Source organism: Chenopodium quinoa, unplaced genomic scaffold (genome assembly GCF_001683475.1).
Source record: "Chenopodium quinoa cultivar QQ74 unplaced genomic scaffold, ASM168347v1, whole genome shotgun sequence".
Classification (NCBI taxonomy): domain Eukaryota; kingdom Viridiplantae; phylum Streptophyta; class Magnoliopsida; order Caryophyllales; family Amaranthaceae; genus Chenopodium; species Chenopodium quinoa.
In genome coordinates, this window is record NW_018743977.1 from 2,583,829 (window position 1) to 2,655,007 (window position 71,179).

A 71,179-nucleotide genomic window follows, 5' to 3' on the forward strand; every position below is an offset into this window, starting at 1 on the left:
ATTAATATAGTCTAACAATTACACGTAATTAACAACGTAATTATGTTGATCTCGCAGGCAATTGTTATATCTCAATTATTGTTAAATAATTTAAAAAGAATTTTTAAAGAAAAGGTTGTGAAATTTATACCCTGTTGAATCCAAGTAAGGGATTTTTTTTTTTTTTTTTTTTTTTTTTTTTTTTTTTTTTGTGTGTGTAAGTGTGCAAGGAATTAAATTCAGCGGCGGACCTGCCCTTGTGCCTGGTGGGTCAAATGACTCACCAGGGCCCAAAAAAATTATTAAGTTTTTTTTTTTTAAAAAAATAAATAAAATAAAATTAGTTTGTTAATTATTGTGATTATTATTTTAGGTCAATTTTAAGCTTGTTAATTATTAGTTAGTATTGTAATCTTGTCAATTTTCTATTTGGATGATCTTTGTAAATAATTTTTCTTAGGAATTTTGGTAAAATTTTTAATTTACATATTTGGTCATCGATTGTGTTTCACTAGTCGGAAATTCCTGGGTCCGCCACTGATTAAATTGTATATTTGTTGAATGGGTTCGTTGAGAATCTTGAGATAGATCAACTGATCAACAGAGTATTTTCTTAAGTAATTGATCGTTTTTTTTTTAACTACCTAAGCTATTGGTTCTAATATTGGCTGGAGACTGCAGTAGTCCGAGTAGATACTTCGTCATGATTTAGGCCAAAAGCCCAAAATTATAAGCACTTTTCCAATTAACGTTGTATAACCTGATATTCGCGGAAATGATCGTAAGAAAAAAAAAATAACTACAGATGAAATATGCAAATTAAAATTAATACGAGTAATAACTAGAAGACTAACTAAACTTCCGTAAATAAACTTTATTAATGATATCAAAACTATAAAAAAAATAATGAACCCACGAGAACTACCAGTACATATCTAATAAATATGTGATTACCACATTTATTTTAATCTAAAGTTCCTAATGAATATTATTGCGTAATATAAAATAATAATAATAAAACTATTGCAATGCTAATTACGTACGATACTAAAATAACTTCTTAAGCACTAGGAGGGGATGCAGCACCACCGGAGCATGCTTGGTTGTAAATGCTCTTGACTAAAGGGCTCGGGTTATTTTCGAGTAAAGAACAACATTCATTACTCAAGGAATCTTGTTGATGATTGATGAGATAGTTTCCTACTTCATTCTTGCAATCAATGCCAGCAGGCAACGGAGGCAATGGCGGGAATAATGGTGGCAAATCAGCCAAAGGGTAAGAGGAAACTTTGTATGGACATGCAAGTTGGTTGGAACTCTACATATATAATGCTTGATAATGTGTTTACTATAAAGATGTGTTCATTCATTTGGGGTCATTACATGCACCTTTCAAGAGTAATGTGCCTTTGGAGGATGAATGGGATAAATTGAGTGTTGTTCACAAGTTTTTAAACTCTTTTATGATGTCACATGTATTTTCTCGGCTAATAAGTCTCCAACTTCTAACATGTATTTTAAGGGAGCATGTATGGTGCATCGTCGTTTACTTGAAACATCTAAAGGTCCACATGAATTTTTAGCTCAAATGGTGCTACTTATGCTGGAAATTTTGACAAATATTGGTCCGAGTATAACATATATCTAGCTTGTGCGGCAATTCTTGATCCGAGGTTTAAGTTAAATTTTGTGGAATATTGTTTTAACTAGATATATAGTTCGGATGAGCCTATGTATAAAGTTGAAAAAGTGTTGAAAACTTTAAGAATGAGTATAAATCAACATTTTCAACCCAATTGTTGCTCCCTCTACTACAAGTAGTAGGATTGAAGATGAAAGCTTCTTTGATGATTATCAAAGCTATAGTTCAAGAATTACAAGGACTCAAACAATAAAGTCCCAACTTGAGTCGTATTTGGGCAATTGGAGCTTAATTTGAACATGGAGCTAGATATTTTAGAGTATTGGCAACAAAATGTAGTGAGATTTCCAGAGCTTGCAATATTGGCAACATATATTCTAACGATTCCGGTTAGTATGGTGGCTTCCGAGTCGGCTTTTAGTGTAGGGGGGAAAACTATATCTCCTAATTATAGCTCATTAAAACCCTCAACGGTTCAAGCCCTAGTTTGTGTTCAAGATTGGCACCGTGAGGAATATAACATCCCTTCAAATTTGGATCGTAATTCTAGCTCGGATGATGATAAGGGCCGTTGATGATGGAGATGATGATGATGATGATGATGATGATGAGGTTGATGATATAGGTAATTGTTTTGATTTTCCTGCTTTTGGTATAAATTTATATATTCCCACTGTGCTTTATAGACTGATTTGGAATATGTTTCAAGCTTGCTATGTGGGATTTGGAATAAGTGTTGATTTGTGGGCTAAGACATCATGAATTTTGTAGGTTGGGTCCTGGTGTTAAGAGCTACGTGGATGCTGAAAAACAGAAGGTACCCATGTTTTTATTTGTGTATTATTTGATAAATTATGATGAAAAAGGATGTGAGTAGAATATTATGATGTTGGGAAGTAAAAATATAGATGTACCAAGCCCCATTAGAATGAATAAATTAGTAGAATATTATTATATATGTATTTATGTTTTGGTATTGCTGGTTATTGTTTGATTATTTCTGTAGTACTGTTTCAAAGCTATAATTCAATTTTGTAATTTAATTTTGTAATGCAAAGTTTGATGGTTAGAACTCCATCTTAAGTGTTGTGTAGTAATACATTATGTGTACTGCTGAGGGTACAACAGGGTTTGTTTTAGTTGTTTTTGGATAGCAAACTGTTGTAGTCTGTTAAAGTGTGACTTGAAATTTAGTAGAGCTGACTTTAAATACATATATCTCTCAAACTTAAGTGATTTTGAGGTGATTCAAGTTGGAGGTGATAGCTTGTTTCAAGATCTTTCCAATGATAGGTCATATGCCTAATTCCGATAAGAAACGAGAAAGTTATGGTCGTTTTAAGAAGAACTGACGCTGCTGGAAATATGCTGACGAAGTACGCGACCAGTCACGCTTGTGCCTAAAAGAGGCACGCCCATGCCTAGTCGAAAATTTAGTTTTTTTTTTGGTCCGGTTTTAGCTTAATTATTTTAGGGATAACTTAAAATTATATCTTTTCTATGACGACTATTTGAGTATACTTGGGGAACAATTTTAGGTTTTTTTTATTAGGGTTTTCTTGTGTTATAAAAGGACCCTTTAGTTGATCAATTAGATCATACCTTTTGAGCCATTATATTTAGGACTCCTTGTATTATTCTCTCGTTCTTTCTCCATTATAGTGAAGAACCTCTCGAATCCCCCACTCGTGGATGTAGGTCTAATTTGACCGAATCACGTAAATCCTTGTGTTCTTTGTTTATTTTCTTTATTGCTTTTCTCGTTCATAATTTTCATTGACTTGTTTCGCATTAATCAAACACAATTACACCCTTATTTCCTAACATAGTCCAAAGCAGACCTGAAAATTGGCAGGTTTAGTGACTTCAGTCAGAATGGCAACACCTAAGTTGCTGCTACCTTCATTTCTATCTTGTGATGCTTATTCCCTATCTGTTGTATCTATGCTAAAAAGATGTAGGAGTCCCACAAGACGAGATCTAGATCACAGGCCACAAATAACACTTAGTCCCCGGTGTGTTGGGAGTTTTTGCTCAAATAGTCACCGAAATCTCGCCTCAAGGAATAACCAACTCTCGAGCTTGTGAGTTTGTGTCTTCGAGGTCTCGAGCTTTGGGAAGGTCATAATTGTGCTGATGGATTGTTTTGGAAGCGCCTTTGGTGTGGTACTTTTGGTGAATTGTATAGAAGGTATTGTTCGTGGTTTAACAAATTGGTGGCAATCAAATTTGGGTTTTTAATTGATGGAAGATAAACTTTCTAAGTTTCTTTGGCATGTATTTGGCCTATAGCTATCGTAGCTTACTCTCTTTGGTAGTTTAGAACTATTTGGTCTGTGTAGGGGAGTTTTTAATACAAGTCTTCTGAAGATTACCTGAGCTACTAACTTCAATATTGACAATGGACTTGTTTTTTTTAGTCTTGGCTACGGCCCTTTATAAGGCCCCTTAAAGGTCCTTTGTAATTCTCTAATTTTGTGCTTACTTCATGGTCATTGTACTTTGTTTATAAATCTTGAACGGGCCGGGCCGGGTGTAGGAAATTTTCACCGCCCCATATGTGGGTAATGTTTTTAAGCATGGCGGCGCTCTAAGGAAAAAAAGCTAGAGAAAAAGAGTCGCCAACAAGTTTTAGGAACTTGTAAACCATTCATGGGTATGAAGGTTACACCCTATTCATAATCACAAAGATTGCTAACTCCATAGTGGTCCGGAACCATGACTGGATGTTCGGGGATGATGGTACAAATTTGACCTAAGAGAATCCAAACCCGCGCTGGCTTTTGTCGCGCCGCGTCACTATTGACGTAACGAGTCAGTTCTGGTGTTGTGCGATGGTTTTAAAGAATATTCAAGGTCGTACGGAATTTGTTTTCTAACGGAATTATGATCGTAAAATATATCCGAACGTCTTTGAATTTGAACGAGATAAGATTATCAAAAGAGAAGTTCTATTCGATCTTGAACTCTTCGATCTTTATCTTTTCGGGAAGGATAAATTAGAATCTTCTAGAGGATTCTAGAAGTTCCTCATTGATTTAGGATTAGGAGCTTAGACCCTCAATAATCATTGGGTCGTGGGTAAGGTGGACCTAGGCTCGGTTTGGGCTCGATTTTAGTATTTTGGCCATAACTTATTCGTTTTAAGTCGGATTTGGGATTATAATATATCGTTGGAAAACTCTTTTCAAGCCCCATCCAATTAAGCAATGATTAGATTGAGATTATGGACCAAAATATTCTAGTTTGGACGTTTTCATGATTTGGACACGAAATGAATGATTTTAAGGATACGAAATCAATGATTTTGGGTTTAATGATACGAAATGAATGATTTTGGATTAAAACATTTTTGGAAAGGTTAGGAACATGGTCAATGCTTAAGGGAACTTCACGAGACTCTTCAACTCTTTACCGAACTCGTTAATCAAATACGTGAAAAGTACTCATCATTGGGTTTGATTTTGGGAGACACAATCAGATGTCTACACCGGGCCTAATGGCCCATGGACTAGTCCGACCCATTTTGGATTAGTCTCGGCTCGGTCCGAATCCGGCCCGTTGAATAGGTCTACTCTCTCCTCTCTTCATTCTCCGACTTTCATAGCTGGAAATCAGACAAAGTTCAAAGAATTAGATCAGAAATCGCACGAAGAAGCTTCAGAAATTCGGTCACCGACCTTCCACCGTCACTGCCATGACCTCCACCGTCACAAGCACGAGCCCATTGCCACAACCTCCATCATCACAAGCTAATGGTTAAACATAGTCGAATTTGGCCTTATTAAACCAAATTCAAGGTGAAATTCGAAGTCAATTTGCGGTTTGAGGTATGTTTTCGTGTTTATACTTTTTCTTTATTTGATGTTTTCTTCGAATTTGGTTTGATTTTTGTTCGAATTTCCATGTTCGAATGTTGATTTTTATTTATTTATTTATTTATTTATTTATTTATTTATTTATTTATTTATTTATTTATGTTTATTTTGGGTTTGATTTTCATTTTGATTTTTTGTTAATTTTAGGTTTGGTTTTCGTTTTGATTTTTGGTTTGATTTTCGTTTTGAACTTGGCTTTGATTTTTGTTAATTTTGACTTTGGATTTGATTTTTGTGGTTTGTTTTTGGTGGATAATTTTGTGGATTTATTTTTGTTGGTTATTTTTATTTTCATATCGCGAATGGTACGCTTTTAGGGGTGGAGTTCCAGGGTTAGTAGAACATAGTCTCGGCTGGACCTACCCCGCTGATCCTGAGGAAGAGGGTATCACTGTTGTCATGACCCCGATACCGAATTGATTAAAGTTTCGAGGGATAGACTGAGTCTCGTCTTTCAATTCTTCGCGAAGAGCCTCCACATCCCTCTCGTCTTCTGCACCGGCTACTGGTAGAGCTCCTGGGAAAAGAAGAAGGTATATACCAAGAGATGATATGCCAACAACAGCCTATATCTGGTAATAGGCTGAACATTACTTCAGCCTATTACGAACTCAGAGGCCGGGTCAACAATCTAATAGATTGCATTCCCCCGTTCGAGAGCTTTTCGTCTTTCTCCTTGTATTGTAGCATTCCGCTTTTGGTTAGCCGGTAGTGCAGGGGAAGTCAGTCTTTCAACTTCCTCTTTCTAGTCCCGCTTTCAACAGCAGGGATACAGTAACAAAAAAGAAGAAAACGAGTCCCGCCTACTATACGTCGGTCTTCAATCCTGCGTCTATACTAGTTCAGTCTTCGCCCCGTCGCCGTGTTCCCGCTTCATCTTCCCCAATATTCTTAGATTTAGCAACAGCGGTATCAATACAATAGATAGAAAGACTCATCTGCCAGTCAAACTCTGACAGGCTGACTCTTCTTAGGTATGGGCTCCCATGCGAAAACTGTAGAATCTTTGTAGGGGCTTTCATTCTCCTTATCGAACGGGGAGAACTGCTTTGATTCATTTTCCACGCATAAAAGGGTTGTAATAGCTAAAGCTATGCTTTTGGAAAGCGGTCCCTTACCTTGTGACCTCTATTTCCTTCCCGCTAAAGTGAAAAAGAAGAAAATGGTAGAGAAATTCGGCATGGTGCTCACTAAACCTCCGTAATATCTAACAAGTCGAGTCTTATGTCGGTCATATAGAACACCAACACATAGAAAAAGGGCTGAAGAAACCAGTCCATGACTTAACATCGGTAGAATGCTACCTCCAATTCCCGCTTATCCTCTTTCAATAAAAAAAATGAGAAATGGGGCAGAAAAAGCCCTTGAAAGGGGCACGTACATGTTTAGTATAAAGAAAGTAAGGAGCGTGCAATGATGTGGTGGTGAACCTCTCATTCGAATTCAGTGCTCCGAACCATGCGGGAGGGTTTCCCATCACACGGCTCACCAACTTGATTTTCTGCGGAAACCTTATATCCAAACAGGCGCCAAGATCAGAGCAGAGGAAGCAGTCTTGCATAAGAATAGAAGCATTTCCTGGGAAGCTGAATCGAGAACAGGTCGAAGCCAAATACAGTAATTGTTGGTGAAGCTGGTAGGGCGGGGGAAATAGCCAAGAACTCAGCGGAACCTCGGGTTCGGTCCTCCAAGGCCTGTTAGAGCTCTCTTCAACCTGCTCATGGCTAGATCGATCGGTTTCGGGTCAAATAGTGAATCCCTAGCCCAGCTACTGATCTTATCGACTTCCCTTTCTTTAGGAGACCACCAGGGTGGGGTCTAAGTAAGGAGCTATTGATAGTGACGAACTTTCACGTGGTGAATTGGACTTTGGCTAGGAAGTGGACAAAGCGTCTCTTGCAAAAAAGGGTGGGCAGGGTAGAGCTCCGCGGAGGGTTCGAGATCCTGCGGTGGCACATTCAATAATTAGGTAGGACCCTTTTGCTTTCCAAGACCTGGGGTTTTAACACTCTTGTCACGAGAGTTAGGAACTCCTGAAGGATATCGCTTCAATTGCTTACGAGCTGGAAGAACCTCTTCCAGGGAAGGAGAGCTAACAAAGATTGTCAGAAACTTACCCCATCACCTCCTCACCGTGCGAGATGAAAGTCTCATGCACGGTTTTGAATGAGAGAAAGAAGTGAGGAATCCTCTTTTCGACTCTGACTCTCCCACTCCAGTCCCTGACTTGGGCTTGCTTTGATGATGGGTAGGCTTGTCGTGCTTTCGCCCTTCTGTGGGCATTTTACATGGATGAATTCATACCCCAATCGTTGACCGTCAACTCGTAGACGAGGCTTTGACGCGAATTTAAAAGGGATTCTCGGGTTCGTACTGCAGAGCAAGCGAAGAAAACGTAAGGGCGCGCGTTAGCACTCCTGCAAGAAAACGAAAACTAAGTTTCGCCTTTTTCCCGATTTTCGAGAGGACATTAGACTGGGGTGGGTAGGGTCTCTCTCTATGAAACTAATTAGTGAAAACGGAATCGTGCGCCGTGCGAAACGTAGATCATTGCCGTTCTTAACCGAGACTCAGGTTAAGCTCCGTCTCGGAACCATGTGGGGTTAGGAGTAAAGCATCCCGAGGTTGGCGCATCTCGTTGGGCGTGGAGAAGCATTGGGAACCTAAATTTCTCTGGAGCTGTGCCAATTCGATCAAGTAATTGAAGGAGATAAAAAGAAATTAGCCAAAACTGCGGGTAAAGGGTTACGATACCCTTTCGGTACAGCCAGGAGATTTCCGCCCGGTTCAACTTGAGTACTCCATTCGGGGTGATATATAAAGGCTAAAATCGTCAGCAGAATAGCTAGTTTTGAAGCCGGTTGAAGGGGGCCTTCCTAGTTTAGAAAAAGAATCCCTTATCGTCCCGCGGCATCTGGTTAGGACACTGCTAACCTCATTTTCTTAATTTAATGCTTCCATTTTTTCTTTCGTCGAGCCCCGAGCTGGTGGTCCTCCTTTGAGTGTGGGTTCAATTGGATGAATTTTTCAAGTAAAGGTCATCGGTGCTTACTTAAAGGTAAGGAGGAAGGATTCTTTCAAATGGCAAGTGATAGATCAATAAGTTCATCACATTCGAGTGCTTCTGCGAAGACATTTTACGTGTGAGGCAGCGCTTGGAGCGGTACATGCGGGGTAGCAGAAACTCATCGAGCTAAAACTCACCAAAAGGTTTATTCGCGATCTGAACTTTTCTTCATTCAAGAATGATGTCAGTCAGACTAAAAGGGGCTCTTCATCCAAGAATGAGCTAGGCTGGCCGGCACTTTATCTAATTGAGTGCTTTCTTCAGTAAGAGTAGTCTCTATATTAATACCCAAATATTCAATCTTTTTTATCTCTTCTACTATCACACCATCCATTCTCTTTTCACTCTCTCTTTCCTTCTGAGACAACTTCTCATTAAGAAGAGTATTCGGCCTTTCTTCATAAACCCTAGGAGCGGTCTCCTGATACCGATGGTAAACTCAAGAAAAAAGGTTTTGGAAGAAAAAGCGAACTAAGAATATCTTCCTGTGAAAAAGATTGAAATGGCACCATGAAGACAACCCACCGCGGCCGAAAGATCTGCTCCAACGGGGGAGTCATAGAAGGCATGTCAAGGAGGGGAGGCTTCTTAAGGGTATGGCTTCTCCGGGGCGTTCGTTCTCCTCTTTTAGGACGATGAGTAATAGGTGGATGCGGACGAGTCCACTTCCCCTCCCGGCTTCACTTTCTTTAGGACTTTACCTTCTAATTGCATATCGGAGAATGGCCTTCTAGGGTCATTTTAGAGCGAGGGAATAGTTTTCCGGGTCTGGGACCCTAGTTTGTCTTTTCATTTTTCTCCAAAGCTGGGACCCGAACCTGAAATCTGAATGACCCGGAATTCTTTTCCAATTTTGTATATTAACTAATGGCGCGATAACGCTCAGCCATCCGCTCATCTCCGATGACGATATCGATCTGCAGAGCAATTATTACAAAAAGACTAGCATCTCTAACGGGAAAGCAAAGACTTCGCCTTTCATTTAAGTAGGCCAGTAGGCCAAAGAAGAGAGGAGGCGATCTTCTGCTCGGCTTCCCTGCAGTCAACCCAGCATTGAGTTAAGTTCCAAGCCAGATACCTCTATAGAGGCCTATAACGAAGTTTAGCGATGAGGTCCTGTTCCTGGGCAAAAATATAGTGAAATTACCTTTCCTATTCTTTCTCCAGACCCTGCTACTAAGAAAGACGTTTACTTCTTAAAATATCCGATATATGTAGGTGGACGCAAAGCAAATCTTTCCCTTTGAATTTGTTGCAACGAGGCATCGCCGAATGAGACCCGATTCTCTTCTGTGAATTGAATGTCTTCCCCCTTCCCCGATTCACCTATGTCAGTTCGAACCAGACGGATCGTTCGTTCGTGATGCTATTCAGGATGGTACGGTAGTAATTGCGAATGAGCAAGTAGGGGGCGGCAACTAAAGAGGTAGCGAGACTGACCGCAATTGCAGGTAATGCCAATTCACTTAGAAGGGGAAATGTTCTTCATTTTAGATAATGAAACCATTCCATTACTACCAACCCAAAGAAATACGACCTCTATGAGATATACGGTTTATGCCGCATATTCTAAAGCGATGTACTTCTGGTTTGTTTCGATCTGTGGTACAAGCGTGTCGATTAAGCTTATCCTTCTAGTGTTGTTCTGGCGAACAGGTACGCTCCTAAACACAGCTTTCCTTCTTCTTTCGGAAGGCCTTGGTCGATAGAATGACCTATCTCTTTCTGATTCCACCCTTCGTGGCACGGAAATGAGAATGAAAAACAAGAAATACTTTTTCTCGAAATATGGACAAATGGCAGTTTAACTCCAAAAGAAGCTTTTTATGAAGCCTCCCGGAATTTAATTGATTTATTGATTCCTTTTTTACGTGATAGTTCTCTTGCAGAGAGAGAGAGTTTCTGGGAGTTGGAGTCTCCAGACGAGTGTCTCTCAAGTGGAGAGATTTTCTTACTCGACCAATAGGGAAGCGGATAAAATCTTATAGGTCAATGAAATCTTCATTCTTATCCCGAGCTCTTTTATAGAGAGCTCTCACTCAAGTCAAGCAGATCCGGCCTTTTCATAGATTTTCGAATTTCCGACAGAAAGAATCTCCATGCCGGAAGATGTAAGGGAAGAATCAATAAGGTAAGGTCTTGCGTCCTATTCCCGAACCGGGGTACGACAGAGAGTTTTAGATAAAGCAAAATCGCCATCAAAGACCCACTTCAGCAACTAGAACTCCTAACTCCTAGCTGCCTATCGATCGGAAGTTTTTTTAATTTTGTGGGTTTTTTTTTTTGTTAATTTTGATTTTCATTTTTAATTTTGGTTTAAATTTTGTGGGTTTAATTTGTGGTGTTTTGGGTTAGGGTGGGTAGAGGTGGTTTAAGGTGGGCGGCGGTGGTGGTGGTGGATACAGGTGGATTAGGGTGTGAATGTATGCAGGGTGGGTTTCGATGGGTACAGGTGGTTTAGGGTGCTGCTTAGTTTAGTTTGTTTCTAGTTTTATTTTTTTATTTTATTTTATTTTAATTTTTTTTAAACTTTTAGCGACCGCTTATAGCCGTCGCAAATGGTCATATTTGCGACCGCTACTATACCAATCGCAATTAATTGCATGTGCGACCGTTTTAGTATCGGTCGTTGAAAATAAAGGAAACAGTCGCCGTAATTGCGACCGTCAATCTGTCGTAATAATGTTTTTTGCGACCAAGTGAATGACGACCATCGCTTTACGGCTGTTGACGATTTAGCGACCGTTTTTGCTATTTTCAATGACTGTTTGAGGTGGTCGCAAAAACCTTAATTTTTAGTTGTGTGAGTAAGCCATTTTTGAATAGATTTTTTAAGATAAAATTGTTGTATAGGGTTTTATAATCGATAGAATTCTAATATTTCATATATACAAAATTAATCATAAATTTTAATAAATATCCTATAACTTTGTTCTATTTCCATCATTAAACTCGTTTTAAAAAAATTCTTTAAAAAAGATCCATTTATAATATATTTAATCCAAACTTTTATACGTAGTTGGTCAAACTGTGTCACCAACTATTTAATCATAGGTGTCACAATATTACCTATTTATCACCTACATGGCGCGACACTTGGCGAAAAACTGGAATGCCAAGTGTCGCTGTCTTGTGGCCTGGCTGCGAGACTGACTTTATTTATTAGTGACTATTACGTGCCCCGGACGTTGTCTGGATAGCCATTTTAGAGGGCGTACTTATTTGTGGGGATGTTTTGTATTATTATTATTATAATAATAACAAAAATAATAATAATAATAATTATTATTAGTATTTATATTTATATTTATATTTTTTTAAATGTTAGATATAAAAAATTAATGATACATAATGGTCATATTTATAATTATAATTACGTGATTATTCGTATTGGAGTAAATTTTTATTGTTAATTGGATATTCATATTAATTATAATATGTGGTGTGGTTCTATAAGTAAAATTCTATTGTTAATAAAAAAGATAAATTTTTTTCAAAAGAATTATAAATTATTTTTTGTATACTTTTATATCCTAAACAAATCTATCAAATCTAATCTAACATAACATCTAATCTAATCATAACAACATCTATTTGTTGCCTACGTGGCTCGACACTTGGCGAATACTTGGCGAAAAACTGGAATGCCAAGTGTCGCTGTCTCGTGGCCTGGATGGGAGACCGACTTTATTTATTAATGATATGATATGATATGATTAGCTTTAGAGAAAAATACACTAAAATATTCTTTTTTTTTTTATCATAAAAAATCAGAGATTTTAATATTGAGTCCGCAGACTTCTGATTATTATCATTTATCAAACGTTACTTCAACAAAACTATACGATTTGGAATCCTAAAAAAAAAAAAAAAAACAAAGAATAATAGGTATCCGTTAAAAAACAAAAAACAAACATTGATCAATACTATATACATATCAAAGTTATATCTTATTTGGCTTAAAACTCTGTGTATTAATAAAAGTTCAATACGGAGTATTATTGGTAGACCTGTTCAACAGGCCGGATCCAGCCGAGCTTTTAATTAAATGGTATACATACAACTCCATACTTGGTATTTTGGTAATAGATAGAGACAGAGAATATATACAAGAATGTACACATGCTTGCTCCAGTAGTCCAGCCTCAATCTCTACCACGTATTAAACTCGATCAAAATCTATGGAGCATCACATCTTTTCCAAAAATAGTACATTTTTGCTTACTACCAAAATTTGCTTCTTTGCATCTGCATCTAAACCTCTGGAATCTTCTACGTACAAATAGCAACCTCTTTTAACTCTGATGTAAATTCAGCCTAACCGTCAAAACAACCTTAACCTTAAAAAACTCATAACCCAAATTAAATTAATAAATTCATATTAGAGCTCGAGGTGCGCTACAAGAAAATGCTCTTTTACTGATGGAAATTACCGATGACCATCATTAACCGTGTTATTGACATTGAAAGTTGTTGATTATGGAATGATTTTGGTGCAGAACTTTGCAGATTTTATGCAAGAGATGGCTGCCATAATTAAAAGAACTAGATGCCAACAGGTATATATTTTGGTACAGGTACCTGTACGCCCTTTTTGGCCTATAGGTCTAACCACGAGTTGAACTCGCCAAAGCTTTGCTTGGTTATACTTCCTCCGTTCTAGTAATATTGTAACAATTGGACTTTTGCACTATTTATCATGTTTGTTTGACCACAAATTATATTTAATACGTAAAGTAAAATATGGTCATGTGGGGTCTTATTAGATTTGTCTCGTAAGATACTTTCACAATATCAACTTTTTATAATTTTTATTCTTATATAATTATAGATATTTAACATATAAAATGAAGTTTGGGATGCGTAATTTCATTCTTGTTGTAATATTTGTGGAACACAGGAAGTAAATTATAATTTTATTTTACTTTATGTATCAAGTTTGAACTTGAACTTTGTTGTATTCCATATTAAAGAAAAGTGAAAGTTGTGTCCACTTTACAAAGTTAAGGGGTCTATAGGCTACTCCTCTCATTGTTGTATGATTTTGAGGTGGAACCTCCTTGGTCACAAAATGGATATTTGTGACGGATATAACCTAGACCAATTTATCATGATATCACAGCTTAGGTTCCTCCGTCGTGTAAAGTGGACATTCATGTGCTTGATAAACATGTTCCAACAACAATGATCGCACTAATGTTACTAACCGTAATTTATCGAGATTTGCTGAATAAACTTAATGCTGACTTTGATGGCTTGGAATGTTGCATGACCAGGAGGGGAACAATTTGGAAGAGCTACAAAAGATGTTAATTGAGATGATTGACTGTGATTATACGTCGAATTTTTCCAGGAATAAGACTCGTACTAGCTAAGCTTAATTGGCCTGTTTTTTTACGTAGAGAAAGTTTCTACGTTTTACAGGCCCAATTAAGGCCTAGCCCACATGAGCATGTAAACCCCCAGCCCAATGATATTATTCTATGTTTTACGGGATTTTTTTTTTTTTTACAAGTCATTTGGTTATATCTTTGAGGTTATAACTTATAAGTCTCAATTAATTCAACTACAAATAATCACATGTAGCGAATTTGATCATATACATGTGAAATAAGGTTTCGTCTCAAATGTAACTAGTATTAATAAATGGAGTAATTACTTAGTCATTCTTCTATAAATCTATGAATTTCACCAATTTACATTAAGTTTGAAGTTACTTTAATTTAAGATAAAATAATTTAAAGTTTTTAATTTGAGCTTGTTTCGAGGTTTTTGAGTCGTGCTTAGTTGTGCTTGGCTCATGAAAATACCAAGTTCAGCTTGAGTATATCATGAATCAATTAAGATTGTTAATACTTGTAGTTCCCTAATATTGTCTTTCACTGCCATCGTTGACGTTGGTAAAATTACATGTGTTGTTCCATGAAAAATATATGCAAAGGAGAAGAATTACTCAATTGAAGATCTTTAAATTAATAGTTGTGTGATTGAAAGGAAGCAAAATATGCCACCATCAGTATACGAATGTCCTCGAGGTTGACATAGTAATCCGTGAATCTGAACTCAAATGATGGAGTTGCTACTTAAACTGTTCAAATCTCTCATGAAGACATTAGAATTTGTGTTTATTGTGTTACTGGCTCAAGATGTCTCTTAAAATCAATCAAAAATATATCAAGGCCAAAAAGTAATTTTAATAGGAGAGCGACAAAAGGAAACAAATTGTCACAACCACGTTACCGGAGTCTCACTAGCATGGTCGAACGAGCTCGCCCGAACGGGTGTGAATACAAACTAGAGGATACCACGAAAGTTGCCCGGTCAGGCAAAGGCGCCTGATCAGCGAGGAACAAACACATCTCCAAAAAATTAAGCAACATGACTATGTCCTGTCTATCAGACTTACCTGCCTGATCGGGCTCAATGCAAGACAAATTATCTAGATGCATTACAAGAATTTCCAACAATTAAACTCATAATAATCAAGTGACAGTTGCAAAGTAAATAAAAAAGCGACCAATAAGAGCAATAGCAAGCCCCACTAAACTTAATCACATCTTGCAGTGCCATAATCATAGGAATGTAACGTAGAACTACTTTGCCTAATTTTCAATGTAATTATTAGACACAACACACAAGTTGAAAGCTCACACAATCACCTACCTCTTTACAAAAGACTCCGAGCCTTTTATTTATTTTATTTTTTACTCCTCCGTTTTTTTTATATAAGTTAGAGTTACTATTTTCGTCCGTTTGTTTTTATAAGCTAGAATTCCGTTTTTGAAAATCTCTTACAATTAAATAATACTACATACTCCCTCCGTCACATAATTTCGTGCTTGTATTCTTTTTAGGTGTCCCAAAATGTTGTGCCTATTTCTAAAAATAGCACATAATTATTACTTATTTTTTATCTTTCCCATACAAAATACACCTATACCAAAAAAATCATTACTTACTTTTTCTCTTTTTCATACAATATCCTCTACTTTTTATTATTCCCACACAATATCTCTACTTTTTATCTTTCCAATATAATATTCCAGTACTTCTACCATTCTCCTTAATTACCGTGTTTTTTGAGAAATAGGCACGAAATAATGGGACGGAAGGAGTATATCTTTACCCACTAATGTCCCCACTCTTTCTTAATTTATCATTTCTCACTCCTCCAATGGTCCCCATTTCCTTTCACACCATTTTTTACTTTTCAATAAAATAAAAACCCTATTTACCCCACTAACATCATATTTTATTAAATTACCTAAAACTCCGCGCAATTTCATCTCTAACCTATAAAAAAAATGGAGGGAGTAATTTTTTTTTTGACAACATCTCAATGCATTTCATACAACAAACATACAACAATATGAGCTACATGAGCTTTATGATTGAAGCGCACAAGGGGAAAAAAAGTTATAGATTTTTTATTTTTTCCTTCTTTTTTTCTCTTTTTCTTTTTCTTTTTTAGGGACGCTTAGTAAAATGATGTGTATGACAAAATTATATGTCCATTACTTCATTAGTTAATGTTTAATTTATGTTAATAATTTCATTTTTACTTCATTTAGAGTGTGTTCTATTACTTGTTTTTCATTTATTTGAACTTATATGAACTTATTATTAAAACTTAATTTAGTTGAAATTTTATCATGATTTGCTCTTATTAATCTTCATTAGAACCTATTTTTCATGAATTAAAGTTATTAAACTTATTTAAATTAACTTTTTTTAAAATAAGTGAAAATAATGTGATAAATTTGATAATATAAGGCCAAAATACTTCATTTTTATAATAAAAAAATATGTAAGGATAGAATTATTATGGTTAATATATTGTTAGTATTTATTTTGAACGTGTAATAATAATAATAATAATAATAATAATAATAATAATAATTAATATTGTTATTTTTATTTTCCACCTCGAAAACTGAGAATCTGTTAAAAAAAAAAAAAAAAATCCTCTAGGAGCTATACATCCTCTTATTATTATCATTACTTGTATTATTATTGTATACATACATATAATAACATTACATAATTAAAAAACACTTCCTCTACTCTATTTTACTTAATTGCAACACTAAGTATTTCACATGTGCCAATGTACAATTTATACTGTTCATATCTATGGTTGCATTTTTGGTAAAATTTATAAAAAATAAATTTTACTAATTAGTAAAGTACAAATTGAGACGAATCCAACAAAATGATAGGCCAACATAACTTACTTCTGTATAAATCACAACATGACATAATAGGAGAGAGTTAAAAGAGTGTCAAACTCCAAAATGTTGCAGCTTGCAAGTAAAGTGAAGTGGAGGAAGTAGATAATATAGTTTGGAAACATTATTAAGTGGTAAGTTAGTTAGACAAGTTGGGGAAATAAAAAAAGTATTCTTAAATTTTATAATTAACTTTTGTATCCTCTTTTAGTTGAATTAAACAAAGTTTTTATATACGAAATAGGTTTCATATTAATTGTTTTTCAATGTTACACACAAGTTTTTTGAACGTGTTAGTCGTTGATGCATTAATACTAACAACAAACAAGTACGGAATAATAAATAAACTAATGTTCATATAATTAAAAACTTGAAATATGGATTTCATAAGACTTGAACTCACAACAAGTCTAACTGCTAATCATATTATTATCCTTATAATCTTTTAATTTGACAATTAGCAATGGAAAGATCTTTTCAGTGTGAAAAATAGACATCTAGCATTATGTTTGTAGAAAATGATTTGAGTATACACACAAAAATTCGATTCATATTTTTGCTGTAACTACTCCGATTAGCTGCTATATGTGCAGATTTTGTGTAAAAAAAAAAAAAACAACTATTATGTGTAATTTATGGGTATTATTTATGAGATTTAAAAAATTCAAAAGTTGCATATACTACTAAATGGAAATAATATATCAATATGGTGATTTTGTGGAAAATTAACTAATTTCTTTGTATTCAATTCTGAGTACCAAAAGGAGAAAGTAGTGTGTAATTTTTGCAAGTAGGTAGTCTTTAAATAAGACCAATTATCCAAGTTGAAACTACAAAGTCTATAATATCCATTTAGTGGAATTCTTTTGACACATTCACTCTTGATCTTCCTAATTTCCTATTTTGAGTCGTATTCTTTTGACTAATAATTCTCACTGCTTCACCTACTTAGCTTCACCTAACGCTACCTTACCATCTTTTTTATGCCTTTAATGCAAAGGTTATCTTATAACACAAAGTCTTAGGGTGGTATTTAAGACGTGAAAACTCTATTCTTTTTAAATTGTAACGTTTGGAGTTTTATACGCCGTATATATGTCAATTTACAATACTTATATCGTTATTATTAATATAATTATCTTTTAGATTATTAATATAATTATCTTTTAAATTCAATGATAACAATTGATATTCTAGAAGTATATATTGTTGTATTTCTTAAACATGTATTAGTATATCCTGAAGTACAAATCACAAATTACCATCAAACATGTGTGCTATAAGTGTAATTAAAATTACAACTGTTGCAATTATACAACAATAGGCGCGCCGAGAAAGTATTCTGCAAAATGATAAACAATTATAACTTAATTGGCAATTAAAGGGCTGCTCCAGTTCCTCAACTTGAGTAACAAATTTCGTATCTCAAATGGCAATGTTGTAATTCATTCTCAGCAACCTTTTTAATTTTTAATGTTTTTACAATCTAACTCATCATCAACCTCCATTTCCTCCCATTTCCTTCCATCTTCTTCAACCTTCTTCAAGAGAGATAACCCCCAGTTAACGTCTTCCAAGTAAAAAATAAGTAAAACACGTTTGTATCTCCAGCAGAGTGCACGAATAGACTAAAATACCTCCTTTAGAAACAGATTTTGTTTCTCAAATTTAGAAATTTGGAATTTCTTAATTAGTATCCCAGGCCATTTAAGAAATAATATGATGCTACATAGTACTATTTTTAAATTGGCTAAGTTATATATTATGTAATCTTTTTAGGAAAAATCAAACAAACAACCATCAAGAGATCAACCATTTTCTAGATAGCAAGTTCTCTCATCTCCTTCCTTTACTTAGTTAGATAGGTTATATATTTTATATATTATACCCTTACATTTTGAATTGGATGGATAATTCATGTCAATCTAATCAATTTTAATTTCAAGTGAATATTGTAACATAAAATTTATGTACATGTACATGTAATTAGGGGTGTCAATTTGGGTAAACAGTTCGGATTTGGGGTTAGTTTATCAGTTTCGGATTGTAACGGATCGGTTTATAACAGGTTGAAAAGATTAGCGGGTCGATTTGGGTCGGTTTTGAAAATCATCGGGTTAGTTCGGTTTGATTTTTTTTTTTATTATTGCGGTTTCTATTCGGGTCAGGTCCTAAACGGGTCGGGTTGTATTAATTTGGTTCGGGTCATAATCAGTTTGGGTTGAATCGGGTTGGTTTGAAAATGGGTTTAGCCAGTTTAAAGTGGGTTTCGGTTCAAAACAGTTCGGGTTCTAATCGGATCGGGTTGTAATCGGTTCAGGTCATAATCAATTTGGGTTAAACTAGGTCGGTTTGAAAATGAGTTTCGATTCAAAACAGATCGGGTGAAATCGGGTCCTATCATTATCGGTTCAGGTCATAATCGGTTTGGATTGAACTTGTTCGGTTTGAAAACGGGTTTACCCAAGCGGTTTCAACCCAAATCATATTGGGTTAAAATCGAGTCGGACCATTAACGAATCGAGTTTGTCAGATAATGGGTAGGAACGGGTCATGTTACAATCAAGTTAAGTCATAAATAAGTTACGTTTATCGAGTAATGGGTTGAAAAAAATCAAATCATAAACATATTGGGTTACGGGTTGTAAACAACTCAGTCATAACAAGTTACCGGTCGTAAACGGTTCGGTCTCAACGGGTTACGGGTCGAAAACGGTTCGGTCACAACGGGTTACGGGTTGGAAACGGTTCGGTCACAATGGGTTACGGGTTATAAATGGTTCGGTCACAACGGGTTACGTGTCGGATCGGTTCAGGTTTATCGGATTTTTGTCGGTTTTAAATAGTTTTCGGTTTAAAATGGGTCGGGTTACTATCGGGTTCAGACATAATCAGTTCGAATTGTTGTCAGTTTCGAGTTGTAACGGTTTGGCTTGATAACGGATCGGGTTAGTAACGGTTTCGCACAAATTCGGTTCAGTTTAGTTTCAGGTTAGAAAAAATTTGGTCGTGTCGGTTTTCGGTTTCCAAAAAATGGGTTTTTTAACAGTTCAGTTCTTTTCCAAATCGATTCGAAATAGTCGGGTTTAACGGTTCGAGTTAGAAACTGACAGCTCTACATGTAATAGATTATAAATTCATACTTTATCATATAATCGAGAGCAAATCAATTGTACCACTTTTGTATATCTAAGCAATAGCCATTTGCTCAAATAAAAAAATCAAAAGGCTACTTATCTTACATAGGAAATCAATTAAATGATCGACACTTATTCAGCAAGGGCTGCTCCACCAAGAACTACCCGATAAAGACACTTAAATAAATAAAGTGGCATCTTCTTTGTCATTACCAAGTTTTCTTTCTCTTATTATAGTACATCCCTCAACCATTATAAATACCAAATGATATATCCATTCTTTGCATATCCAATTCATCTTCCTACTAAAAAATATATCGTCTCTTAACTTTATTACTCCTTAACATAATTCAATAATCATGGGTGTTTTCACATACACATTGGCTGACATCACTAGCCCTGTCGCCGCGTCCCGGTTGTTCCAAGCTCTAGCCCTTGACAACCATAACTTTGTTCCTAAGACTTTGCCTCATTTCGCTAAATCTGTTGAGTTTATTGAAGGTGACTCTACCACTGTTGGATGCATCAAGCAGATCAATTTCCCCGATGGTTAGTTTTTTTTTAATAGCTTAACGTTTTTCAATTTTTTGTGTGCGTGACACCAAGTAATATAATAAGTAATACATGCAACAAGTTGACTTTATCATCCACTGTTAAAAGTAAACTTGTTGTATGTACTGAGAAATAAATAAAGTATATTAATGATTTAACTAGAACTTTTAAGCTCAAATCATGCATGTGTTTTACCATGGCCTTTTCCGTGGTCATTAAGGCCATGGTAAAAAGCATAATTAATTGCATAAACGACTTGGCCACCTTTCTTAAGCTATATAGAACCATGGTCTTGTACAACATATGTCTTTTTTTTTCCTTCATTTTACACCGTTGATTTTTGTGCTTATTAGCGCACAACTTTGATTATTAATAATATCATATATGTTGAATGTTTTTGCAGAGGCTCCATTCAAATATGTGAAAAACAGAGTGGACGAGATTGATTCCAACAACTTCTACCTAAAGTACACTTGCATTGAAGGAGATGCGTTTCCTGATACTGTGGAGTACGCTGTGTATGAAGACAAGTACGAGGTGTCTGAAGCCGGAACCCGGTGCAAGATGGTAGCACACTATCACATGAAGGGAGACAGTGTGATGAAGGAAGAAGATCTTCAAAAGGCCAAAGAAGGAATTCACAAGGTGTTTAAGGCTGTTGAAGAGCACCTCATTGCCAACCCTCAAGTTTATGCTTGATTGAACTATTTAATTGATCGCTTTATGAGCAAATTTGACTTTGAAGTTGGGATGATATAATTGAGGATATGTAATGTGTGGTGTGGTGTGTTTATTTATATATATATTTGTTTTTTTTACCTAGTTATTTTTAGAGGTGGCCAGTGGGCCGGGTTGGACCCAGCCCACCCTAACTCGCACGGCTGGTGGGTCACGTGGGTCCGACCCGGTTTCAATCCGGCACAGCCCGGCACAGCTCGGATTTAATCCGGGTTGTGTCGTGGGTCCAAAATTTTCGACACAACCCATTTCAACCCAGCTCAGTTTAACCCGTTTGATTCGACCCAAATCGCACAACCCGTTTTGACTCATTTAATTCGACACACCTAGCCCGTGAACCCACCTAACCCGACCCACCTGGCACAACCCAGCCCGCACGGCCCACCCGCACGAATGACCCACCCAACCCGCACGAGCCAACCCACCTAACCCGCACGCATGACCCACCCAACCCGCACGCATGACCCACCCAACCCGCACGGCCGGCACAACCCGCACGGCCCGCACAACCCGCACGGCCCGCACAGCCCGCACAATTCGCACGACCCTCACGGCCCGCATGGCCTAACATCCATTTTAAAAAAAAAAACGGCTAGTTTTTTGTATCTAACGGCTAGTTTTTTGTATCTAACGGCTAGTTTTTTAAGTGTATGATCATCCATTCTATTTTTCCTATAAATACCAATTCCATTTCACTCAAATTTCCACACAAATTCAAGCTTTCTTTCTCTCTTACTTAAAAATTCTTATTGTTCTCAAATTCTCAAGTGTTATATAGAGTTATATTTTTGTTAAAAAAAATCTCCTTAATATTATTATTAGTATTCTTAAGATTCTAAAAAAAAAAAAGTTCTTCTCCATATTATAATTAGTAATCATACAAAAAAAAAATGAGCTCAAGAGGAGGAATGGGAAGGAGTCAAAGTGGTGGTCGAAGTGGTAGCCAAAGGAGTGGTGGTGCAAATTTTTCGTATGAAATTAATACGGAAAATTTAAACCAATTTGTCAATGAATATGGAGATTATGGTTTAGGAGATAGGCAAAATATTCAAACGTCTCCACCACAACATTTCTCCCACGAGTCCCACCAATCATCAAGTTCAACTATGCCACCTCCATCGCAACCAACATCTCAACCTTCATCTCAAGGTAATTTCTAATTAAATTTTTATTGTTATGAATATTTAAAAAAACTATTATTAATGATTATAAAGTTAGTTTAGTTTCCAATTTTCTATGATTTACAATTAGTTAATTACCATGAAAAATGCGTTTAAATAAGTATAATTAAAATATTTAAAATTTAAAAGCTTATTTTCATGAATAGCATTTAAAAATTAATTTTAATAATTTGATTTATGAAAGGTGGTGGCGGTGAAAGTAGAGGTCGAGCACATTTTTCTTGGGTGTGGAAACATTTTGAACGAGTTGAGGTCACACCCCCGGGATGGCAACCTGGTCAACCAAAGAGGTTCACGTGTACATGCCTAGTTTGCAAGGCGCTAGGTGCAAATGTCAAGTCATATAATTGGAAAACGGGAGATGGAACCGGAACCTTGAGTCGGCATTTGCAAAATAAACACGACTTGTTCGAAAATGGCCCCCGTCCTTCGGGGGGTGGCGTCCAAACACAATTGGGTGGATACATGAACCAACCCGGCGGAGGTACACCTTTCATTTATAATAAAGATAGAATGATTGATGAAATGAGTACTTTAGTTATTGCTAATGAATACCCTTTTAGTTACGGTGAAAATGCAAACGTTGAGCATTTTAATAAAGTTGCATTACAACCTGCATTTACTCGTGTCCCCCGAAATACCCTAAGACGTTATACACAAACTTCTTATTATAAGTATAGGAGTGGTTTGATTGAATTATTTCGTACTTTTGATGGTCGTGTTAGTTTTACAAGTGATACATGGACTTCTAGTTTTGGCGAACCTTTTCTTTGCATTACTGCTCATTGGGTGGATGATGATTGGTTTATTCAAAAACGTATACTATGTTTTCAAGCTATGGAAGAAAGGCATACCGGTTTTAACATCAAAGTTCGTATTTTGGATTGTTTAAAAGAATTTCACTTGAATAATAAAGTTTTTTCTTTGTCTCTTGATAATGCAACTGCAAACACAAAGTGTATTGACTATTTGAAAAATGACTCCGAGTTGAATTTGTTGTTGGGTGGTAGTCTCTTGCATGTTAGATGTTGTGCTCATATTTTGAATTTGTCTGTTCAAGAGGGTCTCGCTGAGTTGCAACCATTGCTAAACCCAATTAGAACAGTTATAAAATGGATTAGGATTACTCAGTCAGTTAGAAGAAAGTACATAGCTATGTGTAAAGAGAGAGGTCTTAAGAAAAGACAATGGTCTATTGATACCCCTACCCGTTGGAATTCTACTTTCAAGTTGTTGAGTGATGCTATAAAGTATCGTGATATTTTGACCCAACTTTACAATGAGACTCGTGTTGATCCTACTGAGTTAATAACCGAAAGTCATTGGACTAATGCTTCTTTTGTTCGTGATGTTTTAAATGCTTTTGATAGTGCAACTCATATTTTCTCTTATATTTATGAGCCTAACGTTCATTTAGTCATAATTGAGTGTGTTAAAGTTGTTCACACCATCGAAGAGCATATGAAGATTGATGGACTTCGTCCCGTTCTTGATAGCATGAAACGTAAGTGGCATACTTATTTTAGTGAATTTCCAATCATTTATGGAATTGCTGCTATTCTTGACCCCGGTGTCAAAGCTGAAGGTTTGGAAAATCTTTTAGAATTTTATTATACAAGTTTAAGTATCGATTATGATGTTAGTGAATATATTAACAAATGCAAATCTGTTTTGGGAGACCTTTATGATCATTATGCATCTATTTATGGTTTTGATTTGGCAACACCAACTACTACTAGCACTTCCGATTCTAGATTTGGTTTTCTTGATAAAGTTATGAAAAAAAACACAAAGCATCTACATCATTCTCATCATCATCTTCTTCAACACTTGCTATTAATGATTATTTGTCATATCAACATGAGACCAATAACAACTTTCAAATTATAAAATGGTGGCAAGAACATAAAAAAAGTTTTCCTATATTGGCGAGAATTGCAAAAGATATACTTGCAGTTCCCGCTTCATCTGTTGCTTCCGAGTCTGCTTTTAGTGCAGGTAGAAGAGTGTTAGATGAAAAAAGATCTCGCTTAACTCCGGAAAGCATTCAAATTTGTGTTTGTAAGAAAGATTGGGATCAAGCTGAAAGAAGAACTCAAGGTTTAAAGGAAGACGAAGACGATGAAGATGATCCTGTGATGATATTGGAGTCGTCAACGGATGATGCAGCTTCCGGGGATGATGATGCAACAAACATGGGTGGCTAGAAAAGTCTAAATCAGGTACGCTAAGAACTACGTGGGCTTTGATTCTTTCGGGATACGTAGGCAACTTATTTTTCGAAAATTACAATTTAATTGCAAAATTAAATTTTAGTTTTCTAAAGATAGGTCCAAGCCCCCCCCCCCAAATTTCAAAAGAAGTACAATATAAGAACTACGCTGGCTTTGATTCCTTATTTTATAATATAAGGATACGTAGGCATCTTAATTAAGAGCAAGCCATCAAATTGTTAATTTTGTAAAAATTAAAACACCACACAACCCACCCGACCCTAACCCACGAACCCACCCGACCCTAACCCACAAACCCACCCGACCCTAACCCACCTAACCCACAAACCCACCCGACCCTAACCCACTAACCCACCCGACCCTAACCCACCTAACCCACAAACCCACCCGACCCTAACCCACTAACCCACCCTTCGACCCACCCTAACTCACTAACCCACCTTGACCCGTCTAACCCACGAACCTAGCTCGACCCACCCATGACCCGTCTAACCCACAAACCCAGCTCGACCCACCCACGATCCGTCTAACCCACAAACCCAGCTCGACCCACCCACGACTCGTCTAACCCACGAACCTAACCCTGGTGTGTCCAACTTCTCCGACCCAACCCACGACCCGGCCCACCCTACCCTACGTGTGTCGTGCCGTGTGTCATGAAACCCCAACCCGCGACCCACCTAACCCTAACCCAGCTCGCACGACTCGCACGGTGGACACCTCTAGTTATTTTGATGGGTTTGGGAAAATAATAATAATGTGTGACAGTGTGAAACACGTATGTACTTGCAAAGAAATGCATTGTGAATTTGTCAGAGATGATACATTTAATATATATGAGTAACAATTTTCTATGATTAAGTTGTTTGTTTCAACTTATTACAAGTACCGGTATTTTTCAATACTACGCATAAGTTTAATTTAGATAACATAAGTTCTAATACAGGTACATTAAGCAATGTTATGGCAAAATTAGTTCAAATAATACAATAATAGTTATGATAATTTAACATGCTGATATAATGTCAGAGAATATAAGTTGGAAGAATCAAATTAAAGTCTGTACAAGTTAAGAAGTTAAATGTTTCAATATCAAAGTCAAGAAGTTAAAGTGTTTTTTTTTTTTAAAGTTAAACTAAGTTATATATGTTGGAGTAAAGAGAGGAAAGGTAGTTGATCTCTCGCCCAATCGGGCGTAGCTTGTCCGACCTGGCGCGAGAACAAGTGTTTTTTGATATGTTTGGGCGCCCGGTCGGGCAGTGATTACCCTACCGGGCGCGACAATAAAGTTGATTTTCGTCGTTTGTTCACTATGTCGGGCGCGTCACCGGGCGGAGCCTGCCTCGCCGGGCGCGAGAGCAAAGTTGAGATTACGTATCACTTTCTTCCGATTGGGCGAATCTCGCCCGACCGGACGCGGAAACACGTCAGATTACCAATGACTCTTTAACTTCCTCTTCCTTTGTAACTCCCCCTTAACTCTCATAATTAATGGGATGTTTTAAGGGGTTGTTTACTATCTTTTATTTCTGATTTAAAGCTTTGTCTCTTTGGATTCTTCAACTCTTGATTATCCCATCTTCCATTATATATTTCCATAATTGGAAAAATCAGATTAACACAACAAAAAAAAACACATTAAGCTAAACACAATTCTCTCTTTGGGCATAAGTTTACTAGTCTCCAACCTCCCACCCAAAAAGTGCCTTTGTATGGGAGTGGTGTATGTAACCTTAGGGAACATACCGACGAATACAATTGTGCACCGCAATTACGCCGGATTTCGATTTCAAGTCAGTGATTATCATCACGCCACACCGAAATTTCTTTGAGTATATATTATTTTCTCTCCCCTTGTTCATTTTATTGACTATTTGTTCTAGACCCTCTTTATATTACAACAAGTTCCATATCCCTTTATTTTATTAGCAAGACCACAATCAATTCGTGTTTTTAATAGCAAGATCACAATTCACACTTGATTGCTAAATGTTAATCTTTTATATTCACTTATTTTAGAAAAATTTCACAAATGCTAATAAATAAATAAGTAAATAATAGTGACAAGTTTAGGTCTAGTTAGTAAGATCGTCTGAATTGAAAAGGTTAATAAGACTTTATATCCCAATTCAATTCACAACTAAAATACGACGTTCTAATAAAATCAAATAAATTCATATTAGTTAAGTAAACATAAGGCAAATACAACACACATCAACCATTACAACTTTCCCCGGGACGGTAGAAATGTTTTCAAGTAAACATTTGTGTTTGCTTATTATATGGCACAGTTAATACTTTAAGTTAAAATAAAAGTACTTACAACTACAATAATTATTTACTCCTTAAACTTATTATGGCAAATAATTTGCTATCTCGCCACGTGTTACTTCCACTAGAGCTGGAAATCTATGAAATAAAATGACAACACGATCGAAACCAACACGATACAAATGCAAAATTACTGAGAAAAAACACAAAATTGACATAACACGACCCAAGACCAATTTAATGAATATGACCCATTTTGACAAGATGGTCAAATTATGCAATTATCGTACATCTTACATAGTTTTTGATGAATAGTTGCACCATGATGAATTCTGTGAGTAACACGAAATGATGAATACGACACGACCCTCCCTTTGTCCAGCTCTAACTCCATTCTAAAGATGACATGACTTCAAATCCTCATCACTGATGTAGCTTCACTGCTCTCTTCTGTCTTCACATCTAAAACCATGAGTCGTTAAAACTTGAACTCACAATCTCTCGTTTGAATGTAAATAGTTGAATACTAGGATGTGCAAACAATTCAAGTGCACAAAGCCTCAAATTCTTTGGGCCCAAGAATCTATAATTTTAATTACTACGTAATTAAGATCTGGAGTGCAAAAATATCTAGTGAAAATCTACATTTAAGCACAAGATGGCTATTGGTTAAGTTGATCATTGTTACACATCATCAAATTAAAGGAGAACATTGCTGCTAGGCGTTGTGGGTTCGAATCTCTTTCTCACCCTTTAATTCTTTTTTTATTTATTTACTACGTATTTTTTAATTTTTTTATTTACGTTTTTACCTATTGATACTAATACATCAAGTCTTGAACTCGTGACCGAATGGATGGAAGGAGCTAGGGAAGATATATCTATCTCAAGTTTTCAACATATCTTGCTTTCCATGGTAAGGGGATAAGGGCTATATCTATATCCATTGAATGGAATTATTTGACCAATTTAGTCTCATAGGAGTCAAATTCTATTGAGATATTCACACTTGCATTGCTTCGCCAACTCTGCTTCACCTACTCTTGCCTCACCACCGTCTTTTAACTGTTTTTAATGCAAAAGCACAACTTTCAGCCTTTTGCTCCTAACGTTTACATACTTCCTTTGTTTGTTTAATGTCAAGCTTTAAGTTTAACTTTTGCATTATTATTCACAAACTAAATTTGACCAACTAATATGCTTATAATTATAATTCAAATGGTGTAAAATTAAAATTTTGTTCAATTTGTCAATATGTATGTAGTTTCAAAACTTCAACTTTTCACATAAATGTTATTGATATACTCGTATCATGTATAATTTAAGATATTAATGCTTAAGAAATTATGCATTGTGATACTAACATAGAGAATCCTTATCCTTATAGTTTAAAAGTAGTTTTGATTGTGATTAATAATCTTAACTCATTATAGTTTTAAGTCTAGTGTTTTCAATATTTCTTATGATTCAACTTGTTGCATTTAATTTATTTATTATTTTATTTTACAACCTCACACATTTATTGTGTGCTTTCCTGCTAAATTGAATGAACATAATAGCTTAAATCTCATTGATGGCTGCCATGACCAATATATAATACAAGTTTACCCTAATGAGATAGAATTAGGAAACTAACGAAAGATATTCTAGCCATAAAATATGGTCACAAAATATATCCTATAATTTCCCAAAATATATCCTCAATACCCCCCCTCAAGTTGGAGCATGGGGATAAAAATGCCCAACTTGGAAAGAAAGTAATCAAACTGATTCTTCCCAAGTGCCTTAGTAAAAACATCCGCCAATTGCGCCTTAGTGGAAACATAGGATGGAGCAATTTAGCCCTCTCTAATAGCATCACGAACAATATGACAGTCAATCTCAATGTGTTTCGTACGTTCATGAAAAACTGGATTATTTCTGGCTATATGTAGGGCAGATTGACTATCACAGAACAACTTGATCGCCTTAGGGTAATAGTAAGGCTTTTAACCATTTCAACTCACATGTGATCGACGCCATGGATTGATACTCGGCCTCAGCAGAAGATGTTGATATTGTAGGTTGTTTCTTGGTCTTCCAAGAAATAGGAGAAGGACCAAGAAACACAAGCCATCCTGTCAACGAACGACGAGTAAGAAGACACGCCGCCCAATCTGAATCACACCAACCCTGCAAAGTCAGGTCACTATCTGCACTCAACAAAATAACGTGGCCTGGGGTGCCCTTTAAATATCGAACCACCCTTAGAGCTGCCTCCCAGTGCTCACTACGAGGCTCTTGCATATATTGCGAGAAAATATGAACTGAATACGCCAAACTTGGTCTAGTAACCGAGAGATAAATTAACCACCCTACTAGTCTGCGATAAGACACAAGATTCATAAGTAACTCACCACTAGCAAGGCTAAGCTTGTGATTTTTCTCAATCGGAAAACCACTTGGCTTTGCCCCTAATAACCCTACTTATGAAATAATATCTAAGGTGTATTTTCGTTAACACAAAAACAAACCAGATTTACTATGAGAAACCTCGATGCCTAAAAAATACTTCAAAAGACCAAGATCCTTCATCTTGAAACAATCACAAAGGTAAGCCTTGAATACAGTCAATGCAGCGGAATCATTCCCAGAAATAATAAGATTATCGACATAGACTAAGGCATTAATTTGAACATTGCCATTAGTGTATGTGAAAAGAGAATAATCAGAGTAAGATTATAGATGACCGTACCCTTTCAGAGCCGTAGTCAGTTTTGCAAACCAACACTTAGGAGCTTGTTTCAACCCATACAAAGACTTTCTCAAACAACGCACCAAACTCTGATCCGAGCTCTCAAAACCGGGAGGTAGTTTCATGTATACCTCCTCATCCAGATCACCATGTAGAAAGGCATTATGAACATCCATCTATTGAAGCTCCCAATTTTTAGAAGTGGCTATAGCAAGAAAAGCGCGCATAGTAATCATTTTTGCAACCGAAGCAAAAGTCTCACCATAATCGATACCTTCTTGCTGATGATTACCAAAGACAACTAACCGAGACTTGAGACGTTCAATATCACCATTAGACAAAAATTTTTTGTCTTGTACACCCATTGACTGCCTAGAGCCTTCTTGCCTGGAGGAAGATGCTCTAATGTCCAAGTCCCATTGTCTTCTAATGCCCTTATTTCCTCTTTCATAGAACGTTGCCAACCTTCAGATTTCATGGCTTCTTTAAAGGATCTTGGATCCTTTCCCTGAACAACTGCTACAAGAAACTTGTGATAATTCACAGAAAAAATGTCACAATTTATATAGTGCGCTAAAGGATAAGGCGTACCTGAAGGAAAATTGGAAGACGGAGTGGAAGGAGACGGATTTTTAGCAAATATAGAATGAGTCACATAATCCCGAAGCTTGATGGATGGAAACTTGTCACAGTGGCCATGACCCATGGGAGAGTGGGCTGTGGACTGCTGCTGTACCGAGCTGCTGTCTTTGGTAGTTACTGTGTGCTGCTACAGAACTTCGGCAGAAGTGGGAGACGCATCGTCCGTGAGCTGTTGCGGGCCAGAGGGAGCTGGGCTGATTGGTCTGCTGTCCTCGGCTGTACCCATATCAGCAGGGCTGCGAGGCTGGGATGTAGCAGACCCAACGCCCGAGGGATTTCCAGCGCCCTGGACAGAAACCGGGGCTGGTTGTTGCTCTCCTATGCCAAAGCTCGTTGGGTCAGTGCGTGGGGAAGTAACAGCCACCTCCTCGTCTGTACCCCCACTATTGCCCTCAAAAAATACACCACTTTCATCCCACAACTCATATTCAATAAAATCATCATGCACATCACAATTAGGCTCATAAACCTGAGACTTAATATTTACATCTTCCGGACAACTAAACGGAAACACATCTTCAATGAATTTAACATCACGAGAAACAAAGAATACCTTAGACTCCAAATCATACAATCTCCACCCTTTCTTCCCATATGGATAACCCACAAACACACACTTTCGACTTCAACTAGCAAATTTATCACCATTCGTTTTCTGATTGTGAGCGAAACAAAGACACCCAAACGTGCGAATAGAATCAAAATGAGGTGGTTTATTAAAAAGAATTTCGAATGGAGTTTTGTTTTGAAGTAAAGGAGTAGGAGTTCGATTAATTAAGTGAGCGGCAGCAAGAACACACTCACCCCAAAAATAAATGGGCAATTTGGCTTGAAATCTGAAGGCTCTCCCTACTTCCAAAATGTGTTTATGTTTTCTCTTTACCCTCCTGTTTTGTTGCGGTGTACCCACACAAGAGGTTTGAAATATAATCCCAGTTGCAGCAAAAAAACCAAGCAAATAATTAAACTCGGTACCATTGTCACTTTGCACAACTTTAGTTGACTGGGAAAATTGTCTGTCTACCATAGCAACAAACGACAAAAACATACGAAACACCTCAGTTTTATCAATCAACAAATATATCCACACTACTCTAGGATAATTATCAACAATTGTCAAAAATTAACGAGCTCCGCACGACGAAACATAACAATATGGACCCCATATCACAATAAACTTTCTCAAATATTCTAGACGCTTTATTATCACTCAAAGGAAATCTATCTCTAGGATGTTTCGCACGCATACAAATTTCACACCCTTTATCAAGACTATCTTTACAATTAACAGTAGGAAGCAACTTAACTACTTTCTCGGAAGGATGACCCATACGACGATGCCATAGCTCCAAATTAGACCTTGCGTCAATAACACCTACATGATGCACGGAATCCGATTTGCTAAAATAGTACAATCCGTCCCTCCGAGCTCCGGTTCCAATCAACTCCTTTGTTTGATCCTGTATAGCACACATATATGAGTTAAATTGGACAATACAATTAAGCTCATCATTAAGCTGTGAAACAAAAAGTAAATTACAACTCAAATTAGGGACGTAGAGCACCCCAGTTAGAGTGATTTTGTCCGACAAACAAACTGAACCAATAAGAGAAATCAACACTATTTCACCGTTCGGTAACCCTACAGGACATTCAAAGCTCTTTGTATCAAAATGCCAAGATTTTTCTCCTGTAACATGATGCGTGGCTCCTGTATCAATAATCCAAGCGGTATCATCAAACTTATCATTCGAACAATTTTCGAAAATTTTGGTATTACCCACCAAATTTGTAATTGTATGCCATTGTTCACTTGGAAATAATTGGCCACTCGAACTCATAATCTGATTGTTGGAAGATGTAGCACTACTATTGCACTCATAATCTGGTGGCGGTGGATTGCTGCCATCCACCATGGTTCACCGAAAAAAATGTTTTGTGTTTTTTTTTTTCCTTTTTGTACCATGATAAACGGGTCTAGGCCACACCCATCACAAGTGCCCACTATACAAGTCCAATGAGGTTCTACCTCAAAACCACATGACAATAAGGGGAGTAGCCCCTTAGCTTTATAAAGTGGACACAACTTTCTTGTTTCTTCAATGTTGGATACACTTCCCAACACTTTCATACTCTTTCGATATGGGACAACACTTTCACTTACATGTGGCACTCACATGTGAGTTTTCTCATGGGCTCAACACTCCCCCTCACATGTGAATTGTCCATAATACTAGACCAGATCACAACACAACCCAACCTAGGCTTTGATACCATGATTTAACCTGCTCTTGATACCATGCTAAATTGAATGAACATAATAGCTTAAATCTCATTGATGGCTGCCATGACCAATATATAATACAAGTTTACCCTAATGAGATAGAATTAGGAAACTAACAAAAGATAGCCAAAAGATATTCTAGCCATAAAATATGGTCACAAAATATATCCTATAATTTCCCAAATTATATCCTCAATATTTCCCTACTTTTAATAGTTAACTAGTGTGTGGCTCGGGCGATGCCCAGCGTTGCTAGTTTGTACTTCTTTAATTTAATAATTATGTTCTACTGTTTGTATAGTTATTGTGTGGTTCGGGCATTGTCTTGGGTGTTATTGTTTTTTTTTTTTTACCTCATATGTATTTATTTTCTAATCTTGTGAAATATAAATAAAAAATATAACCCCTAATTTACATAATATATTAAAGGAATATATAATGTTAATTATGTGAAATTTAAAATGTTAATCAAAGTTGGTTGAGATGGCAAATGTATGACCTTTGTATTTTGGAGGTTATGGGTTTGATTCTCTCTCAAAGCATAATTTATTTTGTTAAATGAAGTGGCAAGCTTATGTGGTGCATAAACCTTAAGATAGTGACATGGCATTGTCCAAATACTTTGAAGATTAAGTAATCATATAATAATAAACGAATACAATATATATATATATATATATATATATATATATATATATATATATATATATATATATAGATACATGGAGGAATTTAGGTACGTCTTCTCATAACACCGTGACCTAAACTATCAAGGAGTAAAAAATGAGCAAACTTACTATCTAAAAACGAATCTATCTATATCTTGATGAATCGGAGTATGTATGCTATTCCCCTCACTTAGACCCTGTTCACTTTACTTTACAAAATTATTTTCGGTAAAAATAATTTCAGTTCAGTAAAAATAATTTATGTTCAGCAAAAATAAGTTCAGATCAATAAAAATAAGTTTAGTTTAGTAAAAATAATTTCAGTTCAGTAAAAATCAATAACTTTAAAGAATAAATATAATAAAAAATCAGTTAAATAATTTCAGTTCAGCAAAAATAATTTAAGTTCAGCAAAAATAATTTCATTTCAGTTAAAAATAATATTAGTTCAGCAAAAATAACGTGAAATGAATATTGCCTTATTCAACTCTATCAAAAGGTTAACTAAAAAGAACTTGAAATAATGAGGCGGCTTCTTTAATTTGTCCTTACCAATAACTTACTTTATTTTAGTTAGACTTTCCACACCCCTAACCCTATAAATACCCAATCTATTTCTCATTCTTTACATATCGAATTCATTCTCTTCTTCACTACCAAATCTTCTTACTAAACTAAGCCTTTTATTCTTTTAGATAATTATCCTTAGCTCTCTTAAATTTATCACTCCTTAATCATGGGTGTTTTCACATACACATTGGCCGACATCACCAGCCCAGTCGCTGCGTCTCGGCTGTTCCAAGCTCTAGCCCTTGACAACCATAACTTTGTTCCTAAGGCATTGCCTCACTTGGCTAAATCCGTTGTGTTTGTTGAAGGCGACTCCACCACTGTTGGATGTATCAAGCAGATCAATTTCCCCGATGGTTAGTTTATTAATTAAACGTTACTCCTTCTTGTGTGTATAACATGCTAACATCCGCTAATATAACACATTAACATACACCTATTATTGTTTTGTAAATAATTCAACTTCTTTTTATAAGGTTGCTTTTACTTTTCTCAATGTACAACTTTGATTTTTTTTTTTTTTTTTTTTTTTTTTTTGTAAATAAGGTACTCCCTCTGTTTTTTTTTTTGCCCCATATAAAATATTTAGGTTAACTTTAAATAACTTTGACTACAAATTCTCACTAATCTACAAGAGATAACATACTCATGTGAAGATCTTGTTGGATTCGTCAAATTGTATACTATATTTATATCAAGTTTATATTATTTTTGCGCTTATAAAAATGAAGATATATACATTTTAACACGCGTCTCGGATACCATAAAAAGTCAAATGAGATATAAAAAAAAAAGGGATAAAGCGAATAACTTTTACTTATCTCAATGTATAACTTTAATCATTAAATTTTAACTTTTTTTACGAAGTTGACTTTTACTTTTTTAAATGTACAACTTTGATCATTAATAATATTAATATTACGTTGATCATTTGTCCAGAGGCTCCATTCAAATATGTGAAAAATAGAGTGGACGAGATTGATTCCGGCAACTTCTACCTAAAGTACACTTGCATTGAAGGAGATGTGTTCCCTGATACAGTGGAGTACGCTGTGTACGAAGATAAGTATGATGTATCTGAAGCCGGAACTCGGTGCAAGATGGTGGCACACTACCACATGAAGGGAGACAATGTGATGAAGGATGAGGATATTGAGAAGGCCAAAGAAGGAATTCAGAAGATGTTTAAGGCTGTTGAAGAGCATCTCATTGCCAACCCTCAAGTTTATGCTTGAACTATTTAATTATTTATTCAAAGTTTTATGAGTGATTTAACTAAAAAAATTGAAGTTATAATTGAGTATGTAATGTGTGCGGTTTTCAATTTTCCTGCTTTTTTGGGGGTGGTTTGGGAGAAATAATAAAGTGTGAGATCGAAAAGTATGTGCTTGTTGAGATGTAAATTGCGAAAATGTAAGAGATGTTAAGTTTCACTTACTAATGAAAGTATTTATGTGACTAAAACAAGCTATAAAGAAGTAAATGTTGTTCTTGATTATAATTATTTATTTCTATTTTAATTTTATATAAATCGATCCCCCAAGGGATGGCATATACGAACCTCCCTTTAAGAGCAAGATCACAATCGATAACTAATGGTAAAAGTGTAATCAATTCATTGCACCTAAACTTAAAAGCCTCATATAAATGTATATGTTAAATACGAGCCTAGGTCATGCCTGTCATAAAAATGAAAGTCCACTTATATAATCTAATGAGGTTCCTTTCAAAAATCATACGATTTTAGGAGTAATAGTTCATTAACCTTATAGAGTGCTTATCATATTTTATTGAAGTGCGACACTCTTTTTTAGAACTTATTGAACATGACTTAAATAGTTATGTGTTATTTTTATCATCATATTTTATAAAATTTATCAAAATAAGACATTTAAATTAAAAACCACCTTAAATAATCAATATTTTGTTAGAAACAAACACCTCGACCTATTTAATATTTTTGGAAGACGCTTTACTCATATTTTTTTAATTTTGACAAAAACCACCATCAACTACGTATAAAAATTTATATCCAGATTCCAATCACAGTGATTGTTGTAGCAATTGTAAGCTCTGTAAATGTCAAAACCAAAAATTTAAGGTTCTTGGCAAAAAAAAAAAAAAAAAAAAACTTTATATCAGCTCTAGTAACGCTGTAACGGATGATGGGGTAATACACGAAGATTTGGAGGGAGTGAATAAGGTGGCTGTGGATTACTTTAAGAGTTTATTTACGTCTTCTCTGCCCGAAAATTTTGATGATGCTCTAGTTGGCAGAGAAAACAGAGTGACGACCTCAATGGATGAGATTTTGTGTGCCGAGTACTCTGATGGCGAAGTTCTTCAAGCTCTGAAACAAATGCATCTCTTGAAAGCCCCGGGTTCTGATGGGTTATGTGCTCCCTATTTTTAAGACTTATTGGCATATTGTGGGGCCTGCCGTGACTACTGTGGTAATTGGAGTTTTACAGGGTGAGATGATTCCGAAGGAAATTAATGAAACTTTTATTGTTCTTATTCCGAAGAAGAAGGCCCAGATAAAATGTCAGAGTTCCGCCCTATAAGTTTGTGCAATGTGGTCTATAAGCTCGTCTCTAAAGTTCTAGCTAATAGATTGAAATCGTTTTTGTCTGAAATTACTTCTCTTAATCAGAGTGCTTTTACTCCCGGAAGGTTGATTACAGATAACATTTTAGCAGCTTTTGAGGTTTTTCACTATATGAAAAATTCTAGCAGTGAGACGGGGTCGTTAGTTCTGAAGCTGGACATGGCAAAAGCATGTGATAGGGTGGAGTGGACGTTTTTTAGAGCTGTAATGGAAAATTTTGGTTTTGCAGAGTGCTGGATTGACAGGGTTATGCATTGTGTTTCTTCAGTGTCGTTCTCTATTTTGATAAATGGAGCACCTTCGGGGGAGTTTACTCCGGCTAGGGGTTTACGTCAAAGTGATCCATTATCCCCCTATTTGTTTATTTTGTGTGCGGAGGCATTGTCGGGTTTGTTAAATAAGGAAGTGGAGAGACCGAGAGAGGTGGGCTTCATGGAGTGAGAGTGGCTGCTACGGCTCCTTCTATATCTCATTTACTATTTGCAGATGACTATCATTTTTTCGAAAGCATCCTTGGAAGAGGTTGGTAATATTCGAAAGGTGATCCAGATCTATGAGAGTGCGTCGGGTCAGATGGTGAATTTGGATAAAAACTACGGTGTCCTTTAGTAAAGGAAATCCGGAGTCAAGAAGAGTAGAGTTAGCCAGAGTTTTTAGGGGGGAAAAGGGTGGACATTCATGATAAGTTTTTGGGGCTTCTAACGGTGGTAGGGAGATCTAAGAGAGTGATTACGAGGGGCGTTAGGGAGAAATTATGGAAGCGATTGCAGGGATGGAAGGGGGTTTTTTTTTTTTATCTAAAGCCGGTCGGGAAACCTTGATTAAGGCAGCGGCCTAATCTATTCCGACCTATGCGATGAGTGTGTTTAAATTCCCTTCTTCATTTTTGTGATGAAGTGCGTTCTTTGGTGTCGAATTTCTAGTGGGGTCAAAAGAAAGGGGAACGGAAAATTCACTAGTTGGCATGGAAGAAGCTCTGTGAGCCAAAAGCTGTTGGTGGTCTGGGTTTGATTTTGAATACTTTAATGCGGCTTTGTTGGGTAAACAGGCATGGAGACTAATGATGGTACCGGATAGCTTTGATAGCAAAAATGTTGAAAAGTTCGATAGTATGTGGATGGGGATTATATGTCATCAGAGTTGGGGAATAATCCAAGTTATACGTGGCGAGGAATTTGGGGTGTCAAATGGGTATTGCAAAGGGGGTTGAGAGTGAGGATCGGGGATGGTCTTAAAACTTCAGTTTGGAGCAGCCCATGGATACCAGAAAAGTCATTTCTCCTCGTGGTAATGCCAGGGATGACTTAATGGTATGCGATTTGATTCACCTTCCCACTGCAACTTGGAACTACTCTCTAATCAAAGAGCTCTTCTTACCTTTTGAGAGGGAAAGAATTCCAAGCATCCCTCTTAGTATTCGATTGCTGGAAGACTCTTGGTGCTGGGACTTAGAAAAGAATGGGGAATTTTATTTCCGCTCAGCTTTTCGTGCTATATTTGGGGAATGTGCTAATGAGAATGTAGCATCGTCTTCGGAAAGATCAAATTTCTGGGGTAAGATCTGGAGTGTTAATACTTTACCAAGGGTAAAGATTTTTTTCTGGAGGCTAGGGCCTGTAATGGTGTTTTACCTACAGTTCAAGGACTGAAAAAAAGGAGTGTGGGGGCTGATGCAGTGTGTGGGATTTGTGGGGCGGAAGACGAGAAAGAGCTACATTGTCTTAGGGGATAGATGTGTGATAGCCAAGCTTATTTGGGACGAGTGTGCTATGGGGAATGAGATCAGTGGGTTCTTTCGTGATTTTAATGAGATGGCCTGGGCATGTTTTGAAAGGTTTCCAAGAGCTGAGCTTGGTCTGTTTATGACAGTTTGTTGGGTTATTTGGCTGGCCAGAAATAAATGGATCTTTCAAGGAGAGAAATGTGACCCTAAGAAGTCCCTAGAGTATGTGACAAAGCTCATGAGTGAGTTAGCGGTGGAGGGTGTGGAGGTGGGGTGTGCAGGGAACCAGACATAAGAGGTGGAAAGCTCCTGCTGCAGGGTGCTATAAGCTGAATGTAGACGGGAGTACAGACGAGGGGAGAGGTTCTTCTGCTAGGGTTGTTATTAGGGGGGCTGATGGTGAGGCTCAGCTTGCTGCTACTTGGAAGGTGGATGACTGCTGGTCACCGAATGTCAGTGAAGCAAAAGCAATTCTTTTTGGACTACAAGTGGCTACAGAATTTGGTTATCGAAGGCTAGTTGTTGAGAGTGATTGTCTTGGTGTGGTGAATGCAATTCAATCGCAAGAGAGAGGAGGAAATGACTTCTTCTTAGTTCTTGGTGATGTTTATCATGTTTGTAGTTTCTTTGAGTTTATTACTTGGAGTTATGTTAGTAGAGAAGGAAATAAGGTAGCTCACGAACTTGCGCACTATGTGCCGTGAGTTGCTGGTAGGAGAGTGTGGTTGTCTGACTTTCCTTCTTGTATTGCATCATTTTTGGCTTCAGATAAGTCTTTTAATGAAAGTTAGTTGCCGTGGAGGCTTTTTTTTAAAAAAAATAAAAAAACTGAAATTTACAAGAACTTGTACTTCCGTCGTTTCTTTTTAGTTGCAACATTTTCTTATTTTAAAAATTATTATTTGTTAATTACTTACCACACTTTTCATTTTTGACATTTTTTTTTCTCTCTATCTCTCTGACTCTCTCCTACCCACATGGGTTCCTATTAATTTTCTTTCTTTCTATCTATCTCATCTTCAAAAATTGCCTAACAGAGCGTGAAAATAAAAGTATTGCATTTTAAAAAACGGAGGAAATAGATGAGATACTGAACTTTGGAAAGTTACAAACAAGTTAACAAGGTACTAAGGGTGCATTTTACTCACCTGATTTTTACTTATTTGAACTTATCTGATCTTATCTGAACTTATTAGCCCTTATTAGAACTTATTTTAGTTATAAATTGAATTTGAGTAGCCCTCATTAACCCTTATCACAACTTACCTGAACTTATTTTTTTTAACTTATTTGAATTTATTAACCTATATTTGATCTTATTTTTCGTAAAATAAGTGAAAATAAGGTGAACAGGACAAGGCGTAAACCAGGTTAGCTCTCCTAATTATCTTGTACGTTTTTTTTTTTGAAGGAAATTATCTTATACTAAAAAAAAAGGAAATTAAATACAAAGTATATGAAGTATGTCATAATTAAATGAAGGTATTGAAATTTGAATTTAAGAAAAACATCTACTAATGGCATCACTAGGAGTATTTATGAGACGAGACAACATGTGGGCTACTCGAGCTCGAGATTGACTCAAAATGTTAATGAGTTGAGTCGAACAATCCAATACTCGACTCGAAAACTCGTGAGAAACTCGAATTCCTTTGTACATTATTATATTTAATAAAAAAAAAAAATTGATTCAAAATTTAATTTACAATAATAATTTATAAATAAATAATATTTATGTACTCATATCATCAACATGTATATTTCTTATAATACAAATTTAAAAGAAGAAATACATGTTACACTAAATAGGGGGTTCTATTAGGACCGAATCAATTAACAAGCTACTCAAAATCGACTAGATCAAAACTCCACTTAGTCAAAACTCGACTCGATACGTTAACGAGTCGAGTCGAGCCGAGTCGAGATACCCCTAGGCATCACCAACACAGCTTTCTTATTGCTCCCATCTTCTTCAACAGCTTCTTCAACTAATTCAACTGAACCAAGAATTGGTCCTCGCTTTCTTACAGCTATTGAAATGGTTGATCGATACTCTGATTTTGAGCTCAAGCTCGCCTATCAAACCTTAATTCATCTCATGAACAACAACACTCTCAAGTATTTCTTTTTTTTCTTTTTTTTTTCCGGTTCAATTTGATGATTAGCTGCCATAATTTTGATTATAGTTGTTGATTTTTAATGCAGATTAGGATAGTTGATGAGTTATTTATGCGTTCGAAGCTTTTTAGACCCCTAACTACTGTGAATTTGGATCAATTGTTAGGCAGTTAATTGTTGAGCTAGGATATAAATTAATTACTTCTTTTATGTCAATCTTTATTTTCCTGCATTTTTGTGATCTATGTACATTAATGATAGATAAAGTTTACCTCCGGTGACCGCTGGAGTACCTAATTTACTAAATTGTAACTTTTGGTGAACACCAAGAAAAATTGTGGGTGTAAGACGAGAGATAATTGATAGTGAAATACGGAGTAGGAGAGAAATAATATTAGAAGTGTTTCCGAAAAATTCTTATTGTTGGAGGTGAAATGGCTGTGATGAACCTTTATTAAAATTGATGTTATGCTCTATGGCTCCCATGGTTCAAAGCATTGGGCTCTGGTTGTACCTTGTTGTAAGATAATAGTTTCCCCCTCTCATATTCCATAGATTTGTTTATGTGAATTAATAGGATTGGAATAATATTAATTTTTTAATTATTCATTTGGTGATCGCTGTCATGTAGTTGATAAGGATCACATGTATTAGTGATACACAATCAGGAAATAGGTGGTGTTACCATAGACTTGTTCAAAGAGTTGCATAATTAATACAAATGCAAGTATTTCTATATATATTGTGACAGCCAGAAATGCATCAATAAACTAATGGAATGATTAAATGTTGACTTTGCATATGAACTGATAACTTCACCATAGCATGGCAACCTAAATTCAGTTCATCACTTTTAATTTAGTCTTCTTCCCTGATATCTCTCTTCTTCGATTATTTGACACTAAAATGGCCGAAGCAATCATCTTGACTGTTGCGAAACTCATTCTAGGAAAGATCGGTTCTTCCCCAGGTGATCTTGTCTATACCTACATTACTGAAGAGATCAAAGGTGCAAAGTCAGTTAAGAAAGATCTCAAGACCATAGCCGACAAATTGGAGGCCATTTGTGCTGTTCTTGAAGTTGCAGAGGAGGAGCAATTAGCTAATAAGGCTAACAAAATCTGGCTAAGAGATCTTAAGAGCATTGTTTATGATATTGATGACCTCTTGGATGAAGTGGCCTTTGATGTTATGCAACGTCGTGTTAATCAAGGCCAACTTGGACGTCAGTTCAGGTACTATCTTTCCTTTTCAAATCCTGTCATTTCAACCTTTGGTTTGAGTCACAAAATAAACAACCTCCGCAAAAAGCTAGAAAATATAGTGGCTAAGAAAAATGATTTTGAGTTAACCAAGTGTCCAGTTAAAACCTCTAAGGATGAGATTAAAGAACCTTTAGGCGGATGTGCGTTTGTGTATGAGCCCGCTATTAAGGGAAGAAATGAGGCTAAGCAAGATATTATTAACATATTGAACGGTGTCAATAATGTTAGTAAACTCTCAGTGCTTCCTATAGTCGGAATGGGTGGGATCGGAAAAACAGCATTAGCTAGGTTAGTGAAACATGATATTGAACACTTTGATCCTAAACTGTGGGCATGTGTATCGAACAAGTTTGATGTTTGTAAGATTATAGAGGACATTGTAAAAGATGGTAGTGATGATAATATAGGGAACCTTAATTCAAATACGTTGTTGAAAAAGCTCCATAATTTATTGAACGGGAAAAGATACTTTCTTGTGTTGGATGATGTTTGGGTAGATAACATAGACTTGTGGAATGACCTTATGAACATACTTAAAATTGGCAAAGCTGGTAGTGTAATTTTGATCACTACAAGAATGGCTGAAGTTGCCTCAGTTACTCGAACTATGGAACCTTATAACTTGGACAAGCTTCCATTTCCTGTTTGTTGGTCCATATTTAAGCAATTAGCATTCATCGAAGGTGACGAAGCAAAGTATGACAGCCTTTACGAGATTGGGAGGTCTATAGTCGAGAAATGTTGTGGCATCCCTCTTGTTGTGAAGACTTTGGGGAGTTTGTTGAGGTTAAATAGGGACAAGCAAGAATGGCAACGAATTAGTAATATGGATAGCTTTACCGAGTTGAATCATCAATATGATAAGGTGATGCAACTCTTAAAATTAAGCTATGACTCACTTCCGTCTCACTTGAAACCATGTTTTGCTTACATGTCATTATATGTGAAGGATTTGCATCTTTCTGCGGGGTATATACCATATATGTGGAGTGCACTTGGTCTATTGCCACAAAGCAATGGAAACAAAGATATTGAAGTTTTGGGGAACGAGTATCTTAAGAAACTAGCATCAATGTCTCTTCTACAAGAGCCGAGTTTTCGGTCAAATGGATGGCTTGAAGGGTGTAAAATGCATGATCTCTTGCATGATCTTGCTCTGAACGTTATGGGGGAAGAACTAGCAGTCGTAACTCAAGATGAAGTCATGGTTTCAGAATTTACTAGGCATATAGTTTGGGGATATGAGAGTTCTAATAGTTTAGAGGATGTTAAATTTCCTAAAGAGCTTCTGAAGGCCAAGAGTGCACGAACATTCCGACTTGGTTTTAAAATAAATTATATAAGCCAATCATTTGTTCAAAAAATTCTGTCCACTTTTAGTTGTTTACGCATCCTGGAACTTGAAGGTAGTTCGTTTGAAGAACTGCCAAGCTTGATCGGGAACTTGAAACATTTGAGATATCTCGACTTGTCAGGGAATTCTATCATTCAATCTCTTCCAGAAGAAATAGGTGACTTGTTAAATCTAGAAGCGTTTTATCTAGATGGATGTGAGCTATTAAAAGAGCTTCCAAGGGATATTCACCGGCTACAGAATTTAAGAAGTTTTACAGTGACAACATGCCAGAAGAGTTTAACTAGCACCAAATTGAATCAATTGAGTTGTCTTCGTTACATTTGGTTTAGTTCGTGTAAGAGATTAGAATCCTTATGGAACAACAACATTTTTGTAACAGGCCTCACTTCGCTGCAGACCTTGATCATTGAGGACTGTCCGAAATTGACAAGTCTTTCAAACAGCATGAAGTTCAATGGTCTTCAGACGTTAGAACTAGATAATTGTACAGAGCTAGATTTGGAGGAAGGAGTTGGCTTGCAAGGCCTTCAAAGCCTTCGGACATTAAGCATAACAGGAATACCGAAGTTAGCAAGTCTGCCAAATTGTATTCAGTCTGCTACGGCCTCCCTTCAAAATCTCTATATAGATAATTGTGTTGGTTTGGTGGAGCTTCCAAATTGGTTACAACATTTTTCCTCTCTTCAGAAATTGAGAATCAAAGACTGTCAAAATCTCTTGGCCGTGCCCAAGGGATTTCAACGTCTTAGATCTCTGCAAGAACTCTGCATTATGAATTGCCCGCACCTATTACAAAGATTTGCTATACCAAGCGGAAAAGATTACTATCTGATACGACATGTCCCCAAAATCTGGCTTAATAATGTTCCATACACTGTAAGAAGTAAATGATTGAGCAGGTATTCATTTCTATTCTCACTAATGGTACTGTTGTATATCTCTCTTGCAGTCTTTCTGCTTGGTAAATGATAATTTGATCTTCCCATAAATGTTAAGTACTTGAAATCATCAGTTGGAATTAAATCTGTGTTATAAAATCTAGTAATTTAATTCTATACTTTTGACATAAATAATTTAAATATTAACATTTAATGATAAGGTTGTTCTAATTATTTTCCAAAACATTACAGTCTGTCTTTTTGTGCAGATATATTTACTTTTGTGGTGTTGCTGAAGTCCATCAAACTATTATGCAGACCATAATTGTCAAATTCTTAGCTTCTGATGATCGAATGTGCATGTATTAGTTTTGCTATGAACTTTGAAGAGTTCCATCCTGCTCCGGTGGGAGAGCTGTACCAAGATTCAAGACTCCCTGTTGCCCATCTCAACAAGTTGAGTCATAAAGGGACTTTTTAAACCAATCAAGCTCGGCGAAGATGATGGAGAACTCATTTTGTGACTTTGAAGCCCAGTTTGAGCCTCACTTTTTATTTGTACCTACTTGCTGGGTTGACTAATTCGACGAAGTATTTGTATGAGATATAGTCAAGTCATGCACAATTATATAGGCATGTATGATTTTAATAATTTCATCCTTAATACATTACTAAGTATAATATTGATTGCTTTGGTAAAGAAATATTACTGATTACAAAAAGCTAAGCATTGTGTTACCTCTCACAATCCCAACTAGGCATATTTTTGAATGCAAGTTGGGTGTCTTTTGGAATTTCTTTTCAAGGTATAATGGTTTGGAATGTCTAGTAGCCAATAAGGCTAATAGATTAGAGCACTACTCTCCATATATCAACATTTTCTTACTTTGATGTTTAACTTGTCAAACCTACACCCATATTGTGTCGTCGCATGCATTATAGCATTCTAAAGTCTAAGACGACACAAAATTTGATGATTTGGTCTCACTTGTATCCGCCTTTGGCTTGCTCAACCGTCATAAGCCCCAAACACCTTGCTCGTGGTTTTTGGGCAAGAGTATCCTTTTAAAATCATATGTATCTAGTGTTGCTACATGCTCACAAGCCCATTAATTTCCACCCTAATTAAGTACCCTTACCACCAAATAAGTAAGAGAGTGCCTTAAGATCTAGACGAGACATGATGGTAAATAGAGATTAGGGGAGTTGTAGATTTATCAATAATCTATGTCAAGTTCTCATCAGTTAATCTTGCTTCCCAATCTAAGAGCTTTACTACCATATATATCCGTTAGTAGTTGAGTAACATTGTTTGACCAATATAGTCTCATTGGAGTCAAATTGTTTTGAGATATTCACACTTGTTCACCAACTCTGCTTCACCTACTCTTGCCTCTCTTCACCGTCTTTTTACCTGTTTTTAATGCAAAAGTATGACCTTGATCGAGCCTTTCTCCTAAAATGATTTTACAAAATAAAAATAAATACTTTATTCTTTTTATTAAAAAAATAATATCACCCTTTAATTAACTTTTGCATTTTAAAAATACTTTGTATAGTACTTTATACACATTGTGTGTGCTTAGATTTCTAGTAGTCAATTAAGTGATCAGATAATATTAAACGAGTAATTATATAAAGAACTCTATTCTCTACACATTTTTCAGCAAGGGCTGCTCCGAAAGTTACTTACAAAAAAGGACTTGGAATGAGCTGATGTAGCTTCTTTGTCCTTACCAAGTTTGCTTTTGCTCAACAGCCACAACCCTTATAAATACCCAATCAAATCCTCATTATTTGCATATCCAATTATCTCATTATCAACTAATTAGCAAATCTTCTTACTAAACTAATCTCTTCTTTCTTTTTAATATCTTGCCTTAACTTTGTTACTTAATCATGGGTGTTTTCACATGCACATTGGCCGACATCACCAGCCCAGTCGCCGCCTCCCGGTTGTTCCAAGCTCTAGCCCTTGACAACCATAACTTTGTTCCTAAGGCTTTGCCTCAATTTGCTAAATCTGTTGAGTTTGTTGAAGGCGATTCCACCACTGTTGGATGCATCAAGCAGATCAATTTCCCCGATGGTTAGTTTTCTTACAACTACGTACACATCTACATCAATTCCCTCCGTTTTGTTTTTTTTTTAATCTATCATAACTTTTACGTGTGATTATACATAAATTCAACCATTAATAATGTAAAGCTAAAATTATAAAAGTTTCTAAATGGTCTGTATGCCATCGTTTAGAAACTTTTATAACTAACAATATACAATACTTAATTTAACAGCTTAATTAGTACAACTTTTACATACGTATATACTACAGTTAATCAGTTATATGTTAATATGTTATTATTGAAGGATTATGAAATTTATAATACTAAATACACATGATTCTAATTTATAGTTATCTTATTCTTAATAATAATATAAATCATGTTGATCATTTTTGCAGAGGCTCCATTCAAATATGTGAAAAACAGAGTGGACGAGATTGATTCCAACAACTTCTACCTAAAGTACACTTGCATTGAAGGAGATGCGTTTCCTGATACTGTGGAGTACGCTGTGTATGAAGACAAGTACGAGGTGTCTGAAGCCGGAACCCGGTGCAAGATGGTAGCACACTATCACATGAAGGGAGACAGTGTGATGAAGGAAGAAGATCTTCAAAAGGCCAAAGAAGGAATTCACAAGGTGTTTAAGGCTGTTGAAGAGCACCTCATTGCCAACCCTCAAGTTTATGCTTGAACTACTACTGTACAACTTTATTAAGTGTTTGTGTCAAAAAAAAAAAAAAAGAAAAAAAAAAATCCTTTATTAAGTGTAATGAGTGACGAAAAATGAGATTATGTAATGTGTGTGGAAATTTGCCTCCTTTTTTGGGGTGTGGTTTAATTTGAGATGTGAATTGTGAAGTTGTATGAGATGTTAAGTTTCATGTGAGTGAAATTTTGTATGTGATTAATAAACAAAAAGCTAAAGAAGAGTTATGAATGGTAATATGGTATATGTCCAATTTTCAAGGTGTTTGCTCTCATTATTGTTTATTTCATAAGAAAATGCAACACTCTTTTAATTGACAGAGTTTACTAATTTTATTTAAGTGTTTTTTTTTTTTTTTTTCTTTCTATCCCCTGCCGATATATTATATATATCATGCACACCTACTTTATTTACAATGCAATAATAATTAAGTATCGTACAACAAATTAAATGGCTCTTAAAGCTCAAGTACCCTTCAAGAAGGGTTGATAATGAAGCCAATTGCCATCTTGCACAATGGAGGATTGAAAGTCATTTGACCTCATATTGGAAATCTAGTAGAGAGCTCCACAAGGATGTTTGTGAATTGCATGCAAATGAGAAGGGGTGCGTGTTAAGTAATACGGAGTACTTTTTATGGAAAACTCTAATTAAGTTGGTTTACATTAAAGAAAAAGGACAAGTCTAGGATGACTATACTCTCTCAGTCCCTTTTTGTTTGTAACATAAACTCACTTTTTGTGAGAGTTTTGGGCATAATGTTGCAAACAATAAGGGACACAAGAGGTAATATATAACTAAGTTTAGAAAGTCATTCTGCATTTCTACCTATTACCAAATTAATGATTTTAAAATAGAACCTTGCAAGCTTTATTTGTATGTGATATAATGATATATATATGGATATACCCCTCCAACGTGGGCTTAGTTTTGCTACATGAATATTTATCATGGTATCACAACCAGACATAACTAAGAACTGTGAAATATAACCATGGTCGGCGACAATGACGACTACTTCTTCATCGCCACCCCCAAAAGATAGAATGAAATTCCCCTTTTTTCTCGATCTGGAATACTCACCCATCCCCTCTTCAAGGAGTTAATTACAGCATAATAATAAATGGGTTGGGGCAGTACAAACGACACTAATTATTGTTCACTGCAAAGATGGCATTCTGGATGGATATTGTAGGTCACAAGAACATCATATTTTCAGAATTCATGCATCTTCAATAATTAGGATTGTTTTTACCTTGTTTCAAGTTAGTTGCACAATTTTCTCATATGTCTGTCTCAATTTAATTTATAACACTTCCTTTTATGACATGAACACACTAATATTTACATTTTCATTATTTTCACCACCAAAAATTATGGTCTCGTACTCTTTTGTATTCAATTATTCACTACTCGTATTAGTCTATTACCTACGACTGATCACATTGATAAACAAGCAATAAATTATCATGCATAAAAATGTAGTTGGTGGAATGATTGAATTGGAGTATTACGTATGATTTTTATTTTATTGTATATTAGCAGATGCTTGTAACTACCAATGCACCTTTTGAGTTAAAAAAATAGTTTGATACGTAGTATATAGCATGTTGAGCCTATAATATGGTAAAGTATATACAAGTACGTTGGAAGTCTAGTCATATTTCACCACTATACTTTTTGATAGAGTATAAAATATAATCATGGGCCTCAACCATCAGCTTATGCTTTTGGTTAAGTTGGTCCTATAACATGGTATCGGAGTCAACGTGACACAGAGGTCACGGATTCGAATCTCATCCACCCCCCACCTGTGACTGGAATATTAAGCGCTGGGTATGAGAAGACATAATCTTGTGCCTCAACCATCAGCTTTTGGTTGAGTTGGTTCTCTAACATGGTATCAATCAGTCAATAATTAATTATGACATAAAAAATAAATAAAAATCAGCCAATAAAAAATTAATATTATGATAGTCCTTTTAAGGATGACTAACATAGAATTTTATACTTTTAATAATTAAATGGGACAAATAAAATGATACGAAACTCCCAATCAATCTCCTTCCGGTATAAATCTCAGTAATGTCAAGCTATATTCAATGTAGGTTAGAAGTAAGTTTCTAATTAACCCCGAAATCGGGTGGGAAAATGGTGGAACTTTATCATCATCTAAAAATCTAGGTTTCAAAGTTGAAAGCTTACTATAATTCGTTGAGTAGAGAATTTTATGATCAATGTACATTGCATAATCATCTCCTTTGCGTTAAATTCTATTGAGACACACTCGTTTCAATTCACCTACTCTCATTCTTTCACCTACTCTTGCCTCACCAGCCAGGCCGCCTTCACCGTCTTTTACCGACTTGTCTTTAATAATGCAAAAGCATACACTTCCTTTTTCCCTAGAAAGTATTACTTTCTTTTTTGTTTAAGAAATTAATTAGACTATACTTCTCTTTAAGTCTATTAAAATCGTGTCAAAACATGTACTTTTTAAATTAACAATCTTTTATGATTAACGTTAGTTTATAGAATATAGGTAGTACTAGTCAGTGCCCCTTAGTGGATATATTATTTTGATGATAAATCACAATGTTGAAAAAGATAAATAATTATGTATCGATGTTAATTATATGACAAACAATATAAGTAAGAATAATTAATTGAGTGATTAGATAAGATTACAAACATGGTGTTTTACATATTCACTAAGCAACACAAAAAAATTAAAAATGATATATACATAAAGCTCCAAAAGCTACATATTTTGTATAAGAAGCTATAAGAGTAGAAATAATTTAATAAGTGAATAAAAATTAATTTCAACAATTGACATGTCATTTTATCATACATCTTTAAATTAAAATACCACTTTAAGAAATATTTCTCTCCGTAATTACATATTGGATTATATATATCCTTAACCCTAGAATAAAGGCAAATTCACCAAACAATACTAATAAAAACCATGGAAAGAGGCCGGCGGCTTCATTGTTCTTGGCTCCTTGCCAAGTTGTTACCTAGTCCCTCTAGTCTCTACCATTATAAATACCAGTATATTTTCTCATTATTTGCACATCCAATTCTCTTTTCATCTCATTCACTAGCTACTCTTACTAGTAATCTAAATTCTTCAGTCTTAGCTTCTTCTTTATAATATCCTCTCCATTTTATTCCTTAGGAAAACAACACAATAATAATCATGGGTGTTATCACATGCACATTGGCCGACATCACCAGTCCAGTCGCCGCGTCCCGATTGTTCCAAGCTCTTGCCATTGACAACCACAACTTCATTCCTAAGACTTTCCCTCAGTTCGCTAAATCTGTCGAGTTTGTTGAAGGTGACTCCACCACTGTTGGATGCATCAAGAAGATCAATTTCCCCGATGGTTAGTTTTTTAACGACTAAATATTACATCCTCTGTATTTTTAAATGTATCAATTTAACTTTTGCACTATTCATGTATCATGTTTGATTTAATTTTTTATTATTATTTACATATCACTTTAACTTTTGCATTAAGAAATTCTCTTTGGTAACACTATACTTTTAAGTTTACTAAAGATAATACAGTATGTTTTTTGCAATTCACCACTATAAAAACTTAAAAATACGGTATATCATTAAAATAATAACAATATCTATTTTCATTATTTAATTTTGTTACAATCTCTACTAAAAAGCAATTAAATAAACTAATGGTCAAAGTGACATCTCGATAAATGTATCGTGAATTCATAATGCATTTAAAAAAAAATACAAAGTATGCAATTTTCTTGTGTTCGAACTCGTAACATCAACTAAATATAACTAGTAGAGCACCTTACCATATATTACTACATAAATAGTTTGACCTTGTTTACAATATACATAGTTTGACTTTTAGGTTTCTCAAATCTCAATGCATAAATTTAATCATTAATATTCTACTGATTATTTTTGCAGAGGCTCCATTCAAATATGTGAAAAATAGAGTGGACGAGATTGATTCCGGCAACTTCTACTTAAAGTACACTTGCATTGAAGGAGATGTGTTCCCTGATACAGTGGAGTACGCTGTGTACGAAGACAAGTACGAGGTATCCGAAGCCGGAACCAGATGCAAGATGGTGGCACACTACCACATGAAGGGAGAGAATGTGATGAAGGATGAGGATCTTGAGAAGGCCAAAGAAGGAATTCAGAAGATTTTCAAGGCTGTTGAAGAGCATCTTGTTGCCAATCCTCAAGTTTATGCTTGAACTACACTAAATTATCCAAGTCTAATGAGTGATGAATCTTTAATATTTATTATGTTTTCAATTATTAGATCGTTTTCTATTGTGAAGAGAAATAATGTCATTTAAAATGAGATTATGTAGTGTGTGTGATGATGTCCTTTGCTTTTTCGTTGATGATTTGAGAAAAAATAATGATGTTTGAGAAAGTGTTGGGGTGAGATAAGAATTTATTAGGCGATGTTGTAACTTTCAACTGACTATACAAATCTTTTTCAGCTTCTCAATACATGCAGCATTTTGAATTTTTTATCGGTTTATACTTCACTATGTTTCATGGCCATTTTGGTGGTCATGTTTTGACTTTTGCTACTATTCACATAAACTTCTTTAACTTTATTTTGTGATTTATTATGTACTTAAGAAATTAAAAAACCTAAGTCGAATGGAGTTTTATGATTCGTCCCAACATCTATAAACTATATATCGATAAAATTTAAATAATCTTTGGCTGTGTATAATTTTTAAAGATATTACCCCCTTCCTTTTTTTAAGTTACATTTGTTATTTTCGTCTGATTTTTTTTAAAGCTATGTTTTCTCTTTTGGAAACTCTTATAGTTTAATAATATACTTTTATTTGTTAATGGTCCTCACTCTCTCTTACTTTATCATTTCTCACTCTCTCTTACTTTATCAATGGTCCCCATTCCCTCACTCACCACTTTACTCTTCAATAAAATAATAATAATTTCATTATCTTTCTTATAATTTTTTATCACCTAAATTACCCCACTAAAACTCCGCGCGCGCAATCTCAAATCTAGCTTTAAAAAAAATGGAGAGAGTATTATTTATAGATGCATTGACAAACGCACTTAAATGAAATATACATGTCAATGCAACTAAATGAAACGGAGGAAGTATTAACATTAATCTTATCATTAATTTACATACACCCTCTAGGGTTTTTTTTTTTTAATTACTCAATTACCAAATACGCAATTTAACGTGTGGGTAAATAAAAGATAGTTAAAAGTAACATAGAATAATGACCAAACTTAGTAAGTGATAATTAAATTGGTCAACAACCATTGGTGAGTGGGTAAGGTTTTCGATCCTCAATGTGCACTATATTCATTTAATTTTTACTTATGTAAAACTTAGTTTATCTAAATATAATTAAACCTGTTACATCCTATATGTAAAAATTTATTTTAGTTGTAATTTAAACTTAGATAACCCTTATCAGATCTTATTTTTCACGAACTTGCTTGTTTTATTTGAACTTAATAAACTTATTGTGGCCATTTTGGGGAAAGGGGGCATTTTGTGTGGGGGGAATGGTGGTGACCAGTTTAGAGCTGGAGGAAAAGGGAGGGGACGAGTTCCGATGGTTGGGCTAGGGATGATGGGGTGCACCGGAGGTGAGCGGGGGGGGGGGGCTGCGTGGCTAAGGTGGGGAAGGGGGTGCCGATGGTTAGGTGGCTAGGTAAGTTTCAGGGTCTTTATATTTTATATTTTTCTTTTATTTAGCTAAAGTTATGGTGACACGTGGCACCGTGTCCCCCACTTATTGGATTTTAGTAACGAATTTTTGAATGGAATCCGTAAAGTGGTGATAAAATCTAATTTTTGAGCTTTTTGTGGTGTTAAATAAAAGTTTTTTTTTAATAGTGTTAAAAATAATAATTTCAAAAAAAAATTTGGTGTTAAAAATCAAAATTTTCCTATTATGAAAGCAAATTAAATGTATTGCAACTTGTCCCGCAATTTGGTGTGTTTGTTGAACATTGCATGTTTGACAAATTAGGGTGAGAGAGAATGATAGAATGTCTTGTTTCATTATTCACCAGTAGGTAGAGTATTATACAAAACCTAAGATCATAAGATAGGAAACAATATTCCTAAAGGATATACTATTATAACCATATATCCTAAAGATATATTCACTAAATGTTATCTTAACATAAATAAATCTAAATATATTATTCTTCTAATAAGATCAATACGGAAAATATATCACACATATATTTTCCGACATCTCATATCTCTAACACCCTCCCGCAATCGTAACGGCAGTAACACGAACGTTACGATTGGAAATTCCACTTTGTTGAAGCGAGATGCATGTCGCCTTCATTTTTTTTTTTCTTCAATGATGAGGTGAGAACATTGTCTTTTTCGAACTCATTAATCATCAATCAAGCATGAACGTCATTCTTTTCGAACCTGCAAATATAACAATTTTGTTTTTTCCTGAGCAAAATCGAGCTCCAATCAAATATTGGTTTTTCAGAGTAAAGCACACTCATATCTCTTATTGGTTTTATTTAAGAACAAAACCAAACTCATATCCAAAGGAGCAAAATCCTACCTGTCTCACGGCACAAGAAGAACCAACAAATAAACCCTGTCTCACGGCACAAGGAGAACCAATATATCTTGTCTCACGACACAAGAAAGCCATTTTTTTTGTTTTATTTTTTAAAAAAAAATATTGCATCAAACGTGGCTTTTCTTCATCTCCATGGAGATGTATTACGGAGAAAACTCACTCACATACTCCAACAAAATCACATACCATCATATATGAATATATGATGGATTACTCACGTATACCTACCAAAAATTCAAAGAATAGAAATTTCAAAGAGTATTAATATTGCATAGCGGAAGCAAATTTTTGAATCCCACCGGTGGGTAGGCCTGTTCACGGTTCGAATATCTGATCCGAAATTACTACAAAAAAATGACCTTATAGAAACGGAATTCTAGCGACGAAATTCAATCTATTTCTAAATTAGAGACGGAATTAAAAAATCCGTCTCTAAATTAATTTAGAAACGGAATCAAAAAATCCGTTTCTAAATTAGAGACGGAATTTAAAAAATCCGTCTCTAAATTAGAAACGGAATTGAAATCCGTCTCTAAATTAGAAACGGATTTTTTTCCGTTGCTAAATGTAGATACGGATTTTTTTTTTCCGTTGCTAAATTAGAGACGGATTTTTTTTTTTGTCCGTTTGCTGATATGAGTGATGGATTTTTAATTCCGTCTCTAAATTATTTTCGAAACGAATTATGTAAAATATTACTTTAGAGACGAATTATGTTAACTAAAATCGGTCTCTAAACTAGAAACGGATTTTCAATCCGTCTCTGTGATTTTCAATCCGTCTCTGAACTAGAGACGGATTTGAAAATTCGTTTCTAAACTAAAGACGGATTTTAAATTCCGTCTCTAATATGTCTTTCACTTATCATCAATTATGTGCGTAGAAGTAAACAAATAATAGTTGGTAAGAGTTTCACTATGTGACTTAAAGGTCACGGGTTCGACTCTTACCTATTGCGATTCTTGAGATTGAGATTCTAGGAGCCTTACATGCAAAGCCAAGTCGGGTTGACCCGAGTGAGGTTGAACCGAAGAGCATCTACTTTTAGACACAAAATAATTTATTTTTTTAAGTTGCTGATATGACCGACAAATTTTTTTTCCGTTGCTAAAAACAGCGACAGAAATAAAAACCCGTTGCTAAGTTCAGCAATGGAAAATAAACAAATACAACGTCGCTAGTCTCATTTAGCGACAACAATTTTACCAACGGAATAATTCCGTTTCAAAATCTGTCGCTACCTATATTTAGCGACAGAAAAGTACAATCTGCAACGGATTTGATATGTTGTTAAATGTCTATTGTTTGTAGTGAATGTGATTTCGGATCGGATATCCTAATGATATCCAAATCTGATCCGAAAATTTCGGATATCCGATATTCGGATATCCAAAATTTTCGGATCGGATGTTTCGGATATCCATTATCCGATATTAAGTAAAATTGATTATGATTACTTTCTAAATTTCACTAATTTTACTGCTTTTTTCTCGTTCGGTTGTACAACAAATTTTAACAAAATAGTAGTCTTTTTGCAATAAAAATGATCATCAAATATATTAAGAATATTATAATAAGTTAATAATGCAGGATAATTTTTATATGAACAATTTCAAATTTTTATATATATTTCACTTTTCAGCCTTTATATTTCGGATATCAGATATTCGAAATTTCGAAAATCAATATCCAAATCCACATCTGATATCCGCTTTTTCGAATCGGATGTCCGATCCAAAATGAAAACTCGGATCGGATATCCAAAAATTCGGATCGGTTGCGGATCGGATTATCGGATTTTCGGATTCTCGGATAGTTTTGTACAGGCGTACCGGTGAGTTTAACTTTCTAACCCACCGGCAGGGGAAAATTTTTGTGAACGGTCCCAAGATTTAACCTGCCTTTGATACCATGACAAATTAGGGTAAAAGAGAATGATAGAATGGCTTTTTTTTATCATTCATCAATAGGTAGAGTATTTATAAAAAAAAACTAAGATAATAAGATAGAAAACAATATTCCTAAAAGATATACTACTATAACCATATATCCTAAAGATATATTCACTAAATATTATCTTACCATAAATAAACCTAAATATATTATTATGCTAATAAGATCAATACGAAAAATATATCACACATATATTTTTCAATATCTCATATCTCTAACTATATTGTCTATCAGCCTTTGTGTAACATACAATGTGCGTTGATCCAAAAAGGCATATTTATATATGCATGGCCATCACGTCGAAGCAAAGAAACTAGATTGTATGAATCAACAAACACAATAATAGACTTTAATTATGTTAGAAGACAATGGCGGAGCCAGGAATTTCAACCGGGGTGACAGACTACAATCGTCCCACAATTTGAGGGAAAAAAAAAGTACTTTAACAAATAAAAAGTTTATTACTTAAAATTTAACAACCTTAAAATCCAAGATGCTTAGTCATACGATCAAAGAAAGATGAAAAATAATTACATAAATTTTAGAGTTTCATTCTTTTCAACATGAATTGTTAGAGATCGGATCGATTTCTCATTGAATTGCTTAGACCTGGTCGAATTAGATGAACTATTTTACATTTCATAATTAAATTATATTGAAAAATATGAATCAACTACCAAATCGTTTATTTAAAACTACGGATTTTCAAATAATGTGTAAAGTTGGATTTCAATTATAATAACTTAACAGAACATTAAAATTAACAACCGTGATAAAATAACCATTTTTAATTCAATATTTCAACAAAATAACTCAATTGATCCGGTGGTTAGAAACTTGTTATTGAGTTACTATAGACACCTAAAAATGTCTACCCAAAACCAAACTCGATGATGAACAACCTTTCACCGCCATTATTAGTCGGGTCGAGTATTTAATCTCGGGAGTGCTTAAAATCCATGTTCAGTCAAACACATCGGCCAACAAATCAGTCCAAATGTTTATTCAAACTCAGTCCAATCTACATTTCAGCCCAAACCCTTTTTAATCCATTTCATATTATTTATCAATTGAGCCCGATTAATAAATATGTAAACCCTAAACCTAATTATACCCGGAATAGATGAAATGGCGCACAATTATCCCGTACTTAATGCTTAAGTAAAATATAAAATTGAATCTGGACGGAATTTTGGAAATTGCAAATGCTGCGACACGGCAAAATCTGCCGCGACACGGCAATCATTGCCGCGCTACGGCAAATCTCCCGCGTCACAGCAAAATCTGCCGCGTCACGGCAATTTCTGCCGTGACACGGCAATTTTCTAGGGTTTCTCCGCGGCGCATTTCAATTCTAGGGTTTCGTGCTTCACCCCTCATATTTTTTCTATAAATACGAAGCTGATTTCATCGGTTTCGGGGCACCAAACAATTCTCTCTTTCTCTCTTATGCACCAAAACATTCTCTCTTTCTCTCTTATGCTCTACCCTAAACACTAGCCTTCCCTATTCTTCAACAATACATCCCCTAAGCACTCCTCGGAGTCCGTACTTTACCCAAGTTCTAAACTTAAACCAAGGCGTGAAAGGTAGAACTGTTTGAGGGTTTGGCCCCAAATCAACTCAACTTTTATTTAATTTAATTTCCATTATTATTTATTTTTATTGAAGTTACTAACAATTTATTCACGATGTAGCAATTTAAAGGAGCGCACGGAACGTGAGTAATTAATTAATTTAGGGCTTGTTTGGCATCGTTTTTTGTTTTCAGTTTTCAATTTTTTTTTAAAAAGAAAAAGAAACCAAAAACAGGAAACAAGAAAAAGGTGTTTCCACTTTTTTGTTGTCAGTTTTCAAAATTATCATGATTTTAATAAGTTTGACTAATTTTTGATTCATTTCTTGGTGGCCTCCATAACTCCTCTTCTCCCTTCTTCATCCACCAACTCTCATGTTATTTTCATTAATTTTCACATCCATAAGTCCTCCTCCCCCTCCCTTACAATTGTTTTAATTTAAAAATAAAAAAAATAAAAAATAAAAAACTGAATTTTATTTTAGAAATGGGGGGGACAGTTGTCCCCCCTCCTTCCGCCCCTGTTAGAAGATGAAGCTCATTGTAGGCTTTGTAGCCCATAAAGATAGATAGGCTAATGCCTTATAGTGTAATTAACGCCGAAGATTTTAATCCTGTAGTACATGGGACTACCCTAGCTTGTTATTATCAAAACAACAACCCGTCCTTGCTCTCAACAAGTCTTTAAACCGTGAACACCCTACTTGATACATCCCAAATCAAACGAGTGCATACCGCTGCAGAGTGTGTTTGGATCGATGGAATGAAGGGAAAGGAAAGGAAGGAAGGGGAGGAAAATGGAGGGATGGAGTATCTTTCATTTGGATAACAAATGAGAGATGAAGGGAATTGATTGGTGGGGAGAGAAATGGAGGGATTAAATTGTAAGAAATTGATCTCTCCACCAATGAAGAGATTTGAAAGGAAAACTCATTATTGTTCCCTTCCCTCCCCTTCTCTTCTTTTCCTTCACTCCGATCCCTTTCTTTTCCTTCTCTTTTCATTACCCAAACTAAAGGTGGCAATGGATCCTGGATCCGGTTCGGATCCAATGGATCCTGATTCGCTTTATAGGATCTGGATCCGGATCCGTTTTGATGGATCAGATGAAGATCCAGATCCGATCCGGATCCAACCCATAAATCCGTCTTTCATTTTTATTATTTTATTATGATATTAACTTAGATTTATATATCAATTATGTTTACTTTTCTAATATAAATATAAATGTACCTATAAGTATTTCTGGTATTACTTACTTTGTTTGTTTTTTATTTTTTATTTTTCTTTTTACGAATTTAAAACTTTACTTATTATTTATTATTTTAGGAAAATAATGGTTTGATCATGAAGATATATTAGATAAATTTTAAAAATAATTTTTGCTCCAATTTTAAAAAAAATAAATTTTTTAAAAGAAAAAAAATTAAATGGGGATCTGGATCCAGATTTGTGGATTCATTGGATCCAATGGATCTGGATCTAGATTCTAAAATTTTCGATCTGCAGATCCGGTCCGTTGCCATATCTAACCCAAACAAACTGTCAATGTGAGAAGACTAGAGCTAGCCTTCCTATAGTAGGATATAATATAATATAGGGCAAAAACGTGAGTTTATACAGTATTTAAACATATCTTATTTCTAATAGACCTGTTACAAGGAATCATATATAGAAAACTTTTTATAGAAATAAAAATAAAAATAAATATGAATTACTACTACATACTGGTAGGTAGTTGTTTTTTTAAAAAAATAGAAGTACTACTACGTAGTTAAGCGATATTTAGCTCACCTTATTGTTACTTAATTCAAACCAAATCAGAAAAAATAAGACAGATCAGATCAGATCAGATTTTTTTTTAAAATAATTTTAAACATACTTTATCGTTCAAGGTACGGTTTTTATAGCTAAATATCTTTAATTTCATAATGAAAAAAATTATAAAAATTGCATAGAGTATTAATAAAATACACATTATTAAGGATCTAACAAGACGTCAGTTGATCATGATATATTTTTTTTATTCTTTATAGATTATCATGCACATGGGGATCAAAATTTGGTCAAATCAGACGACCAAATCAGATCAAATTAAAAAAATTAAGATCTTATTAGATAAGCATTTATATATTTTTTTCATAGTATAATTTTTTTCATAGTATCCTATGCATCTCACTGATGTTATGTCTGATATAGAATAGTTCTAATTGTTGAATTATAGTCTAATTGTTCTAATCGGATGATATTTCAATACATGCTTTGTTTTTGTGTTCATTTATTATGAGTTTTTTTTTTATATATACATCCTACCTTTGCTAGAGGTGTTGTCTTCTTCACAAATGTGCGCACCTTAGTAATTTTATTGAGATGCATCATTCTTTTGTTAGCAAGGACAGAACATTGGGGAAGTAAAGACAAGTGAAAATATCTTGATATAGTCATCATGACTTTATTTTAACCTTAATTTACTCTTTAGTAATTTTTTTTAGTTTAAATGTTTTATATATACATTTACCTACTAGCTCAATAGGTAGAGCATTGTGCAAATGTACAAAAGATGTGGGTTCAAATCCCACGTAGGTTTATTTGTGTAATGTGGAGATGAGCATTGTATGGTGAGAGTTCACTTGTAAAAAAGTTTCTATAGTTATTAATCATTTCAAGCCAATTTTCTGCTCATATAACTTAGTGCTAATTTAATTTGTTTTATTGGATTTTTTTTTTTTAAAAAAAAACATTTGAAGTTTTTTTAGTTATTTATAAAGATAACCTATGTAGGAATTGAACCTACATCCTCTATACATTTGCATAGTGCTCTTCCAATTGACCTAATAGGTTTTATCATATGTTCTAAATATTATTTGCATATGTTCTAAAATTTATTGCTTAAGCTCTAAATTTTTCAATCTAAGCTCTTAATATATGTATGTTCTAAACTATTTTCCTATGTTCTACATTTTATTGTTTATGTTCTAAATTTTTCTATCCATGTTCTAAATATATATCCTATGTTCAAATTTTTTGTCTATGTTCTAAATTTATTTCCAATGTTCTAAATTTTTTCCGTATGCTCTAAATTTTATCCTATGCTCTAAATTTTATCCTATGCTCTAAATTTTTTCTACCTATTTTCTAAATTTTTTTTCTGTACGTTCTAAATTTTTTCTATCTATGTTCTAAACTTTATCCTATGTTCTAAATTTTTTCACCTTATATTCTAAATTACTTTCTTTTGTTCTAAATTTTTAGTATATGTTCTAAGCTTATTTTCTATGCTCTTTTTTTTTCCAATATTCTAAATTTTTTCTATCTATGTTCTAAATTACTTTTCTAGTCTATATTCTAAATTTTTTTTCCTATATTCTAAAAACCCGTGTTGTAATTTTGTTTCTTCTAATGTTCTAGATAGTTTTCCTACGTTCTAAACTTTTTCACCCTATGATCTAAATTTTTCTATTTATGTTCTAAATTTTTTTCATGTGTTCCAATTTTTTTTCCAATGATCTAATTTTTTTTCCCAATGTTCTAATTTTCTATGTTCCAAATTTTTCCTATGTTCTAAAGTTGTTCGTATATTCTACACCTATGTTCTAAAGTTTTTTCTACCTATATTCTAAAGTTTTTTTTTCCTATGTTCTAAATTTTTTCTACCTATGTTCTAAATTTTTTTTTCCTATGTTCTAAATATTCTTTTACCTATGTTCTAAATTCTTTTGCCTATGTTCTAAATTTAGTCTAGTTATGTTCTAAAGTTTTTTTTTTTCCTATGTTCTAAATTTTTACTACCTATGCTCTAAATTTTTTTTTTTTCCTATGTTCTAAATATTCTTTTACCTATGTTCTAAATTTCTTTTTCCTATGTTCTAAATTTTTTCATCCTATGTTCTAAAGTTTTTCTACCTATGTTCTAAAGTTTTTTTTTCCTATGTTCTAAATATTCTTTTACCTATGTTCTAATTTTTTTTTCCTATGTTCTAAATTTAGTCTACTTATGTTCTAAGTTTTTTTTTTCCTATGTTCTAAATTTTTTCTACCTATGTTCTAAAGCTTTTTTTCCTATGTTCTAATTTTTTTTTCTTTTGCCTATGTTCTAAATTTTTTCCTATGTTCTAAATATGTGTTTTAAATTTTTTCCTATGACCTAAATTTATCTTATGTTCTAAACCTGTGCTCTAAATTTTTTTCTATGTTCTCCCCTGCTGCTCAGCCACTTAACCTTCACCACTCCCTCTCTTATCCTACACCGCATCTCCAATCCACACCCCTCATTCGCAGCCACCCCAATTCGGCCTACCCCCTGCTGCTCCCTCATGCAAAACCCTCCACCTTTGCCAACATCACCAACCTTCTCATTCCCCTGCCACCAATCATAGCCAACAACCACCACCAAATTCACACCACCATAGCAGCCGCAAAAACAATAGCAATACCCACATAACAACGACACCACAAAAAAAAAAAAGCACATAAATCGCACAAAAATCAAACCATAAAAACCGAACAAATCGAAAATAAAAAGACGAAGGAATCTAAAAAATATTATCCTACTTGGATTAGGAGCAACACCAATTACCACCGTCACCCACCATCTCCAACCTCCTCCAACCATTGTCCACTACAACAACCACAACTCATAGCCACCCAACACCGCAAGCAGCCGCGCACCACCAATCACCATTCAGCAGCACCCCACAAGCTTTGTGCTTTTCTCTCTCTTCCTTTCACAAGCTTTCTCTCTCTAAGAATTATGAAATCTCTGTTTTTATATTTATCAATTAATGGCAGTATAATGAGTTAAAATTGATTATTACGACATTTTTAATTGGTTGCACAATTTTAGTGGATTATGAAGACATTAGTGGGCCTGAGTGAATTAGATGTCTGCAGACATTTTTGTTGAGCTTATGCTTAATTTCTGATCTAATTTGTTGGTACTACTTAAATCGTTTATTAAGCTTTTTTCTTTTAGCCTATCGAAATATATGAACATTGTATATAAACATTATGCACATTTGATTTAAAAATTATGCATATTCAAAGTTAAAAAATAAATGCAAATTCAGCCATGAAAATATGCACATAGTCGGAAAAATATTAACCTATCATTGTAAGACTAGTATATTTGTTATACATTAGATTGCTAGACTAGTATATTTGTTAGACATTGGATTGCATTAGATTAAGAATGATATGGTATATACATGATATTCTGGAAAAACAAATATTATGCACATGGAATTTGAGTTTATTCAGCAGCACCCCACGCTGCTCCTAACCACCGCACCACCATTACTCACCCTCGACCTCCACCATCACTCACCAAAAATGATGCCAAAAAAAAACAAAAAAATTCGAAAAAAATGGACTGAAATTATCTAATAATCAAGAGTAGCGGTGAAATTACCATATTGCTAAAATTCAAACACTAAAATCGCTGAAATTCGAACATTAAAATCGTTGAAGTTTGAACCTAAAATCGCCGAAGTTTGAACCCTAAAATCACCGAAAATTAATGAAAATCAAATCACAAACATGAACAATCGACTTTAACTCATGTGAAATTCATGAAAATCAAATAAAAAAATCGCAAAAATCATATCGAAAAATCGCAAAATCTACTTAAACATCATGCTAATTTCATGAAAGTTTTAACAAAATCGAAAAAAAAAAACATACCTGATTTGAAAATCCTTCAAATTGCAATTTCTATGGAGATTTTTGGGGGGTTTGAGGAGAGAGAAAGTGATGAACACGAAGAGAGAGAAAGTTAGAGGAGAGAGAAAATTTTGGACGTTTGGTAAAGGGTTTTAGGGAGGATATGTGTTTTAATCTTAACCGTCCGAAGTAACTTAATTCTACGACTGAGATTGGTTCTTATATAACTAGGGTTCTTATATAAGGAGGGGTTCTTATATATTTTATAGCCTTCAAATCTTAGTATCTTCATCTATTTTTCACAGCCACTTTGAAAAGAAAACGTTGAAAGGTCACAAATCAACAAAGCGTAATAATTTCAAGGTTCAAGAGGTGAAATTCAAGAGTAAGTATAAACAAAGACGAATTGATTCATTTCTATACCGTAGTGAGTTTGGACGTAAAAACTGAGTTCAAAAGTCAGAAAGACGAACTTATTTGGTTCGGTTCCAAACTGAGTACGTACGGATGAAAGAATTGTGTTTGAAATTAAAAAGACAAAACAAATTTTATTCGGTATCGAACTGAGTATGGATGGAAGAACTGAGTTCGGAATTCAAGAAAGACAAACAAGTTTAATTCGGTTCCGAACTGAGTATGGATGGAAGAACTGAGTTCGGAATTCAGAAAAGACAAACAAATTTAACTTGGTTATGAAGTTGAGTATGGATGAAAGAACTGAGTTCGGAATTCAAAAAAGACAAACAAATTTAATTCGGTTCTGAACTGAGTTTGGACGACAAACCAAGTACGAAAGTCAAAAATGCATCCATAATAAAGAAGAAAATCTAAAGCCCCCAATGATAGGATGTGCCTTGGAGTACACAAAAGTAACTAATAAATTAAACATGCATATAGTACACAAGAAGAAAGTAGGTAAGATGTTACTTGAAACGAGTAATGTTTGTAATTAAACAAGATGTCACACTTATTTCGCTTCTTTCTCCTAGCTAAAATGATTCAAAAAATCATGTAGTCTATCTTATGATTCCGTTTTTCCTCAAGCCGGTGATAGTCACAAATTTTACTTTGGACAAATTGATCATATCTGCAAAAGATCTAATACAATAGTTAGGAAAATTAAAAACACCAAGCAAAGAAGGATCAAACCTGATAGTGTACGTATAATAAATCTTTGCACATGATGGCCTTTCGTATATTTTTTTTGGTGCGAAACTAGTCATCATCTTGTGTTAGTCAACTCTAACCAAGATTGGATTTTTTGGATGTCGATCATATGGCAACACATCCTTGGTTTTCGAACATGACTTGGATTTGGAATTTGTGTTTAAAGGCCTTTATTAGCGAGTGATTTTGATTACAAGTCCCACGGTGGGTGTCAAATTATTTTGCACAAATCTTAGAAAAGGAATTTTTAGGAATTGAATTTGTTAAAGGTTTAAGGGGTATTAATAATCAAATTGCTAAAAGAAAATAAACATAATCTCCAAATGAGTGAGTCAAAAGCAATAAAATAATAGAACTATAATAATAATTATAAATCAAAGAACGAACAAAGATCAAACTAAGAGAGACATTTCTGAGTAAGGATGAAATAGTATTAATAAGGACGACATAATATCAGAGATTTTAGTATAAAGTGTAGTAAATTGTATTTGACAATGTATGAATGAATTCTATTACAAAGAGTATCGCTATTTATAATGACTTGTAAATCTAATAAAGGTAATTATTGAAGAGTCCTCGTTATTTTGGTAATGTTGACAATATTGATTGGCATCTTCATCTTTTAGGAAATGTTGACTTAATTGATTGATATTTCCTTGATTCGCTCCTTCAATCGTGGGACATAATTGTGCTTGTTGCCCAAGCATTCATTACGTGTCATCAAATGGTCCGAGCTCTAGAGAGAAGTTGTCTTTCTCAGCAAGGCTCAAAAAGGCAGTCGACTTACTCAGAAAGGTGCAGTTAAGTTCGTACTGTCCGTACTCAGTTGGGACCACTGCGCGAATAATATTTCGTTAATCAAGTGATTCATTTCCTCATTTAACTTATTTGACTGATTCTACATTCTTGATTGATTTCATAAGATCTTTAATTGTTTGTTGACTTCTTGATTGGATCAATCAAATCCTTGATTGATGAGCTATGATTTTATTGATATCTTTAACCATGCATATTTTCCTTTTTCAGCTTGTTTCCTTATTATGCATATGATTAGGGGATTTTTATCCACCAATCACCATCCGACACGTGGACCAAACAGGTTCTGCCACGTGTCCTTTACGTAGGCCAATGGGAGCCTGCCACGTGTCAGCCAGAGATACGTCCTCCATGGACCAATTGCGACGCGACACGTGTCCATCTATGCCAAATGGGTAAATCAGCCAACAAGGCCCAATCTTTGTGGGAAGCCCAGTCAGCCTTAGGTTTAACCTAAACCTAGTAATGGCACGCATCCCGAGGCATATAAATATGCCCATTAATCCTCATTAAGGGGGATTACGCACATCAAACACTCTCACCTAGAGAGACTAAATTACATCATATTCCGCATTAATTACTCCTTAATCAAGTACTAACTTGACCGTTGGAGGCGGATCTCCAATCATTCGGAGCATCCGTTTGTTTTGCAGGTACAGGCGTCCGGTTCCAGTCTCGGAATTGTAACTCTCCCAAAGGACATCAAAAAACCCCGAAACATTTTGGCGCCGTCTATGGGGAGAGTACTTTTGAGATGGCATCCACGTCTGTACCGACTCCTGAAGAGAGGCGTCCCCTGGACGACCCTCAAGTTCAGTCGGACCACGATACTGAAGAAGAGTTTGAAGTTGAAGCTCATACAGCTTCAGACGGGACCCTAAGGGCCCGGCGCACCCGTCATACCGAAAGGAGAGAACGGAAAGATCCTCAAACTGGACTCAGTGATCCAGTCGGCGCACCGCCTGTTCAGCAGCAGCCGGCTGATGGGTCTGCTCCCATTACAAGGAACGAACTCATGACCTTCATGAGGGGCTTCAAAGGAGAGATTCAAGAGTTGCTCAACAAAAAGACGCCTGCTCTGGCCAAGGAGCAGTCGGCTAAGAAACCTTCCTCTTCAGGGAAGAGGAAGCCTGTTCAAGGGCGAGAGGCGACCCCTCATCCCAATTCTAGGAAGTGGGAGCCTCCTTCCCTTGATTTCACAAAGTACCGCTTTCCTACTCCAGGAAAGAGGAAACTTGTTCGTCATATTCAGGCGGACGGGTCGAAGAAAACATTCACAGACGCTCGGCTATTGCTAGAGCAGAAGAAGAATGACCGACTGTCAGAGTCGGCCTCTACTTCGGATTTTCAAGACAGTCACATCATGAGAGTCAGACAGGCGGTACCTCCCGTCAGTCTGGTTTTCATAGTGACCAGGCGGTACCAAACTTACCATTTGTACCGCAACAACAATATTTCTTGCAGCCACCTCTGTTTGGAGGACATGCGGCAAAAAATGTGCAACCTATGGACTGGAAGCTACGGTTGCTTAGACTTGGGGAACAGTCGTCGGCCTTCTCCAAGGAAATTACTGAAGCCGCTCAGCCGGCCAAAGTGAAAAATGTGTTAGTAGGTGCCTATGACGGCACTACTAACCCAGAAGATCATTTGATGGCATTCACCAACCTGATGTACCTTCAAGGGTTGGATGATCCCACTTGGTGCAAGTGTTTCCCAGCGACTCTTAAAGGAATCGCACAACAATGGTTCGGCAACCTGCCGACTGGTTGTGTGAATAACTTCAGGACGCTTGCTTACTTATTCACCTCCGACTTTGCCATGAACATACCTGCGAAGAAGACGGCCCTTGATTTAGGGACAATTCAGCAGGGTGAGAAGGAGGGGCTTCGTTCTTACTTCAGGCGGTTTAACCTGATGAGAATACAGATTCAGGGGCTACCGGATGAGGTGGCCTATACTGACTTTTTCAGAGGCCTCAAAGACGGGTCGACCTTCAAGTTTGACTTGGTTCGAAAGAGGGTGGCGACTCTTCAGGAAGCCTTGATTGAAGCAGAAGCCTATATACAGGCGACTGATCTTTGTAGTACTGGAAAACAGTCGGACGGAAAGAGGTTCGACAAGAAAGAAGGACGACAGAAGCAGTCGTCCAACAAGGATGAGAAAAATAGAAAAGAGGTCTGGGCGGCTGATTCCTCTAAACAGCCGGCCCAGAAAAAGAAGAAAGAATTCAAACCATACTCCCCGAAGTATGCGTTTAACAAGGATAGCCAAGCTATCCTAAAAGAAATCAAGGGGCGGATCTCAATTGAGAAGCCGGCCCCCATGAAGGGTTCTGCGAGCAACCGGAACCAAGAAAAATTATGTGATTATCATGAAGACGTTGGTCATCAAACTAACGAATGCATCAGTCTCATGCGGTATCTTGACCGCCTGGCTGAACAAGGTGATCTTGACTCTTATGTCAAGAAATCTAAGGGGACCTCTTCCTCGAAAAAGCAGTCGGCCAAAAAGAGTCAACAGGCCGACAGCTCTGATACAGATGATGCAGTCGTCTACACTATTGCAGGCGGCTTCTCAGGAGGCGGCCCCACTATTAGGGGCAACAAAGATAACATCAGGCGGCTAGACGTCAATACCGTTCATCAAGAACGACCCTCCAAATATTCATTTCCTGAAATTGTAATCACTGAAGAAGATTTAGGAGGGGTAAGGGGGCCGCATGACGACCCTATTGTTATTGAATGTAAAGTGGCCAACCAGAGAGTTGGCCGAATCCTCATAGATACCGGCAGCTCCTCAGATCTTATCAGTAGCAAATGTCTGTCAAAGCTCAAATATCAGACTGATTGCATACATCCGGTATCTCACCCTCTAGTAGGGTTTGGAGGAGGAGTCGTCCACCCAGTGGGACGAGTGGATTTACCCATCCGCCTGGGTGAAAAAGGGGAAGGTCGACACATGATTCTAGGACGACCAACCCTGAATAATTCCAAGGCTGTTATTGTCCCGTCTCTTATGTTGCTCAAATTCGAGAGGGATGATGGAACAGTCAGCTCCCTAAGGGGAGATCAGAAGATGGCCCGAGAGTGCTATATCTCGGATATCAAGCCCACTGTCATGGCCGCTGGGTCAAGTGGTGGAAAAACGGACCTTGACAATGTCAAGGAGAGGGCGCCTGTTCAAGAAGCAGGCGGAAAGAAAAGAAAGGCTGCCCAGTTGGGGGCCGCAAGAAAAGAGAAAAAATAGCAATCATTGGCAGAGGAGCAGTCAGATGAATTCCGCCCTCAGCCGGCTGGTGAGCATACGGACCTGATCCTAGAAGACTCGCGCCCTGACCGAACAGTCAAGGTTGGGACGACTGCTCTGAGAGTTCTGGGTGATGACTTTCATCGACTCTTGAAAGAATACAAAGACATCTTTGCATTCGAAGTCCATGAAATGCCAAGCATCAGTCCTGACCTGGCGGTACATAAACTGGTTGTGGATCCAAAAAAGAAGTCGATAAGGCAAAAGAAGCAGAACCATGGCGAAGAAATAAGTCAGGCGGCAGCCGTCAAAGTTAAGAAATTACTTGATGCAGGGTTCATTCGGCAATGCTACTTCCCAGACTGGGTTGCAAATGTAGTACTGGTTAAAAAGCCGAATGGTACCTGGCGAATGTGTGTGGACTACACGGATCTAAACAAGGCGTGTCCCAAAGACAGTTACCCTCTGCCTAAAATTGATAATCTGGTCGACTCAACAGCCGCCATGCTCTGATGAGCTTCATGGACGCCTACTCTGGTTTCCATCAAATTCCTTTATGGAAGAAAGATCAGGAGAAGACGGCCTTCGTCACTGATCAAGGGTTATACTGTTACACGGTCATGCCGTTTGGTCTGAAGAATGCCCCGGCCACCTTCCAGCGAATGATAAATACTGTGTTCTTTGATCATATTGGGAGGAACGTCGAGGCATACATTGATGATATGATTGTTAAGTCTAAGCTTCAGATAGATCATCTGTCGGACCTCCGAGAAACTATCGCCACACTCAGGCGGCACCATGTCATGCTCAATCCCAAGAAATGTGTATTTGGGGTTGAGTCTGGGAAATTTCTCGGATTCCTTATCAATCATAGAGGAATAGAGGCGAACCCTGAGAAGGTGCAGGCGGTCATCGACATGCAGTCGCCTCGTACCGTCCGAGAGGTTCAGAAGTTAACAGGTTGTCTGGCGGCCTTGGGAAGATTTCTAAGTCAATCAGGCGACAAATGCTGATACTTCTTCCAGGCCATTAAGAAAAAGGCAAGGTTTGAATGGGGGCCGGATGCTGAGGCGGCCTTCCAGAAATTGAAAGTTCACTTGCATTCCTTGCCGAGGCTGGTCAGCCCTTTGCCCAAAGAAGTACTTTACATGTATCTGGCCGTCTCTGATCATGCGTTAAGCGTTGTTCTTCTTGCTGAAAGAGACGGCTGCCAGCTCCCGGTCTACTTTGTCAGTCATGTGCTGAAAAATGCCGAGTTGAGGTATCTCTTAGTGGAGAAATTTGGTCTCGCACTCTTCATGGATGTTAAAAAATTGAAGCCCTACTTTTTGGCACATGCAGTCGTCGTGTACACATATCAACCTATCAAGCGGCCACTGACCACCATGGAGTCGTCAGGACGGATGATCAAGTGGGCCATAGAAATTCAGAGCCTCGAAGTCACATTCGAGCCTAGGAAAGCAGTGAAGGGGCAAGCCTTTTCTGATTTTATTGTTGAAATGACTCGTCCTCCTGATTCTCAAGTTCCAGACCAAGTTTGGAAGGTATATGTGGACGGGAGCTCTACTTCAAATGGTTGTGGAGCAGGCGTCATATGTCAGTCGCCAGAGGGCGACAGGTACGAGTATGCTCTGCGTTCCAATTTTCAGGCCTCAAACAACGAGGCAGAATATGAAGCTTTACTAGCCGGAATTCGCATGTGCAAGGCGGCAGGGGCAAGAAAGATAGACGCCTATTCTGATTCATAATTGATAGTGAGTCAGTACAATGGTGAATACGAAGCAACCCATCCGGCAATGATCAAGTATTTACAGGCGGTACGACAAGCAGTCGGATCCCTTAAAGATTTTCATCTGACTCAAGTGCCGAGATCAGAAAACAACCAGGCGGATGCTCTTTCAAAATTAGCATACTCGGCCTCCTGTGATACTCCACGAACTGTTTTCTGGGAAGTAATGGAGAAAAGAAGCATAGAGGAAGACCCCATTGGAATCCTAGATAGAAGTTCAACCTGGATGGATCCAATCAGGGCGTATCCGACAGACGGCACCTTGCCGGATGATCATCACCAGGCGGCTGCACTGAAAAAACGGGCAGCCAGTTTTGAAATGATAAAGGGAGAACTTCACAAAAGAGGGTATCTTCAACCCTTCTTGAAGTGTGTTACTCCAGAAAAAGGACGAGAGATCCTAGAAGATCTCCACTTTGGTTACTGCTCTTCCCATGTAGGCGGCAGGTCGCTTGCCCAACGGACAAGGCGGCAGGGCTACTTTTGGCCTACTTTAGAAGCAGATACAATGGAGATGGTGAAAAAATGTGATAAGTGTCAAAAGTTTGGCAAACTAATTCACCGTCCGGCTACTGACCTCACTACCATTCATAGCCCACTACCGTTTGCTAAGTGGGGCATGGATATTCTGGGTCCATATACGCCTGCTACAGGTGGGAGGAAGTACATACTTGTTGCAGTCGACTACTTCACCAAATGGGTGGAGGTGGAGGATGTAAAGGGAATCAAGACGAAGGATGTAATTTTATTCATCTGGAAAAATGTCATCACTCGGTTCGGGGTTCCCATGGCTATGGTTTTTGATAATGGTCCCCAATTTGAGACGCCTGTTCTCAAAAGCTGGTTGAGTGACCAAGGCATCGCGCATCACTTTGCATCAGTCGGCTGTCCACAAGCAAACGGCCAGGTAGAAGCTTTTAATAAAATCATCTCAGACGGTCTCAAGAAAAAGATTGAACGAGCAGGCGCCCTATGGGCGGATGAACTACCACATGTTCTCTGGGCCATTAGGACGACTGAAAAAGGGGCGACTGGAGAGACTCCATTCCTCCTAACCTATGGTGCGGAAGCTGTTCTTCCAATTGAACACTACGAGCTGACTCTTCGAGTAATGTTATACGACGAAGAGGCGAACTAGGAATCCTTGCGTCTGGAATTAGACTCACTCCCAGAAAGGAGGGACAATGCCGTCTTGCGCCATGAAATTTACCGCCTGAGAATGACCAGATCATACAACAAAAAAGTACACAGGCGTCCACTCAAAGTGGGGGACTTTGTACTAAGAAAAATGGAAGCAGTCGGTAGGGCTAATGAGTCTGGAAAATTAACTCCCAACTGGGAAGGACCCTATCGAATCTATAAAGAGGTCAGGGACGGTACCTACCGGCTGGAAACACCAGACGGCCAACCGTTGCCTCGAACCTGGAATGTAGATAATTTAAAGAAGTATTATTTTTAAATGATGTAAATAGCCGAGAGCTACTTAATAAAAGTTCGATGTTTCATTCAATTTTGTACTAAGAGGGGCATGCCTACTGACTAACAGTCGGCTACTCTCCCTGTTTTATTTTTCAAGTCTTACTTAAGAGGGGCATGCCGTTTGTTCCATACAATCGGCTACTCTCCAACAACACAGTTCACCTAGAACTACCAAAGGCTCATGGCCAAAATGATCAGACCAGGCGCCATGCCAACTGATCCAAATATTAAATTAATTCGACCTGTCCCAATATTATAGCAGGCGTCCAGCGGCATCCATCCGGATGAAATTCGTCGCAGAAAGCAGCTCCCTTTTGGGTGGAACATTGTTCTATAAAATCATTACAC

The 71,179-nt window shown here is 36.1% G+C and overlaps 5 protein-coding genes across 6 annotated transcripts; all 5 read left to right on the forward strand.

Moving 5' to 3' along the window:
• Positions 1-20,203: 20,203 nt before the first annotated feature.
• On the forward strand, positions 20,204-21,301 carry LOC110689777 (pathogenesis-related protein STH-21-like). The gene is made up of 2 exons (XM_021866580.1): positions 20,204-20,480; positions 20,887-21,301. Exons 1-2 carry the CDS (start codon positions 20,291-20,293, stop codon positions 21,180-21,182), a joined length of 486 nt encoding a protein of 161 aa, XP_021722272.1. The 5' UTR covers positions 20,204-20,290; the 3' UTR covers positions 21,183-21,301.
• A 12,355-nt stretch (positions 21,302-33,656) lies between these two features.
• LOC110689778 (pathogenesis-related protein STH-21-like) lies at positions 33,657-35,185 on the forward strand. The gene is made up of 2 exons (XM_021866581.1): positions 33,657-34,161; positions 34,745-35,185. The coding sequence occupies exons 1-2, from the start codon at positions 33,972-33,974 to the stop codon at positions 35,038-35,040; spliced, it is 486 nt and encodes a 161-aa protein (XP_021722273.1). The 5' UTR covers positions 33,657-33,971; the 3' UTR covers positions 35,041-35,185.
• A 4,780-nt stretch (positions 35,186-39,965) lies between these two features.
• LOC110689779 (disease resistance protein RGA2-like) lies at positions 39,966-44,478 on the forward strand. Of its 2 annotated transcripts, none has more exons than XM_021866583.1 (2): positions 39,966-43,775; positions 44,007-44,478. In XM_021866583.1, the coding sequence occupies exon 1, from the start codon at positions 41,161-41,163 to the stop codon at positions 43,765-43,767; it is 2,607 nt and encodes an 868-aa protein (XP_021722275.1). In that variant the 5' UTR covers positions 39,966-41,160; the 3' UTR covers positions 43,768-43,775; positions 44,007-44,478. The 2 variants fall into 2 exon arrangements, with proteins under 2 accessions (XP_021722275.1, XP_021722274.1); XM_021866582.1 differs by having other exon boundaries at positions 44,024-44,478.
• A 1,076-nt stretch (positions 44,479-45,554) lies between these two features.
• On the forward strand, positions 45,555-46,779 carry LOC110689780 (pathogenesis-related protein STH-21-like). The gene is made up of 2 exons (XM_021866584.1): positions 45,555-45,843; positions 46,216-46,779. Exons 1-2 carry the CDS (start codon positions 45,654-45,656, stop codon positions 46,509-46,511), a joined length of 486 nt encoding a protein of 161 aa, XP_021722276.1. The 5' UTR covers positions 45,555-45,653; the 3' UTR covers positions 46,512-46,779.
• Positions 46,780-49,586: 2,807 nt separating this feature from the next.
• On the forward strand, positions 49,587-51,070 carry LOC110689781 (pathogenesis-related protein STH-21-like). The gene is made up of 2 exons (XM_021866586.1): positions 49,587-49,921; positions 50,479-51,070. The coding sequence occupies exons 1-2, from the start codon at positions 49,732-49,734 to the stop codon at positions 50,772-50,774; spliced, it is 486 nt and encodes a 161-aa protein (XP_021722278.1). The 5' UTR covers positions 49,587-49,731; the 3' UTR covers positions 50,775-51,070.
• The last annotated feature ends 20,109 nt before the right edge of the window (positions 51,071-71,179 follow it).

What these genes read in the sequence shown, in the direction of transcription:
- LOC110689780 (XM_021866584.1), top strand. Translation starts at nt 45,654, where the DNA reads ATGGGTGTTTTCACATGCACATTGGCCGACATCACCAGCCCAGTCGCC. An exon ending in GCAGATCAATTTCCCCGATG is followed by an intron (nt 45,844 to 46,215) that starts GTTAGTTTTCTT and finishes TCATTTTTGCAG; the next exon opens with AGGCTCCATTCAAATATGTG.
- LOC110689778 (XM_021866581.1), top strand. Translation starts at nt 33,972, where the DNA reads ATGGGTGTTTTCACATACACATTGGCCGACATCACCAGCCCAGTCGCT. An exon ending in GCAGATCAATTTCCCCGATG is followed by an intron (nt 34,162 to 34,744) that starts GTTAGTTTATTA and finishes TCATTTGTCCAG; the next exon opens with AGGCTCCATTCAAATATGTG.
- LOC110689777 (XM_021866580.1), top strand. Translation starts at nt 20,291, where the DNA reads ATGGGTGTTTTCACATACACATTGGCTGACATCACTAGCCCTGTCGCC. An exon ending in GCAGATCAATTTCCCCGATG is followed by an intron (nt 20,481 to 20,886) that starts GTTAGTTTTTTT and finishes ATGTTTTTGCAG; the next exon opens with AGGCTCCATTCAAATATGTG.
- LOC110689779 (XM_021866583.1), top strand. Translation starts at nt 41,161, where the DNA reads ATGGCCGAAGCAATCATCTTGACTGTTGCGAAACTCATTCTAGGAAAG.
- LOC110689781 (XM_021866586.1), top strand. Translation starts at nt 49,732, where the DNA reads ATGGGTGTTATCACATGCACATTGGCCGACATCACCAGTCCAGTCGCC. An exon ending in GAAGATCAATTTCCCCGATG is followed by an intron (nt 49,922 to 50,478) that starts GTTAGTTTTTTA and finishes TTATTTTTGCAG; the next exon opens with AGGCTCCATTCAAATATGTG.